The sequence below is a fragment of the Malania oleifera genome, chromosome 2 (genome assembly GCF_029873635.1).
Source record: "Malania oleifera isolate guangnan ecotype guangnan chromosome 2, ASM2987363v1, whole genome shotgun sequence".
Lineage (NCBI taxonomy): Eukaryota > Viridiplantae > Streptophyta > Magnoliopsida > Santalales > Ximeniaceae > Malania > Malania oleifera.
In genome coordinates, this window is record NC_080418.1 from 99,269,867 (window position 1) to 99,341,955 (window position 72,089).

The following is a 72,089-nucleotide window of genomic DNA, read 5'->3' on the forward strand; positions in this document are numbered from 1 at the left end:
TTATGAGGAAGCTCCAGCACAGATCTTAGACAGAAAAGAACAGGAATTGCGTAGTAAGAAAATACCACTAGTAAAAGTCCTGTGGAGGAATCACGCAGTGGAAGAAGCTTCTTGGGTTCTTGAAGAGGAACCAGATAGAAATACCCACACCTATTTAGTGGGATACAGTAGTGATTTGTAAAGTTCAAGTAATGATAGTTTTATTTTGTACAGGGTAATGAATGTATAATTGTATTTTATAGATTATAAGGTAGGTAGTGTTTTAATTTTGGAAAAATTTTCTTTTATGAGGATATTTGTAATCTTCCCGAACCCTGAATGTAACCACGGTATTCCTCCGCTATAAGTGAGGGTAAGTAATAAAATAAGTAGCCTATTTTTCTTGATGGATGGTGTTCAATACCAATAGTAAATTTCAAGAATAAAATTTTATAAGGATGGGAGAATGTAGTAACCCAGATAATTATGGGAAATAAATAATAAAGAAAAGAGAGGGAGAAAGAATTTTAAAAGGGACGCAGCAAGGCCTCGTTAACGAATAATATTCTTGGGCTCATCGACGTGGACATGTGTCTCATCCACGAAAATTTATTAAGGGGTTGTTTTCGGGGCCTGAAACTCGTCGACGAGGGTTAGGTGCTCGTCAACGAACTTCCTTCTTGAACTCGTCGATGAGGTGACATGGCTCGTCAACGAGGCCACGTGGCAAAAGGTCTATAAATAGCAAAAAAATGGGATTCAACGAGAGAAAACTCCTTTTCTTCATTTCTCTCTCTCTCCTGCTCGGTTCCTCTCACTTCTCTCTACATTTCCCACTCCATCTCTCCCTGTTTTGATGATCCGAAGTCGCCATGTTGATCCCAGTGAGATTCTCTACAAGTCTGCTAGAGTAAATTGTTGGTTTGGCCAACTTGAGTATCAGCCCAAAATTTAGGTAAGTTGAATATTTGGGTATTTTCAGTTGTATCAGGTATATTTGAGTTTAGATTTTAAATTATATGGGAACATACTAGAGTTTTGTGAAATAAAATTAAGATGTTATGATTTCAAGACTAGGGTGTTTTTAGGACCCAATGAATATTTTCAGGACCCAGGTAAATTATAATTCAAAAAATTTACGAGTATGTAGGTTCGAAAAAATATAGTTGATTTATTGGAAATATGCATAATTATTTTAGGAGTTTGGAAATAGTACACCATAAGCGTGAGGATTAAGTTGGAGGTGAACCTCCTAGCGCGAGTTAGGTAAGGAAAATATGCTTTAAACTATGATAAATGCAAGTTACATTGTATATTGATTTACGAGCGTTTACAGTTCCAAATATTATCAATATAAAATTTATGAAATTCAGTCGCCACATACTAGTAATAGCATATTTTCTCTTACTGAACTTTGTCTTATCTCAGTGATTTAACATTTTTCAAGTGATCCAACTAGGCGAGCAGATTAGGCTCGCAAATAGAGAGATATTTTGTACTACCCTATTTTAAAGGGTAAGTGTGTTCAGAGGAATGTATTTTTGGAGTGGATGAAACTGAGGTGATGTATAAACATGTATGTATGGTTTGGAAACACTGAATTCTGGTATTGTAAATATGAATGTATGACTTTATATTTTTTGCTGCATAAGTGTGTCGATTTATGTATAGGGATACCTCAGTGCCATGTGGGCCCTGAGATGTTATAGTAGGTATTACAGGGGTATCAGAGTAAATTATAAAAAAAAAATGGTGTGATTTTTGGGTCGTTACAGTTGTTTTGTTTTGTTTATTGGTATCAATTATTCTTTTTAAAAAATTGATTACTTGAAAAAAGTTGAAAAGGTAGGGGAGGTTCGAAAAGGCACCAAAAGGAGACTCGTGCGCAAGAACCATTCATCACCATCATCAATGCTATCTATGCTTTCAAGAGACGAGGCAGGGTTGAAAGTTTTGCAATGTATAAAATATAGAGAGCCATGTGTGGTTGTGATTTTGTTAGTGTACTATTGTGTTTATTGAAATGTCCTTAAGAAGTGAGCTTTTGTGGGTGCTTTCAAAGCATAGTTTTCAATTTTTTTACCATGTTTGGGAGTATGGATTTTTTGGATTTTGAATTTAAATTTGGGTGGATTTGTAAAAATACAATAATAAATTATATTGAGTTATGTACAAATTCATAAACATCAAAATCTAAAACTCAAAATTTATACGCTCAAGCACTACCTTTATGCAAACTTTTTAATAACATTTGGATTTCAAAAATGAAAATATTAATTTTCTCTAATAGTTTATGTTGAGAATTTCACTTATAAGTTTGTCCTATCTAGTTATATACATAGTTGAGCTCAAGACCCAATAGGTTTTAACTTTTAGGCCAAGTTGGTGCTCGCCTATGTATATGAAGCTCATCCATGGAATTCCCAATCCTTATAAGTGGTATTGGAGTCAATGATTCGCAACTTTGACGATTAAAATCGTAAAGTCAATGTGGGAAGCTAATTCTCTTGACGTGCTAACAGTTGGAGAACCAAGTGTGTGACCGAGACCAATAAGGATCATTTTGGCCTAATAGATTGATCCAAATAGAGTCAAGACATGGGAGATATTGATTTGGAGGCACATGGAATGCAATCCGAGGCACGTAAGGCGTGGGAGTTCGGCCCACTAGAGCAATTGTTGAAAAATTGGGTTTGAATTGATAACAAATTTGTGCTCTATACATATATGTGTTTATAAAATTACCTTAAACCATGAATATCCAAATTATCACAAACAAAAGTAGACTAGAATTTTATTTTTACTAGAAGTTTCATATATAAATGCTCCATCATAGGTGTCGCAGCGATGATGGAGAAGATGAATTGCCTCCTTATTGCATGTATGTACCAAAGATGGTGGGGTGTGCTATGGTGAATGGCAAGGATTGGTCTACGGCAACCTCCACTAGGTGGCTACAATTGTGGCAGCGACCTCCACCAAGTGGTTGATGAGCAAAATGACCATGTGAGTCAAATACTACCTATTGATTGCGACAGTAGATGGTTTTTGTTTTTCTCCCCAAATTTTAGCATGAAGTGGGTTATTTGAGTTGCTGTCTCCTGTTAATGATGATGTTATACATGATTTATTTTGTTCCAAATCTAGGAAACCTTCTCTCTCTCTCTCTCTCTCTCTCTCTCTCTCTCTCTCTCCATGTGGTATATCATCAACAAGTTCACTTTCTTCTAATTAAAATTTTTGAAGACACAAGAATGACGTGCCTGCATTTCTCTTTCACTCTCTCTCTTGCATAGGGAAAGTGATTTTATATTTGGAAATGAAAACCCATTTCCTTTTTCATTTGACAATGGGATGAAGATTTTCTCTCTCTTGCCAAGGGAAAGTGATTTTATAATTGGAAATGAAAACCCGTTTCCTTTTTCTTTTGACAATGGAATGAAGATTTTAAAGAAAGGGAAGAAGATAGAGAAAATGGGTGAAATTACACAAACCCATTAAATTAAAATTTTAGTTGTAAAGATCCCCTTTATCATTTTTTTTTTTTTCCATTTTACTAAACGAAAACAAGAAAAGATATTTTTTTTCCTTCGTTTCATCATTCCTTCCATTTCAATTTTTACCAAATTCAATATAAGATAGTAAAGTTAAAAATATAAAAAATCTAACGATAATACAATGCATAACAATCTTGAAGATGTTGTAATATGTGGCTCATATGTTAAGTAGAACACATGTACAAAAGAAAACATGGTTAAAAACAAAGAAGTTGGTCTACAAGACTAAATCGTAGACGATTTTCCTAAAACCGTCAATGGTTTTGGCAGGGTCAGAAGAAACAGCCGACTTTTTTGTTGTGTTACTTTGACTTTCTGGTCTCAGCATCAAACCATCGACAGTATATCTGAAACCGTCGATGGTTTTGCTTGGTTACTTAACACTGGTTTTCAAATTTTGAAGCGAGAAGTTGTATAGGTTGGGTTTCGGGGGAAAATATTTGGAAGGGTTATATATACGTGTTGTATGTTGTAATCCATATGTCTTTTTACAGAAGATAGTGAAAAATCACTGTCGTTTGCTCCCGTGGATGTAGGCATTGTCGAACCACGTAATTCTTTGTGTCATTGTTTTATTGCTTTCATATAATCAGCGTGATTGTGTTTTCTATATATTTCACTGTTGGTTGCTGCGTTGTAAGATTGTTTGCTTCCCTTGCGCATTCAAAGTTCAATGTTGTTAAGTTTGATGGAATAGGAAACTTCGGACTCTGGCAAAGAAGGGTTAAGGATCTGTTAGTGCAATAAGGTATGGTGAAGGCATTATACGAAGGTCAATTGGAAGGCATGGATGAAACAAGTTGATAGGAGTTAGAAGCGAAGGTTGTGGTGATTATCAGGCTTTGTGTAGTAACCCGACCCCGAAAAAAAAAATAAAAATAAAATAAATAAATAAAATTAAAAATAATAATATAAAATAAATAATAATAATAATAATAAATAATAAATAAACATAAAATAAATAAATGAATAAATAAAGAGATATTTTGGAGAAGATATTTTGAAAAGAGATATTTTGAGATATTTATTTATAAATATCTTGGAGGAGATATTTATTTAGATTACTTAAGGGTTAAGTTAGGATTTATTCTATAAATTCTCTTATTCTCTCTCTCTCTCTCTCTCTCTCTCTCTCTCTCTCTCTCTCTCTCTAAGATCCTTCGTCGTTTGTCGTCCGTTTCCAAAAACAGAGGGTACTGCGTGGATCAAAAAAGAAAACTCTACACTTTTAGTGGATCGGATCGCCGTTTCGGAGAGTTTCGGGTTTTCCCAAGAATCGAGGTAGGAATCTGATCCTAATTTTGATTGGATATTTGGATAGCAGTAGAAAACATTGTAAGGTTATATTCTGTGGTTTTAGGTTTTCAGGATCTCGGGTTGTCGTTTTGGACCGTTTTCGTATGAAGTTTCATTTCGAGTATAAGGTAAGAGGAATTTGATTACAACAACTATTTTGGAAAACTAAACCGCTAAAAAGCTAATTTATGTTATTATGTATGATTTAACTGCTTATTTGTGAAATTCTACCTAGTAGAAATGCTGGTTTGACGATTTTACAGTTTTTGGTAAAAACGAGGATTTTGACATATGATCTCCAAATTTTACAAACATCGTTATTTGTGTTTATACTATAGTAGGAGAGGCTCAATTCCTTTATTTATTTAGTTAAACTATGTATATTGAATTTTTATCATTTAGAGGGTTTTTGTATCAAACTTGTGAGATATATGTTGAAATGGAATGAATTTATTTTCTATACTATTGATATAGAATATAGGAATGAAATTCCAATTTGTTATATTGACAATGTGATAAACAGAGGATGGTGATACACCGAGCCGCATCAGTAAACAAAGAGGGGTAGACTGAGTGGAAAGACGCTGGTTTGAACCCAATGCTATTATGTGAATTTGTGAAAAATAATGGAATTGCGCAGGTTATCATATTTGTATAAATTGAATTTATGATACACGGAACCACAACTTGAGAGTCCCGGGAGGGTTGAAAAATACTTTCTTTGTAGAGTTGAAATAAACTACTATTATATGATACGGCGCGATATCGTAGCTAGATGTACACGTGCAACCACACGTACTAAACGATGTGGGTACCAAGATGGTCGGTTAGCAGGGTGAAACCATTGGCTGATATTGGACCAATGGAGGCAGTCGGATCATAAGTAGGTGCTCGACAGTGTCTGCACGAACAGGACATTGGACGAGTATCAGTGCACAACTCGGGCCATGAGTTAAAACTGGTTATAGGGATATTTTGCTGTTGGTCATCTGATAAATCATTAAATGGTCGAAAGACAAATGTGGGAATTTTGTAATATGAATAATGATATCCCTGATGCATTACTGTATTGAAAATATTTGATTTATATTTCAATGTTTGAATGAAATATGCCATGTTTGGCGTCACACACTATTGTAACTCCTTCTTCTTACTGAGAGGTGTCCTCATCACCCATTATAAACCTTTGTTTTCAGGTCCATCAGTGCAAGCAGTCTTTAGCTAAAAGGACTTGGGAGATGGTGTTTTAAACAGCTTCGTAAGGCATCTTAATCATGATAAAATCTTAGAGAAGTTCCTTTTTGTTGGCGGTTGTAAATTGAGAATTGTTATAAGGGTCCGCAATATGTAAATTATGGATGGATTAGTGACTCTGGTATAAGGCTAGATAGAAATCCCATGGTGTTTATGTTTTTTTTTTTTTCCGCTACATGTCATCATGATATTATGTTTTTAACACAAATCACCCGTATATCCCTGTTAAGGGCGGGTTGTTTCCATATCTTGAACAGGTATAGGTATTATGTATGAATGAGTGACACTTAGGTCCGTATAAAGAGTCGGGACGTTACAGTTGATATCAAAGCCCGTAGCCAGTCGGAAGTATGATTTGATTCATGCTGCCTGGTTAAGGATATGTGCTAAACTAATAAGTTGATAGTTGTTACAGTCTAGAATATACCAGATTATAGGACATGGATATGACCTTGAGTTTTGTTTTGTATACATGGAGACGAAAACAATTAGCAGACTTCTGTGTTTTTCTGGATCATTCGAAGGGTTCAGAAAATCATGGCAATCTAATTATGGTGTTGTCTCCAGTGGAAGGGCAGAACTTGAGTTAGAATGATCTGTTAAATTAATGAGTACATTGATATTCATGATGGTGGATTTAAAGGAACTGAGTCTATAGTATGATATTGTTAGTTGATGCTTAGGATTTACCTTTTATGGATTCTCCGTAAATGTTTTTAGGATGGAAGCTAAGGGATCTCACTACCAATATCAGTGGCAGTGTAGTGAGGGTGCCGGCCCCGATGCTGGTACGACTCTACTATGTGTTACGTGAATTCGCAACACAGCTTCTTGCTGAGGTAGTGCGTAAGAATAGAGGGCACAGGATCGTTCCTAATTACAAGTTGGGTTGCCCTTGAGCAGTTTCACACACCAGATTTGAAACCCTCTGCTTTTGTGGGCAGTACAGATGCAAGTTCATGCTGAGATTTGATCCAGGAGATCGAGAAGATCCTAGGTGTGTTAAAACTGCACTGAAAAGCAGAAAGTCACCTTCGCCACGTTCAAGTTGGCAATTGGGGGGGGGGCGGAGAGATGGTGGAGGTCTATAAAGCGATGAGTAGCAACCGACCGATACCGATAGCGTTGACAGGGCCCCCGATTCAAGAGCTCTCTGGAACGTTATTTTCCGGCCACAATTAGAAACGTGAAATGGATGCAATTTATGAATTTGACGCGGGTTCACTGACCGTGCAACGTACGCTGCAAGTTCTAGAAGCTATCTCAATTTGCTCATTGGTTTTCCTAATGAAGCAAAGAATGGCTTGGCAGTTTCAGATGGGTCTTAGGAGCGGAGATCTGTAAGCAGATGGCGATTCTGCAGTTGCAGGATTTTGCTATGTTGGTTATAAAGCCACAGTAGCAGAGGAGTGTTACTAAGGATGCATACATTTCAGGTTACGAAGAATAGGGCCAGCACCTCCTAATTATTCATCTGGGTAGGACAGAGTAAGTGGAAGAAAAAAGTGGGGGCCAACTTCCGCAAAATTCCGCAAGTGTTCCACGTTGCTCTTTAATGTGGTAAGAAACACCAGGGCAAATGTGTGGTTGTCACGGGAGCCTGTATGTGGTGTGGTAAACAAGGCATCAGATGAGAGACTTTCTGAGGCAGTGAATGATGGAGTCACGCAGCAGCAGCAAACAGAGGGAAGCTCCGACACAGCGTGGCGGTGCAGGCAGGGGTACTGGCTCAGGCTAAGGTTACATATTCCATGACCTTGGTGACGCTGAGAACGCTTGGTGACATGGTCACACGGTAAACTATTTATTGTTTTTTTTTCATGAAGTTGTAGTACTTTTGCTTTCTGGAGCTTACTCATGTCTTTTATTTCTCGTGATTTTTTTTAAGACTATGTGGTTGGAGTGCAACTATTGGATTATTAACTGGTAGTGACTACGGCCGTCCTAGGTCTGCAATCGGGTGTAGTAGTTAGTCCTTAACTTCCTGTGGAAATTTCCCCAGGGAAATACTACAAGTTAACCTATGGTCTATGACAATTCATGGTTTTGATATCATCTTTGGGATGGACTAGTGGCAGCCAGTTATGCCCACTAGTATTGACTGCCGCAAGCGGGAGGTGTTTGTTTTAAACCAACCAGTGGAGTAGGAATTCAGATTCTCAGAGTCATGTGGTGCGTTCCTGCACCACGGATCCTTTTAACTTTGCAAGCTAGGAGGCTACCCTAGATGGCTGCCAAGGGTAATCTGGTGTTTTGGAAAATCCCAGTTAAAGAAAATAAGTGGAAACAATTGCTGTAAGTGTGCGGTTCCCTGACAGTGTTTCTGAGGCTTGCCAGGGTTACCGATAGGACAAGCTCCGTCCGTCCGTTTCCTCGCGATAGTATAGTTCCAGGTACGGAGCCGATATCGAAAGCTTTGTAACCCGTCCAATGGCTTCCAGCTAAATTGAAAGAACTGAAGGACAACTTCAGAGCTTAGACAAAGGGTTGGCATTCCGTCCTATTGTTTTTCCTTGGGGAGCTCCCGTTTTGTTGTTACGAAAAGGATGAGTCGATGAGGATATGCTGACTACAGAGAACTGAACAAGGTGATGGTAAAGAAAAATCTCCGCTACCCGGCTCGCATCATGATCTTTTTGACCAACTTCAGGGCACACAAAATCGACTCTAAGATTGATCTACGATCTGGTAGCACCAGCTGAAGGTGAAAGCGGAATACTTCCTAGACAAAAAAAAAGCGTTTCGAACTTTGGTATAGCCCTACTGAATTTGCTAGCTATCCTTTTGGTTGGACGTAAGCACCTGCAGCGTTTATGGATATGAATGAAACAGGTCTTTCACGAATATTTAGATTTGGTTTCGTCGTGGTAATTTATCGACGACAATCCTAGTATCTTCCTAGGAGTGCTACAGAGCATGAGGGCAATTGAGGCTTGTCTTTGGCAAATGGCTTAAGAATAAGAAATTGTATGCTACATTGAAGAGTGTTGCAGTTCTGGCTAGAGCAGATTGCGTTTCTTGGTCACGTCGTGCCAAGGAAGGTGTATCCGTGGACCCGAGTAAGATTGAAGTATTGTTGGAACGGGCGAGACCGAAGAATGTTCAGGAAGTCAGAAGCTTTTTGGGCTTGCATGTTACTACCGTCGTTATTGGAGGGTTCTCCAGTTTAGTCAGGTCCCTTTACGCGACTCACGAGGAAGAACGTAAGTTTACTTTGGACTGAGGAGTTGAGTTTATTTTGCCGGAGCCTAAAAACGGCCGACTGGTTCTACTCCCGTTCCTAACTATTCCTTCAGGGGTCGTGATTCATTATTTAATATGACCCTCTAGAAGGGTCTTGGCTGTGTTCTCAATGCAGCAAAGTCAGAGTAATGGCTTACGCTTCTTCGCAAATTAAAGAGTACAAAAGAACTAACCACCCAACACATGATATGGAATTAGCAGCGGTAGTGTTTGCATTAAAAATTTGGTAGGCCGTACTTGTATGGTTGAAAATATTGCGAGATTTTTACTGACCATAAAAGTCTTAAGTTCTTTTTCACCCAGAAGGAGCTGAACATGAGACAACGCAGGTGGCTAGAGTTGATTAAAGACTACGACTGTGTTATTAGCTATCACTCAGGAAAGGCTAATGTGGTAACTGATGCTCTGAGTCGGAAGTCTGTTGATGCGTCTGTTTCAGCGATGATAGTTCAACACCAAATTTGTATGAACCTAGAAAGGTTAGGCTTGGACGTGGTAGAAGAAAATCATCAGACTGTCCTTGCCAGCTTGGTGGTGCAACCAACCCTACAGGAGAGGATTCGTGTAGCGTAAAAAGAGGATCCAGAGTTAGTTGAGGTTATGGAAGGAGTTCGGAATGATTTAAAGTCGGACTTCAGTATTTCTAGTGATGGGATACTGAGATTCTGCAGTAGGGTTTGTGTTCTGAATGATGCCGTGATTAAACGGGTTATTCTGGAGGAGGCACATTGTTTGCTCTACACTGTACATCTTAGTAGTACGAAAATGTACCGGGATTTGAGGGAATCTTTCTAGTGGTCTAATATGAAAAGAGAGATCGCCCAATTTGTAGAACAGTGCCTGACATGTCAGCAGAACAAAGAAGAACATCAGAAGCCGACAGGACCACTTCAACCACTCGACGTCCCTGAGTGGAAGTGGGAACATGTCTCGATGGATTTTGTGACAGGTTTACCTGCAGCGATGCATGGGCAGAATGTCATATGAGTTATAGTAGATCGGTTGACGAACACTGCACACTTCATTCCAATCAAAGTCAGCTACTCTCTGAATAGGCTGGTAGAACTTTATGTGCAGGAGGTGGTACGACTCCATGGTGTTCCTATATCTATTGTTTCAGATCGAGATCCACGTTTTACATCTCGTTTCTGGAAAAGTTTACAGGATGCCTTGGGATCGTGAATGATGTTTAGTACGTCTTTTCACCCACAGACGGATGGACAGTTGGAGAGAACTATTCATACGTTAGAAGATATGTTGCGGGCTTGTATACTAGATTTTGGTAATAGTTGGATACGATATCTACCGCTTGTTGAATTTGCATATAACAACAATTACCAGGAGAGCACAGAGATGGCACCTTATGAGGCTTTGTTCATAATGCAGGGAGTTCTAGTTTGGGAGACCAACAGGATCACAATGGAGCCAAATGCACTATCAAAGCACCACTCAGGTATGAATTTGATGATCTGTTGTCTTATCCATTCATTACTACCAGCAAAGTTCCTACTATTTTTCAAGAGGTTGTGCACAGCCAATGAAAAAGTATATGGATGAGTGCTATGATAGAGAAGATGGGCATAAGAATCAGATGTGGGAGTTGGGGGAGCTTCCATAAGGGAAGAGGGTGATAGGATATAAGTGGGTGATTTTTTTGTTGTCTTTATGTGAATGACGTGATAATTGCTAGGAAGACTTTGACTGAAGTTAATCAGTTGGAAACTCTATTGAATAAAGAGTTTGACATGAAAGATTTGGGTGTAGCCAAAAAGATTCTTGGGATGTAGATTTGTAGGGAGGGAGTTGTAGGAAGATTGTGGTTATCTCAAGGCAACTATGCGGAGAAGGTGTTAGAGAGGTTTACCATGGTTAATACAAAACTGGTAAGTACACCGTTAGCGAATCATTTTAAATTGTTTAATGCTCAATGCCCAAGGACGGATGATGATATTCAAGACATGCCAAAGGTCCCCTATGCTAGTGTAGTGAGGTGTTTAATGCATGCTATGGTATGTACAAGGCCAGATCCGGCACAAGCTCTCAGTGTGGTAACTAAGTTTTTTCAAATCCGGGTAGACCGCATTGGGATGTCGTCAAGTGGATTTTAGATACTTATGGGGCACTTCTCACTATGGCATCATGTTCGGAAAGCAATAGAGTGATCTATCAGTCATGAGATATATGGATGCAGATTATGCAAGGGATCTGGATGATAGGAGGTCTACAACAGGGTATGTGTTCACCCTTGTGGGGGGTTCTATTTGTTGGAGGTCCATGGTACAATCTCTAGTTGCATTATCAACAACTAAGTCGCTGAAGCTACTAACGAAGCATGTGGCTTACAGGTTTAGCCAAGGAGTTGGGTATACAGCAAGGTTGAGTTCAGCTGCGTTGTGAAAGTTAGAGTGTCATCTATTTGGTGAAGAACCAAGTGTATCATGCGAGAACCAAACATATAGATGTGAGGTTTCATAGAATCTGAAAGTTGGTTTCTTCAGGTGAACTTATTCTTAAGAAAGTTCACACTTATGAAAATGCAATAGATGTATTGACGAAGCCTGTTACCACGAATAAGTTCAAGCATTGCTTGGACTTGCTTAATGTCTCCAGTTGCTAGATAGGAGGCGGTCTTAACCTATTATCCCAGGTGGAACAGCGGGTTATGTTTTCGGTTTTCTCCTAAGGGGTGCATCTTCACCAAGGTGGAGATTTTTATAATATGTGGCTCATATGTTGAGTGGAACACATGTACGAAAGAAAATATGGTTGAACACAAAGAAGCTGGTTTGCAGGACTAAATCGTCGACGGTTTGTCTAAAACCGTCGAAGGTTTTGGCAGGTTTAAATTAAATAGTTGAATGTTTTGTTGTGTTACATCGACTGTTTGGTCTCATCATCAAATTGTCAATAGTTGTAGACAAACCGTCGACGATTTAGAAGCAACATTTGACTATTTTGGTGTGTTTCATCGATTGTTTAGTCTCAGCATCAAACCGTTGATGGTATGTATGAAATCGTCAACGATTTTGCTCGATTACTCAGCGTTGATTTTTAAATTTTGAATTAGGAAGTTGTATGGGTTGGGTTTTGGGGGAAAATCTCTAGAAGGGTTATATATACATTTTGTATGTTGCAATCCATATATCTTTTGACAGAAAATAGTAAAAAATCACTATCTTATGCTTCGTTGATGTAGGCATTGTCGAACCACGTAATTTTTCGTGTTATTTTTTATTACTTTCATATAATCTGCATGCTTGTGTTTTCTATATATTTCACTGTCTATTGCTGCATTATAAGATCGTTTGTTTTCGCTGCGCATTCATTTGCACAACAAAAGATAACAGCGATATAAATGGATACACAAGTATGCATGAATGACAATTAGAAAATAGCATTGTTGACATATATTGCACCCACCATAAAATTACAATTAGAATAATCAATCCTTCCATTTATCTTTAAAAAAATCAAATTTTTGGTTTCTATTCACATATCTTAATTTATATAAACAACTATATTCTAGAAAATCATGTGTGTGCTTATTAAGATTACACTACAATCATATATTCATTTGATTACACCACTTCTCTTTAAAATTATCAATGTTTAATATGTCAAAACTAGTATCACTTTAAACAAAATTTAGAGAGGGAGCATAAGCATCCCAAAAAACAAAAGTCAAGTAAAATATTAAATATCTTTTGACTATTACCTTTTAATATATAATAGTATATACATATTTTTTTTTAACAGTTGTGTTTTTTGTAAATATTTTAGAACCAAATAAATATTATCTAGTTTATCCTTCACTCACAAAAATTAATTTTTTTATTTTTAATTTTACATGACGACTTTTCATTTGTAAAATCAAAAGTTTAAAATTTATTTATATCATTATGTAAATAAAAGAACACTCAAAAGTTGCAAAGCCCGCCCACACATCGCACATGCATGCGGCAAGTGATAAGAGGACCAATTAGCTATTTTTTATTGCAAGTCAAAATCATAATAGAGATACTAGAATGTATTGCAATACTATGCCTAAGTTTCCTTGTTTTGTATTGTAAAATCATTTCATTATAAACTTTAACCTTCTAGTGAATTGTGACATTACTCTCTTCGCTTGTTGCTTTGATGATTTACTCTCTCTAGCTCTCTGTCTCACTCGCACACACTAATTCAATATATGGATTCTTAACATCTTTACTTTTTAAAATTACAGTTTTTATGATTCTAAATTTAAATGTACAAGAACTTATGATGTCCAAAAAAGATTAAAACAAATTTCAAAATAAATGCATTCTAAATTCATATCTTCTAAATTATTATGTAAATAATGAGTTTGTAAATACATGTATTTTAAATTCAAGAATTTAAAATCCATCTACATAGAAATATATATCAAATGCAAATTTGCATTCCCATGCATAATCTTAATGTGTGGTCCACCAAGATTCAATCTTATTTGCTCCATGTGAAAAAGTTTGCTTGCAAGTGTTTAACCTAATTTTTTTTTTTTTTTTTGTTATCTCGTTACAAGATGCCATTGGATCATGTATGGCGAGAGAGACCGCCTAACTCGTTCTAATCTCCTAGTATTCTCGTGTTATTACACAATTACATTTCCTAATACCCAACTACTGACAACCCCATCCAGTAGCAGTCAAGCAGGCGTCTAAAGAAACCTTGGGCCCTAAAAATTGTCTATCAGGTTGCAATAATTCTTCACAAGGTGCACGAAAAATGAACTAAAAAAATTGTGTCGTCACGACCGTACAATCCGCTTCTTCATAAGCATATCATACACTCTATCCACTTTGCTAGGGTGAACCTTGAAAAAGCAATGCGCATCAGACTTCTGAGAAATATTTCCATTCATCATCTCTATCGACATAATATACAGCATATTCAAATAATGTGAAGGCAGTATTTTGATCTCACCACAAAGCCGTTTTTCCTGCATCCAGTCATTGCCAGAGTTAGGATCCTGAATTAGGCTATGAAAACACTGGGAATTGAACACAGTTATGCCTGCTCTCCTATCCATCACCATGAAACCAAAGCTTTAGATTCCATAACCACCCAAGTCCAACCCCACCCCCACACCCGAAGGTATGAATCTATGACTTCCCAGATGAAGGAGCCATAGTCAAACCATCGGGATATCCTCACAGGTCCAACCGTTTTAAGTGGAAGCAGCATAATGGAAACCAATAAACAAAATTCTAGCAGTATAATGAGAACAACATTCTTACATTTTCAGAGAGTAAATCAGCCCCCAAAAGTCCAGTAATGTCCCAATCACCTAGGCGTCTTGAGATAGTTGATCCTACAGAGGATGCAGATGAATCATTGCCACCAGTTTCTAGACCTTTGCATCCCCCTACAGCTCCTCGAGGACTACTGCCCACAAATTCTCCTTTAGGATGATTTGCCTTCTGCAAGAGTTTCCCACTGGGACCAGCTTGAGAACTTTCCCTCAGCCTGCGAGCACTTTCTTCAGCTTCCTTCTTCCTCTTCTGCTGAATATATACATCCGCCTCAGCAGATGAACAGCAGCCAGCCTTCCGTGCCTCCTGCATATTTTCTCATGTGAACTCAATGAAGCCAATGTGGGATTTCGGGAGACATTAGACACTACTAAAACAAATGGGCTGTCCTATCTGTGCATGAGCAGTTGAGTGTATTAAGAATGACAGGTTGGGAATAAAGACACAAATAAGGAAATTGCTTTTCCTAAAATAAAAAATAATTTATTAAAAAAATAAAATAAACCATAGCTGCATTTCAGTTGTGTTTGAAGTTCTTTCCATCCAAAAATCAAGGGCTCTCATACGCATCAAACACAAGTAATGAATACAAACAGGATGATGAAGGGATAACATGCAAAATAGAAGCCAATACAAATAAGTGGCGCTGCCATCTGGTGACATCAAAGAAACTTGATTAAAAATTGCTGACAGCTACCAGAAGTAGGTTTGGGAATATATTGAAGCCAAAATACATTATTTCAAAAACACATGCAATTTTTGTCACCAAAACAAATCACGCTTTAGACAAAGAATGAGATTCAGCTTGCTAAATAAGAAAATTTTATCCAAATTTGTGAATCAAAAATAGGTAGAGAAGGGACCACACTCAATATTTCCTAGAATAAAAGGAAGCTTAGGGAAGTCAGGATGATAGACCGAAGAGCTTCAACATTAAGTCACACACTCCCAAATGCTTATCAAGGGGACTAAACGAATAGGAGCAAAAATATTGATTGTTGAGGTATGGTTTTAAATAATGGTAATGGTCTGCATAACAGTAAAGGTCGTGTTGTAATAGTTGTGCCCATCGTGGATGTTACATAACAGGTAATAGACACCATGTCCGTGAATTCATTTTTTGCATCAGCAAACTTCTTCAAAAACATATAGACTCACATGTTTACGAATGCTTTAAATGACTTTTAGTAGACTTTAATCAATTCAAATATAACATATGCTACAAGTATTGGATGTCATCTTGGTTGTTTTTGAAGAAATGTTCAAAGCCTTTATGGAAGAATCCAGAGTTCTTTGGCAGTCTCCCCTTCAAAAGGAATGAAGATATCAACCCAACTAAAACCAGTCACAAAGGGATGAATCCGGAGCACAATTCTCTGGCCCAAAATGAGTTGACCCAACTCCAAGAAGACGGGCTCATTGGACCAACAAAGTCACAATGGCCTTGTGAAGCCTCCTGTGTCAACAAAAGGGCTGAACAATCTCGAGGAAAGCTTAGGCTCGTCATCAACTACCATCCCCTCAACCATTTCCTTGTTGATGATAAGTTCCCATTGCCAAATAGGACCAACCTATTTTCACAAATATCGGAGGCTCAAACATTTTCGAAATTTGACTTGAAAGCAGGCTTTTGGCAATTAGGCATCCATCCAGATGACAAGCCCAAGACGGCCTTCTGCATATGCAATTTCCACTACCAATGGTTTGTATGAAGTAGATTATGTACCAGAAGATAGCCTTGGCCCCAAACCAAGAGTCCTCAGATTACAAACCCAAATTACGTCTATAACAAAACCAAATATCCTCTAAACATCCTGAAGAAATTCACTGGCAAGACACCTGTACCAAGAGGTGTCAAAGAAGTCATTGAGACTTCTCCTTTCGACTCTCACCAGCTTTTGGCAACAAAGCAGAACAACTAGTCACTCTAGAATTCTCTCCAGAGCTTCCCAGAAAGTGCCTCAACCAGGGATTCGCCCATATTCATATTGGTGTTGTTAAGCTCTACCTTACTTTTCATGAGAGAAAAAGTCTTCCGATTTGCTCCAGAATTGCTCTCCTTGATTCAAAGTTCTGTAAGTACGAACATGCCTGCATTGCCACTATGCAACCACTATGCAAACAACGCTTAATGCAGGGATAGTCAGCTTCATTGTCTTCCCCAATTTCAGTTTGCATCTTTCCGACCCCACTATGAGAACTGCTCTTAAAGTCCAGATCCAAATTGTTGGAGCACCCGAAATCTCAAATTCCATAGTAGCAACCCTCCATCATCAAATGGTTTATAGACTTTAGAACCATTCTTTTGATCTAGTTGCCCCTTGGGAAAATCAAGATGCTCTCTTTGTCAATTATGATAATTCTCTTGTCCCGAGCCATGTCCACATCCCAAGGCAACTACCTAGAGAAGAACTCCTAAAACTTCTCCCAAAATCTTGGGTAGCCAAGTATGAGTAGCTTCACCAGATCCCTAAGCTAATCATCCTCCATAATCCGGTCTACAAAACTATGAAAGATGGCGATGTTCATATCTCCTTCCCAAAGGATCACGAATCATCAACAGAGGCATCTCCTCAGCATGTCTTTTCAACCATGATGATCCAACCGCATCCAAATTCATCACCTATTCCGAAAGACCAGAAGATCATGAACAGACTGTCAACCACCTCTGTCAACCTGACCGATCCAGCTTCTCTGGGATCTTAGGTCCCTATTCCATACTTCAAAGAAGACGGTTTTCTAGTTACGAACCTATGACTAAATTCGATCATAAGTGGTTTGACGTTGAATGTGGCCTTGTGATGAATGTCTTAATGATCCAATGTACGAATGGTCTTACAAAGAAGAAGTTAAAGGTAAGAAGAAGAAGAATAAGTCCTAGTAGAAATTCAAAAAGAGATATGAAGATGGAGATCCAGAAGTCGACTTGTTAGGAGAACCATCTGGGAAGTTTGACTAGTACGTCAAGTACAAGGGGAAAAGGACAAAAGATGTTAAATTTCCCCATATTAACATGCTTAGACCTTCGAACTATGATGGTGATTTCCCACCATTAGAATACGAAGATGTGCGATCCCATACAAAGCACTCCTGGAAGATCAAAGATCCAATTGTTGTCAACCCAAATGGATCTACCAAGTAGGTTTCGCCAACTGAAGCAACTCTCAATTGGCAATCAAAAAATTCCATAGCTCAGAACAGAAAGCTCCAACAAATTATGGATAACCAGAGAGAGTTGGCCAACAATGTCAAAAACAAGTTCGATATCACATCAATCCTCATCAACAAATGTCAAAACCATATCCAAATGTTGCATGAGAAGCTGATGCAAATGATTGAGCACATGTCGGCATTCTCTCCAGCTTTCAAAAAGAAGGAAGCAGAAAAGCAGCACCTCAAAGCCCAACTAAATTCCCTCAAGCAAAACCAATAGCAACAACATAGACAGACGAGGATTGACCCTCTTTTCCCTCCATCTACTTTGGCTTTCAGCTCTCCTCAACCAACATCTCAGTCATTATCAATGCAAGCATCTTTCAGAGGCAGTGACTCTTTTCTCCATCTCAAAAAGAGGCAATATACTCAAAAGCCGATCCAAACCCATAGGATTGAATCAACGGTTGTCTCCACTGCTCAAAAGAAAAAGGACAAGCAAAAATTTGGAGAATCAAGTGATCCTAGGGTTCTATAAAAGGATAATCACATCTCTAAACTCCTTACTAAGATGGCTCATCCATTACATTTAGAAGAAGCACCAAAATCATCACTTGTCATCATGATGGATGATGATTCATCTAAAGAAGAGAATCAACCTCCAAAGCCTATAATGATTACCCAACCATCCACCCACAGGACATAATACGACAGTCCTAACGACGATGAAGGAGTTGATGACAACATCAACCTCTCAGAGAATACTGCATCAGCCATCCCCACGCATAGTTCAAGCAACAACGGAAATGGGCCAACCATTTCTTTGGAAGAAATGCCTCCAAGCCAATGGAGAAAATAAGATCCTTGAACTCCATGCATGGTACACAGCAAAATTAATGAAGGAGGGTATTACTCTCAAAGAAGTCATCGGAAGGGCTGTTTCAAAGTTCATTGGAAGATTAAGAATCTGGTGGATAAATCTCAGAGATTACAAGCAGTTGTAGAAACCACAGGTACCAAACCTTGATGTCTTCATCTCAATAATCATTGAAGAATTTTGTGGTGCTTGGGAAGACCACGTCACTCAAGCCAAAGAAGAATAAATGAAGATTAAATTCTACTCACTTAAAATAAAAGACCTGCAGAAGCATTATAATCTTATCTCTGAAAGATATTACACTCTCTGCGGACCATATGACATCAACCTCAAGCAAACCTATCTTAATAGCTTGCCTAATCCACTAGGAGAAGAAGTCCTCCAAGAACTTTAAATGAGTGTAAAAAGACTTGGAAGCACCTCCCTTGGTAAACTATATCAGAGTGCTCTTATAAATATGGATTGCAGAAAGTATGACATACACAGAAGAGTCCAGAAAGCAAGAATGAAAATCACCGAGGAATGCAAAAGGAAGGACCTCTTTATCAAGTGCAAAGGAAACAAGCAATGCTCCCACCCAACAGGAGAACGTGAAGACGTTTATCCCCACCAAAAATCCAGAAGGTCAAAACACAAGGAGAAGTATTGGAAATATTTGAGAAAGAGGAAGCATGAGAAAGAATTAAAAGATTACCGATGTTACATTTGCAATCAAAAGGGGCATTATGCAAAAAGGTGCCCCAGAAACAGAATAGAATTAAACTAACCCAAATGCAGCACAAAGTCGCGGATTGGGATTCTGATGACGACATCGAATCTATATTCTCCATTGATGATCAATAAAATGAAGATTTTATCCTTACTTTCCAGCAATGTGGACAATCAAATCTCCTAGACTCTTCAGATGAAGATGAAGAATTCGAGAGTTACCAGGCCGATCCACTTGAATGTTCTCGTATCCAACCCATTAACAATGAATGCTACCCCATAGCATCAATAGAGGAAGAAGTCCACAACCTTTGTTCCATCCAATAATCATTATCAACACAATTTAAGAAAGAAATTATGTTTCATCTTCAACTCCAGTTTGGGTATTAGTTGATAATACTCAAAAGCCAGTTAAAGTCATTGCATTCTTCGACATAGGAGCAGCATGCAGCTTTCTTAAACCAGGTATTCTCCCAAAAAACAAATGGAGGCCTTGTAACCAAGGATTCAAGGCAGCAAATGGAGAACACTTCCAGGTCAAGTAAAAAAGTGTACCAGTTTATAGTAGGCTTCATTCAGAATGCTTAATCAAGGCAACATTTTTTGCGTCAAACCTTCCAAACAAAGATTTTCTCATTGGATTCGATATCATTCAACACTTAAAAGAGGTCCAGTGGAAAACACAAGCTTTAAAATTCATATCATATTTGTTACAATGGACCAATACCCCTAATCTTTTCCACATCGCTCGGTCCTTGGAGGAGGTTAAGGCATGATTAATTCAGAAAAATTGTTCCGACAGTCATAGTGAGTTTTTGAAGAAATGCTCAAAGCCTTTATGGAAGAATCCAGAGTTCTTTGTCAATCTCCCCTTCAAAAACAATGAAGATATCAACTCAACTAAAGCTAGCCACAAGGTGATGAATTCGGAGCACTATTCTCTGACCCAAAATGAGTTGACCCAACTCCAAGAAGAAGGGTTGATTGAAATCTCGAGGAAAGCTTAGGCTCGTCATCAACTACCAGCCCCTCAATTATTTCCTTACTGATGATAAGTTTTCATTTCCAAATAGGACCAGCCTATTTTCACAATTATCGGAGATCCAAATATTTTCAAAATTTGACTTGAAAATGGGCTTTTGGCAATTGGGCATCCATCTAGATGAAAGGCCCAAGACGGCCTTCTGCATACACAATTTTCACTACCAATGGACTATTATGTCATTTGGGCTCAAAGTGGCCTCGTCCATATTTCAAAAGGCAATGATCAAGATCTTCCAGCCCATACTTCATCATGTCCTGATCTATAATGACGATATCCTTCTGTTCTCAAAAGATACAACATCACATGTTAAGCTTCTGAATTAGTTCATAGATATTGTGGAGCACTACAAAATTATGCTGTCATAAAAGAAAATGATTATTGGTATCGAGATAGTTGATTTTCTTGAGATGAAGACTAGTCAAGCGAAATGTGAGCTGCAACCACATATTGCTACACAACTCGGCACCTTTACAAATAGCCGGATGACAACAAACAAATTGCAGCATTTCCTTGATATTGTCAATTATATGACAAGCTGTGTCCCAAAACTGGCAACTTAGACATCACTACTCCACCAACTTTTGAAAAAGAAAGATGTGCCCCCTTGAAAAGCTAAACACAGAGAAACTGTAAAATCACACAAAGATATGGCCACAAAATTGTCACCACTCCAGATTCCTGACAAAGGAAAGAAAATCTTGCAAGCTGATGCTAGCGATTTCTATTGTAAGCAGCTTTAATCGAGGAAAAAGAAGACAGGACTAAACATATCTGTGGATACAAGAGTGGAGCATTCAAAGAATCAGAGTCGCACTATCACTCCACCTTCAAAGAAATATTGGCGGTAAAAAGAGGGATTGAAAAGTTCGAATTCCATCTGATTAGGCATACTTCTCTAATCGAAATGGATATGTCCTCCTTTCCAAAAATGATCAAATTCATGCAGAAGATCCTCCCGCAGGAACAACTCCTTAGATGGGCGAACTGGTTTTCACAGTATAAATTTGAAGTAAAGCACTTCAAAAGGAAGCACAACATCCTTAGTGACTTCCTCTCAAGACCAACAAATCCCCAAACTCAACCCCAGGTTCTCTTCCTCATGGCATCCTCATCTTCCTCGTCTCTTTCACAACTAGTCCAGACTCTTCCGAGCGAAATCCTGGATAACATCCTTAGCCACACCATTGATAACGGAAATCACAAAATAATCCAAGGTCTCCAGCCCCTTCTCTCAAAATACGGTTTAGTCGATGCACCCGAAAAAATACTTGGAGTGGCACCCTCTTTTTCCATACATCAATGGCCTTCGGGTCCCCACACTTTCCCATTTGACCTTCCCTAAAGAAGCATTCCTCCTTTTTTGGTACCTTGCAAGGACCTACCAACTCGATATGATCCTTCACAAACCCTCGACCAATGTCTTTTTAACAAATCGGAGATAAAGACCACACCAATACAGTTACTTTAAAGATTGGCTACTGTTCTTCAAAACAGAAGCACAATGGGTTGAGCAATTAGATTTCATTACTAGGTAACCATATTTATTGGTTATTTTCCACCTCAAAGGTGAAATCCAAATTCAAGATGAGAATAGATATGTTAATATCTCTCCCATCTATGAAAGGATACGGAGCTTCAAAGAGAATCCCTTTTTGAATCTGCACCTATCAGCACATAAATGGATTGATATAAAAAAAAGTCTATGCCACATAAATCATGTTGACCCAAATAGATTACTACAAGATTTATTCAACCCAGTGCATTTTTAGGATGATAGGAGAGCCAAAAGTTCTCATTACCCAGTGTTGTTTCCCCATTTTTACAGTACCAACCTAATGAACAGGCTAGCACTTTATTATGTGGAACAAACAGAGAATAATGGGACAATTGAAGATCTCGAGATAATGGCGGTCTACCTAGCTGAAGAAGAGGAGGATTATAGGGCGAGAATGGACCATTGAAGGACCACTGAAGCAATTATGTCCAACTTTATCTTTAGCTTTATCTTTATGTTTATTGTCATCGTCGATCAGCTTTAGTTTTATATGTATTATCATTTTCAACTTTATCTTTGGGTGTATTGTCATTGTCAGTCAGTTTTTGCTTTATCAAAATTTGTGTAAAGGAGATAAAGAAAAAGATTATGTCTGAAGCATATTCCAAGATGTCATGGCATATTCCCTCGCTCCTCATCTATTTAAAGGAGGTTCTGGCCTCTAGCTAGGCAGAGCAAGTGAGAGCAAAGAATTCTCTTGTAAGAATTGTCTTGTAAGAGTTCTATGTATTTCTCTTGTTCTTGTAATCTTTTCATTTAAGTTTAATGAAATTCCCCTCAACGTGTTCTTATTACATTTTGTTCCCTTCTTCCGCATTGATCCTACACTGAGTGCCCAATAGTTTTTTCCCCTCATTTGAAGTTCACAGAGGACTTCTTCTCCTAGTGGATCAGGCAAGCTATTAGGATAGGCTTGCTTGAGGTTGATGTCATCTGGTCCGCAGAGAGTGTAATATCTTTCAGAGATAAGATTATAATGCTTCTCCAAGCCTTTTCTTTTAAGTGAGCCACATTTAATCTTTCATGTATTCTTCTCTGGCTATCTTCATGTATTCTTCTCTGGCTTGAGTGACATGGTCTTCTCAAGAACCACAGAATTCTTCAATGATTGTGGAGATGAAGACATCAAGATTTGGTACCTGCGAAATCTACAACCACCGGATTCTTAATCTTCCAATGAATTTTGAAACAGCCCTTCCGATGACTTCTTTGAGAGTAATACCCTCCTTCATTAATTCTTCTGTGCACCATGCATGGATTCCAAGGATCTTATTCCTCCACTAGCTTGGAGGTATTCCTTCTAAAGAAATGGCTGGCCCATTTCCATTGTTGCTTGAACTATGCGTAGGGATGGCTAATGCAGTATTTTCTAAGAGGTTGATGTTGTCATCAACTCCTTCATCATCAGTAGGACTATCGTATTATGTCCTGTGGGTGGATAGTTGGGTCATCATTGTAAGCTTTGGAAATTGATTCTCTTCTTCAAATGAATCATCATTCGTCATGATGACAAGTGATAATTTTGGTGCTTCTTCTAAATGTAATGGATCAGCCATCTCAACAAGGAGTTTGGAGATGGGATTATCTTTTTCTAGAACCCCAATTTGTGGTTCGATTTGGGGGGCAAGGCTATCTTCTAGTACATAATCTACTTCAATATAATCATGACGATCTAGGCTTAAGGCAAATGAAGATCTGGGAGGAGAGCTAAGGGAAGGGGATGGAGTCAACATGGTTCTAGAAGACATGACTTCTTAATTGACACAATCAGAACCTCCTCTCACAACCTAAAAGTGAATAGATCTCTTGCCCAACTTGTGGAATAAAACATAGAATCAATCAAAGTTTCCTTGTTCTCTATTCATCATTAGAGAAGCCAGCTCTGCCCGACCAAAACATAGCCTTCCTCGGCCTTCAAACAGGTCAATGGCACCTTAGGTCTTATTCTTTAATGACTTCAAGAGAGAAGTGAAACTTAAAATGAAACCTACAGTCTGGTTTTGTTCATCATTGTTCTGATGTGGAGGATCCACACTGAATGTGACAACAACAGAGCATATTGAGTTTAAGACAATCACCTATGTTGTGGGCAAAAAAACCCATCACTAGAGGCTCCGAAGGAGTCTTTAAACTGCCATGGCTCTGATACCAACTGGGCACTCAGTGTAGGATCAATTCGGAAGAAGGGAACAAAATGCAATAAGAACACACTGAGAGGAATTTCATTAAACTCAAACAAAAGGATTACAAGAACAAGAGAAATACATGGAACTCTTACAAGACAATTCTTTGCTCTCACATGCTCTGCCTAGCTAAAGGCTGGAACCTCCTTTAAATAGATTAGGAGCGGGGAAATTTTCCATGGCATCTTGGAATATGCTTCCGACATAATCTTTTTCCTCATCTCCTTTACACAAATTTTGATAAAGCAAAAGTTGACGAACAATGACAATACACCTAAAGATAAAATTGAAAATGATAATAAAAATAAAGCAAAAGCTTACTGACGATGACAATGCACATAAAGATAAAGCTGGACATAATTGCTTCAGTGGTCTATTCTCGTGCTGTAATCCTCCTCTTCGTCAGTTGGGTAGACCGCCATTATCTCTAAATCTTCAATTGTCTCATTACCCTTTGTTTGTTCCACATAATAAAGTGTCAGCCTGTTCATTAGATAGGTACTGTCAAAATGATGAAACAACACTGGGTAATGAGAACTTTTGGCTCCCCCGTCATCCTGAAAATGCACTGGGTTGAATAAATCTTGTGGTAATCTATCTGGGTCAACCTAATTTATGTGGCATAAACTTTTCCTTATATCAATCCATTTATGTGCTGATAGGTGCGAATTCACAAAGGGATTCTCTTTGAAGCTTCGTATCCTTTCATAGATGGGAGAGATATTAACATATCTATTCTCGTCTTAGATTTAGATCTCACCTTTGAGGTGGAAAATAACCAATAAATATGGTTACCCAGTAATGAAATCTAATTGCTCAATCCATTGCGCTTCTGTTTTGAAGAACAGTAGCTAATTTTAAAGTAACTGTATTGGCATGGTCTTTATCTCCGATTTGTTAAGAAGGCATTGGTCGAGGGTTTGTCAAAGATCATATCAAGTCGGTAGGTCCTTGCAAGGTACCAAAAAAGGAGGAATGCTTCTTTAGGGAAGTTCAGATGGGAAAGTGTGGGGACCCGAAGGCCATTGATGTATGGAAAAAGAGGGTGCCAGTCCAAGTATTTTATCGGTGCATCGACTAAACCGTATTTTGAGAGGAGAATGGACTAAAGACCTTGGATCATTTTGTGATTTCCCTTATCAATGGTGTGGCTAAGGATGTTATCTTGAATATCGCTCGGAAGAGTCTAGACCAGTTGTGAAAGAGACGAGAAAGATGAGGATGCTACGAGGAAGAGAACCTAGGGTTGAGTTTGAGGATTTGTTGGTCTTGAGAGGAAGTCACTAAGGATGTTGTGCTTCTTTTTGAAGTGCTTTACTTCAAATTTATACTGTGAAAACCAGTTCGCCTATCTAAGGAGTTGTCCCTACGGGAGGATCTTCTACTTGAATTGGATCGTTTTTGGAAAGGAGGACAAATCCATTTCAATTAGAGAAGTATGCCTAATCAGATGGAATTCGAACTTTTCAATCCCTCTCTTTACCACCAATATTTCTTTGAACGTGGAGTGATAGTGCGATTCTGATTCTTTGAATGCTCCACACTCTTGTATCCACAGATATGTTTAGTTCTGTCTTCTTTTTCCTCGATTAAAGCTGCTCCGCAATAAAAATCGCTAGCATCAACTTGCAAGATTTTCTTTCCTTTTTCAGGAATCTAGAGTGGTGACAATTTTGTGGCCATTTCTTTGTGTGATTTTACCGCTTCTGTGTGTTTAGCTTTCCAAAGGGGCACATCTTTCTTTTTTAAAAGCTGGTGGAGTGGTGATGTGTAAGTTTACAGCTTTGGGTCAAAGTCTGCCATATAATTGACAATATCAAGGAACTGCTACAATTGCTTTGTCATCATCCGGCTATCTGGAAAAGTGCTGAGCTGTGTAGCAATATGTTGTTGCAGCTCATATTTCGCTTGGCTAATCCTCATCCCAAGAAAATCAACTGTCTTGACACCAATAATCATTTTCTTTTATAGCAGCATAATTTCGTAGTGCTCCACAATATCTGTGAACTAATTCAGAAGCTTATCATGTGATATTGTATCTTTTGAAAACAAAAGGATATCATCATTATAGATCAAGGCATGACACAGTATGGGTTGAAAAATCTTGATCATTGCCTTTTGAGATATGGACGGGGTTACTTTGAGCCCAAATGGCATAATAGCCCATTGGTAGTGGAAATTGGGTATGCAGAAGACCGTCTTGGGCCTATCACCTGGATGGATGCCCAATTGCCAAAAGCCCGCCTTAAAGTCAAATTTCGAAAAGATTTGGACCTTTGATAATTGTGAAAATAGGATGGTCCTATTTGAAAACGGTAACTTATTATTAACAAGGAAATGGTTGAGGGGCTGGTAGTTGATGACGAACCTAAGCTTTCCTCGAGATTGTTAAACGCTTTTGTTCACACAGAAGGCTTCACAAGCCCACTACGACTTTGTTGGTTCAATGAGCCCTTCTTCTTGGAGTTGGGTCAACTCCTTTTGAGATAGAGAATAGTGCTCTAGATTCATCCCATTGTGGCTAGCTTTAGTTGAGTTGACATCTTCATTATTTTTGGAAGGGAGACTGACAAAGAACTCTGGATTCTTCCATAAAGGCTTTGAGCATTTCTTCAAAAACTCACTATAATTGTCAGCACAAAACAATTTTTTTGAATTAATCGTGCCTTAATCTCCTCCAAGGACTGAGTGATCTGGAAAAGATAAGGGTCTTGGTCCATTGTAACAAATATGATCTGAATTTTAAACCTTGCATCGTCCAGTGGACCTTATTTTAGTGCTGAATGATATCAACACCAATGAGAAGATCTTTGTGTTTGACCCAAAAAAATGTTGCCTTGATTAAGCATTATGGATGAAGCTTAATATAGACTAGTACGCCTTTTAACCTAACCTAGAAGTGTTCTCCATTTGCTGCCTTGAAAACTTGGTTACAACGCTTCCATTTGTCTTTTGGGAGAATACCTAGTTTAAGAAAGCTGCATACAGCTCCTGTGTTGAAGAATGCAATGACTTTAATCGGCTTTGAGTATTTATCAGCTAATACCCAAACGGGAACAAAAGGTGAAACATAATTTTCTTTCTTAAATTGTGCTGATAATGATTCTTGGATGGAACAGAGGTTGAGGACTTCTTCCTCTATTGATGTTGTAGGGTAGCATTCATTGTTAATGGGTTTGATATGAGAACATTCAAGTGCATCGGCCTGGTAACTCTCAAATTCTTCATCTTCATCTGAAGAGTCTGAGAGATCTAAATGTCCACATTGCTGGAAAGCAAGGATAGAATCTTCATTTTGTTCATCATCAATGGGGAATATAGATTCGATGTCGTCATCAGAATCACAATCCGCGACTTTGTGCAGCACCTGGATTAGTTTAATTATCTTCTGTTTCTGGGGACACATTTTTGCATAATGCCCCTTTTGATTGCAAATGTAACATCGATAATCTTTTAATTTTTTCTCATGCTTCCTCTTTCTCAAATATTTCCAACGTGTCTCCTTGTGTTTTGACCTTCTGGATTTTCGGCGGGGATAAACGTCTTCACATTCTCTTGTTGGGCAGGAGCATTGCTTGTTTCCTTTGCACTTGATAAGGAGGTCCTTCTTTTTGCATTCCTTGGTGATTTTCCTTCCTTCTTTCTGGACTCTTCTGTACATGTCATACTTTCTGCAAAACACATCTAGATTCATAAGAGCACTAATATAGTTTACCAAGGGAGGTGCTTTCGAGTCTTTTACCACTCATTTGAAGTTCTCGGAGGACTTCTTCTCCTAGTGGATCAGGCAAGCTATTAAGATAGGCTTGCTTGAGGTTGATGTCATCTGGTCCACAGAGAGTGTAATATATTTCGGAGATAAGATTATAATGCTTCTGCAGGTCTTTTCTTTTAAGTGAGCAGCATTTAATCTTCATGTATTCTTCTCTAGCTTGAGTGACATGGTCTTCCCAGGCACCATTGAATTCTTTAAAGATTGTTGAGATGAGGACATCAAGGTTTGGTACCTACAATATTTGCAACTGCCTGTAATCTCCGAGATTTATCCATCGGATTCTTAATCTTCCAATGAACTTTGAAACAGCCCTTCTGGTGACTTCTTTGAGAGTAATACCCTTCTTCATTTATTCTGCTGTGCCCCATGCATGGAGTTCAAGGATCTGCTTTAGTTGCTATTGAAGAGAAGAAGCATGCATTGCTACTTTTCTCTACTTTACTAATTACAAGTGAAATTCAAACCAGAAATAATAAACGTAAAGAAATATAAGACATAGAATACCATCTTTCATACTGTTTGAGTATTTAATAGAATTTTTCTCAAACAAAAAATAAAATATAAAAAGGGTTCATATGTTAAACAAGAACACAACTGCATACAATCGAATATAATTTGGTCTCCAAGGTGTAAGAAAAACACAAAAATAAATTGATTAATTAATAAAATTGAAAAAACTTAAGAGTACAAACATATGTGATTTAAAGAGAGAAAAAGTTGGGTTTATCTAAATGGAAGTTATTTAAAAAATGCACACTAGATGTTAAGGAAAAAAACCAAAAAATGAATTTTTTAAATAAAAGTATAAAACAAAGCAGTCAGAGAGCCTCTCCTACAAAGATGCGGAGGAATTTTTGAAAATAATCAAACAAAGTGAATACAGTGTAGTGGAACATCACAGTAAACTTCCGGCTCACATATCGGTACTGTCTCTACTCCTGAACTCAAAGACACATCGGGAAGCTCTTCTGAAAACTCTCAATCAAGCTTATATCCCACAAAATATTAGTGTGGACAACTTCAATCATATAATTGGGAGCCTCACAAATACCAATTATACAACATTCACTGATGAAGAGATTCCACCAAAAGGCCGTGAGCACATCAAGGTGCTCCACATTTCCACAAAATGTCAAGACCATATGGTAGCCAAGGCCCTAATTGACAACGGATCCTCCCTAAACGTCCTGTCCATGACCACACTTCAAAAGTTGCCTATTGACATCTCCTACGTGCAACAAAATAATATGATCGTGAGAGCCTCTGACAGAACTCGCAGAGTCTGTGGGAACTATTGAAATACCGATGCAAATTGGCTAGTTAACTTTTGATATCACGTTTCAGGTGATGGTAATATCACCCTCGTATAGTTGCCTCCTGGGAAGACCATGGATCCACCCTGCAAGGGCAGTACCCTTCGACAAAATGATTTGCATGTATGGAGAAATAGATCTGATGGTTACTAAACCCTCCTCTGCCCCGTATGTGGAAATTGCAGAAGAGATACCCGATGATTCTTTTCAGGCATTAGAAATAGCGAATGCCACTCACGTAGCTGAAGGATTCCCAATTCCTCGACCCCATATCTTTGCTACCGCACAAATGATAGCAACAGAAATGATCATATCAGCATTCTGCCCAGGAAAGAGTCTAGGCAAGGACCTACAGGGAGTTCAAACCCCGATATAGTAACCAAGGATACGGGATCGTTTCGGGCTCGGGTATGTTCCCACCCTCACGGATCATAAGAAAAAATTCAAGGAAAAGAAAGCACAAAGGATGTCAAGGTTTGCTGAACAGATGGGCAACACACAAAAAATGGAAGTCCCCGCCTTGAGAGATGTATTCCGAAGTGGGGGGACAATTGGCACCAATGTTGAAGAGCAGACAAGTCTGAAGATAGAGCAAATGAGCATATCAGTGGTGGATCCAGTAGATGCTGAAGACAACCTGAATGATTGGATTTCTATGGCCACAAGGGCAGAGCTCCATAATGGCATGAACTCGAGTATCCCACAACAGCTAACTCGATGTAATGTGGCGGCAATTATGAGTTTTCCTCTAGTTTTCTTTTGCTTTTCTTTATGGAATAAACAAACAATTTTGTCAGAATCCCTTTTTGAATAACTAATGAAATAAAATTTGCATTTTCACATCTCAATACATTCTTTTAGTACCTTTCCCTCTTCTTTCCCTATCATCTTTATCTCTGCATTCTTTCTTACATTGCATATTTCGATCTAGCCAAGTTTACAAGTTTCTGTATAAACTGTCGAAAGGTCCGACAATTCTACACTGACCAACTATCTTCTTTTTGACAATCACATAACGTCCCTTTAGGGCAAATGGCGTCTTTTCCGAGCATTTTCACTAGACATAGCTCTTTGTAAACTCAATTTAGCGAGAATCGATCTTGCTCCAGCTTCCTGCTTTTCTCCACCCACTCTTCTATAGCATTTATGGTGCCTTCCCCATGATTAGGTAAATGACTGCCTTGGATGTTGGGTTCCTTGGCATCAAATACTAGCTAGCCTGCATCCCTTGGTGCTTGGACTTTGTGCTTGAATGACCAACAATGGTCGATGGTATGCCCCTGAGCATTTGCGTGGTATTCGCATCGAGTATCAGGGTCGTACCATTTCGGGAAGGGAGGATGTATGGGCACTCCTGGAATAGGTGCGATAAGCTACCTTTCAATCAATTGTGGAAATAGCTCTATATAAGCCATAGGAATTTGCTCAATCTTCCTCTTTTCCTTAGAGAATTCTCTTTCGAGAGTCTAAGGCTTCTGATGTCTTTGAGTGGGCGGAGGCCCGGGGGAAATTACTTGCGATCATGCACCTGGTTGTGTTACTTGATTGACCACGAGTTCAAAGGTAAAGTTTTTATTTATCCATCAGGCTCGACCCTCCTGGTATGGGTGCCCGTAGATCATCTGTGTTTCCCCTTTTTTCTTCTTGCTGACCCATTTTTTAATTGGCTCGTGTTCAGAATTTGCATTTTTCACCCTTCCCGCCTTAAAGACACTTTCTATTCTTTCTCCGTTGGTTACCAAATCTACTAAACTTTGTGGAGTACTGGGGGTGAGCATAATTCGGGGAAAACCAAATTAACCGATTTAACCAGCCAAAATTGGTCAATTCGGTTTGGGTAAAAAACCTGGTTCGATCGGTTCGGTTAGGATCTACAAAAAATTCGGTGAATCGGTTTCAGTTCGGTTAACATCAAAAAATAATTCGGTTAACCAATTAACCGATTTATTAATTAATTAAATTTTAAATATAAATTATGATATTTTATAAACTTATAATTGTGGGATATTTATCCAGATATGGGGCTCGGGTTGGGGGGAAAAAGGGCGGAGGGGACTCAGTCACTCAGACAGTCAGACACTCAGACTTAGTGGACTGTGGAGGGCTTAAGGCTAGGGTTCGTTTGTTCTTGTTCACACTTCGACTTCACTGTTCCTCTGCGTCGCAGCTCTCCTGCCTCTCCATCGGACCATCTCCTTCTCCATTCTCCATTTCTCACTTCTCACTTCTCACTCTCAGTCTCAGACCTCAGTTCTCACCCTCATTTCTTCGTGAACGGCGAATTCCCTCATCGGCTCTCCTGGTTTCGCGAGTCCCTCCTCGGCTCTTCCCTCGTGTGGGCGTGGCGACGGCTCTTCACTCAGTGACTCGGCCACTCAGGTACCTTCGACGACCTTCCCTTCTTCCCCTCTTCTCTGTCCACGACTCCACAAACCACAGTTGCTTATTTTTGGTGAACCACAAATTTCCCAAAACATATATGGAAATTGGGAAAAGATGGGGGTAGACTGGGGAGCCGAGGGAGGGGAGAGTAGACAATCGAAAGATCAAAGAAGGTCCATTCTAAACTTTTTTTTTTTGCTCATGTTTTCTTTGGGTGTATATATTATCTCTGTATTTTATATGGTTTTTAGCTTGACAATCCAAATTTATTAATGTGAATGTATAATCATATAATATATATATGGCGAAATCATATTAAGTTTAGTACATACACATGATTTATCTAATATTTTATGTTTTGTGATAACTCACATCCTTCTTGCTTATGACGTCTCTCTAAGATAAGAGTAATCTTCCAAAAAAAAAAAAAGCAGTAAAGCAAAATAATTGTTCCTATTCCTAACCATAACATTTAATTTGTGAGAATATAATCTCATTATGCGCTAGGATCAAATTTTTTCTTCTAATTTTGATCTTAGCATAAAAGTATAAAATGCCTTGAGAATCAATCTATACTAAAAATCTCAGAAAGCCGATCTATTACACACTAAAGCTTACACATTTATACAAAAAATATACCTTTTGCACTTTTTAAGCTAAGACTCGTGTAAATCTAAAGTTTGAACTAGTTAGAAAACTTTAATATTTTTATATGAAAAAATTATGTAAAACTCTTAAACTTCAACCTTTTCAAAATAATTAACCACTACATTTTAGATCTTGAAAATAATTTTAAATTTGTAATATTGTTATCATTTTAGATCTTTTATTTTAGATGGTACTTTTATTTTGGCCCATTATGACCCATAATGGTGCTCTTCTATGATGGACTTTACCCTTCTTTTTTTTCAAATATTAAAGGGAAAATGAGCAATGACTTGCCTATAGAGGTGGAGGTGCCAAACTTGGAGGATGCAATAATGACGCAAGCTAATTCCCAACATCAGCCTTCAAATCCCAACATAACAAGTGAGAGTGCTACTAATCCTCCTACTCAATCTAATCAAAAAATGAGAAAGAGAATGAGACCAAAATTTGAAGTGCGCGATCACTTCACTAAATTTGTGACGGAGTCAGGAGAAATTAAGGGTAAGTGTCACTATTGTCATATTGATTACTGTGCTAATCCTAAAAAGAATGGTACAGGCACACTTAGATATCATATGGTTAGATGTGCACAAAATCCACATGTTGAAGAAACAAAACAGACAAAACTAAATTATCAACCAACCTCAAAAAATGTAAAGGGCTCAGAGGCAACTCTTACAAATTGGAAATTTGACCAAGAGGCAATTCGAAAGGCATTATCTTACATGCTTACTGTTGATGAATTGCCTTTTAAATTTGTAGAGAATATGGGATTCAAACATCTTATGAAAGTTGCATGCCCTCGTTTTCGAATTCCATCAAGATGGGCTAACGGTACTGTGCTCCTTTCGATTCCTAAAGGGTGAAGCCCAAGTAGAAGGCTCGTGAAAATGTGTGCGAGTTCATATACTTAGCATATTCTCACAAGCCTCACATATCATTCATCTTTACACATGCTTATTCAAACATACATACAATCAAATATTCACAATTATATAACCAATATTCACAAAATAAGATGGGGTAATTAAAAGACTTATAAAATTAACATTTGGGATAATTCCTAATTAATTAATGGCTCAGCTCTCTAATGTCCCCTGTGGAGCCAAGTTGTCACGATGTCCCATGAGCAAGGTGCCCAGGGGAGACTAGGGAAAAATATATATGATTTTTGAAAATTTTGAATTTGGAGTAGCTAGTAGCTTCTTTTTTTTTTGGTGCAGTTAGAACACCTAATTACTACTCATTTAATTGGTCACTAGACTAAACCTAAACCAAGGAACCAGTAGTCATGGTGTGGATATAGCAGGATTAGGATCGGGAGTTTGGTTACGCAAAAGGAAAGTATTCGCACCCCCTATACACCCGTTCTATAAACGGTACCTAATTAATTAAGAATTATCCCCAAATTGAATTTAATAACCTTTTAATTAATTCCTTTTAAAATAAAGAAACAAATAAATGAATAAATGTATGAAATTAAAAGGAGATTAAAAAAAATCTGAGTGTGACTTACGAATGTATAATAAGACCACCAAAAGAGGGAATCTTGTGAAAAAAAACCTCCCTCAGAACCGATACAGGTGAGGTCTAAAAATACCCCATTGCCCTTTTTAAAATCACAGGGACGCCCCCACACAAAAATCAAGAAAATCATTAAAAATATCTTTTAAAAATATTCCCATACTTTTTTCAAAATTTTGTAGAAATTTTTCTAAGCACTTCTAATATTTTTTTCAAAAATTTCTGATATTTTTCAAAGATTTTTGCTCATTTTTTCTAAGTCAAAATAACTCAAAATATTTTTTTGTGACTTCCAAAATATTTTTCCAAAATTTCTCAATTTTTCCTTATTTTTTGTGATTTCTCTGCTATTTTCTATAATTTTTAAAAGTTAAAACTAGTTAAATAAATAAATAAATAATAGTGAACCGAGTCAACGAGTTCATTCAGAATGAGTCGGGTCAACTAGTTCATTTAAAATGAACCGGGTCAAACCAATGGATGCCACGTGTCCACCCACGGTGGTGACAAGTGGTCTCTCTTTTTTTTAGATTTTTTTAAATGGGGTGACGTATAACATCACCCTAGACACGTGTCGCCGTCTGGTTGCGCCAAACTTTTAAACGTGGCAAAGGTCTATCCGTCTAGAGAAAACACAGATCGAACAGCCTAGATTGGGCCATGTCACCCACAGAGATGCTTGGCCCAAGGCGCACCACGTATCACCATGCAGTGGTGACACATGGCCACCTACACCCTGATATAAAACCCCAATTTTTTTCATTTTTACCATTTTTTCAATCTCTCCTCTCTCTTCTCTCTCCAGCCCTCTCTCTTCTCTCTCGAATCTTCTCCCTCTTTCTCTGTGCTCTCTTCTCTCTCTTTCTTCTTCTGAATCCCCCTCCTCTCTGCTTTTCCATCCATATCGATTCTACTTTCCTGACCTCTAATCTATCATGCTCTTGGATCTACAATGGCTCTTTCTCTCTCAGCTATATCTGCGAGGATCTCTCTGCTCGTTTCTCACCTATTGCTCTCCTTCCTCTGATCTATTCTCTCATTTTTTTTTTCTTGATTCTCTGATTTGCATTTTTTGTCATCTATTGTTTTCTATGCTTCTTGCAGGTTGGATCTACACAAAGGGAAGGGACTCACAAACTACCTTCAGATCTGCTCCTGGACACCCAAGATAAGTATCTTTTCCTTCTGCTTTTCTTTACGCTTGGATCAAGTAGTCATTCGAATTATGTGTTCGATACTGGATCTGGGTTCTAAGTTCAAGTTGGGTCTGGTTCCAAGTGAGTCAACTCACCTTGAACTAGTGAGCAGGGTTCAGATGACTCGAGTGAGTCAACCCGCTTGGGTGAGTGCAGGGTTGACCCAAGGTGAGTTTACTCACCTGGTCTTGAGGGGCCTGGGTTAGATCTGTGAATGAGTGGATTCAGACCCACTATTGGGCCTGAGTTGGATGAGCTTTGGGAATGGGGCTTGGTGGGCTCAAGGTCTATTTGGGCCCTTTTTTATTTTAAAAAAGTGGGCCTTCTAGGTTCTTTTTAAGACTGGGCCTGTGGGCTATTTTAAAAAACGGGCTTTGGGTTATTTTAAAAACGGACTTTGGGCTATTTCAAAAACATGGGCTTGGGACTTTTAAAACATGGACTGGAGGGCTTTTCTTTCAAATTAGGCTTTGGGCTTTATAACCGTGAGCCTAGGGGACTTTTGCTCTTAAAAACTTATGGGCTGGACTTTGTTTTTGGGCTGGGCTGCAAGGGTTTTAAAAAACTGGGCTCATGGTTATTTTAGAATTGGGCTTACTAGCTATTTTAGAAACACAGCTTATGGGCTATTTTAAAATTGGGCTTCAACGGGGGAGGGGGGCTGATTTTAAAACATGGGCAGCAAGGCTTTCTTTAAAATTGGGCTTTTGGGCTTGGGTTAGCCGAGTAGGGCTATTGGGCTTCTGGGTTCTCAAAGTGGGGCTGTTGGGCTTGGGTTAGCAGAGTGGGTTTTCTACATGTATACCTGCATGGGAGATATCCTTCTGCGGACTGAGCACCTGTGATACATGATAACTATGGAAGGGTAAAGCCAAAAATAACCATACCAGATGTCTTCTACTCCTTCGAGTCTTCTTATCCCTGCGTTCTCCTCTGTCTGAGCTCTTGCATTTCCTCTCGGGTGGTCCTTTGGGTGTCTGTTTCCTCAGGTAGACAGGGATTCCTCCTGGTTGCAGGGGCACTGGGCTGTGCTGCCTTCTTCTATGAGAAGGGTAAGAAATTACCCTTCAGTTTTCTCTAGGGTTTTTACCCTCGAGACTTCACTAGTCTATCCCTCAACTCACAATGATGTCTCTCCGCTCTTTTTTCTTTCAGAGCTCTCTCTTTCTGCTCAATGTATTGGCGTCCTTCTCCGTCTGCGAACCCCCCTATTTATAGGGTTGGAGCCTTAGTTAAGATAGGTAGCTGTTTGGACTATCCTTTCCCAGTGCCTTCCTTTCATCCAATTCCTTGCACGTGCTTTCCTTCCTACAGCAAGCAATCCCCTTCTTCGTGCGATTTGGGCAAATTCTCTTTTTCTTATTGAGTCTTTGGCTGAAGATATGAGGAGATACATCCCATATTTTGAAATTTTCTCTAATTAATTTGCAGAATCACTCAAATTTTATTTCCTTTACTACTTGATATCCTTTATGTTTTTGGATGCAGGTACTAATGAAGATGCTTTGGCAATATCCTTGTGCACAGAATTTTTGTTACACCCCTCAGTATTTTTTGTATTTTTGGTGTTTCCCGGGATGCATTTCCCTGTACCCCTATATTTTTCTACCCCTAATGTATTTCCCTGCACCCCTGTATTTTGTTATTTGTACAAAAAGTGGGATGAACAAAAATGTTATTTAATAAAAAGGGCCCAGTTGCATATATGTAAAATAGGAGAATGAAATGTTATCAAAAAAAGGAACCCGGTTAAATTCAAGAACAATAAAAAAGTTATTAAAAAGGAACCCGAGTTAAAATTCAAGAATTATCAAAAGGGACCTAGTTGAAATTTAGGGAAAAAAATGAAATGAAAATGTTATCGAAAGGGACCCAGTTGAATGAAATAAAAATGAAAAAAAGTTATCACAAAGGAGCCCAGTTGTATTCCAGGTATTTGCACAAGAAGATGAAAAAATAAATTTTATTAAAAGGAGCCCGGTTAAAATTGGGTGTCTACACATATGTTAAACAAGAACACAACTGCATACAATAGAACATAATTTAGTCTCCAAGGTGTAAGAAAAACACAAAAATTAATTAATTAATTAATTAATTAAATTGAAAAAACTTAGGAGTACAAACATATGTGATTTAAAGAGAGAAAAAGTTGGGTTTATCTAAATGGAAGTTATTTAAAAAATGCTTACTAGATGTTCAGGAAAATAAACCAAAAAATGAATTTTTTAAATAAAAGTATAATTAACTAAATAAACCAACTTTAATTGAGTTTCTAAACCAAAATAAAAGGAAAATAGAGGGGAAAATGCAAAAAACAAGGACTCAAAAACCTGTTTTAGTCATTCACAGCCAGTCTGCCACTAATAACAGCCTGCAACGGCCTGTAATGGTCCATAACAGCCATTATGGTTGTGAATCGGAACACCTTTAAGATATCCCCCCGTAATGGTCTCAGAAGCCCCTAATATTATTACGTAATGTTCGTAACAGCCATTAAACACCAACTTTTAGAACTATGGATAGCTCTCTCCTTTAGGAGAGGCAGAAGAAAGCATTTGATTTGTGTGTAGTAGTGTGATATCCTCATTATTGCTTTGAGTTCCACCAATTGCTTATTAATGGCACAGTGGCATTATGGCATCCTCCCCGTCACAAGGATATATTATTCAACAATCAAAACAGAAGTTGCAAAATAAGATATGATGAAGGAAATGAAGTATATAAAGGCCAAGTGTCGTGGAGGCATCAAACCTGAAGATCTTCTATTATTTCGCCAATCTCATATTCCTCAATGATACTCTTAAGCACTGCCTCATGCTCTTCTTTTGATTGGAATTGCATGAAGACTTTGAATTGCTGATATATTTCCCTCCCATCAAGTGAGAGGTTCTTCTCAAAAGGGTCTGGATAAAGTAAATTTCTTTCTAGTATGAAATCCTTCCTGCGTTTCCTCTCATCCAGCCTGCCAGCATGTCCCAAAGGCATTAGAATCATTGATAAAATTAAATAAAATGAACATTAAAATGCAGATGCATAAAAATCAGAAAGTGCACAACGTTCCCACCAAAATGAGATTTGGGGAGGTTAGGATTGATGCAGTCATACTCATAAACCCAGCAGGTAGACAGGCTATTTACAACCCTGACATGATATCACAAAGAAGCAATCTTACAGATGCATCAAGGCCTGCCCTCGACCTCGCAATAAAACATTTCATGCTTTTCTTGGAAGTCAATCATAATAACAGTATTCACTCAATAGCATGGTATAAAATTTCTATTTTTTTTTACGACACAGATTGAAAAGCAAACTCAAAGTTGCCAAATCTGTTGGAAATCCTTTAGGAATTAATGCAAATTCCAAGCATGTTATCATTGCAACTTCTAGATGGCATCTTGACCACAAATAATCAATGGTGATTGCTCTCTAATAACTAAGCCATAGACTGAAAGCAAAGTTGTCAAACTCTCATTGATTCGCTAAGTAAGGCTTCCTACAGGTTTATGGGAAATGATCAATACATATCTATTAAAGTATATGGATGAGTAAGAAAGCAAAACAAGTGATTATAGTGCAGACTCTATTGTAGTAGATAAGCAGCATAATAGATAACAGATTATCATCCTTGTTTATGCATAAAATGTTGACCGATAAACAAGTTCACATTACAATTTATAAACAAGTATTCATGAAAGTATATGGGTGAAGAAAAAAGATAAAGTCATAGTATACAGTCTGATGTAGATATCAATTTACGAATTCATGATCATAATATATGATAATAATTTTACATAAATTTCAAGAATTTTTTTCCACTGGAACTGTTACTATGAATATTTCTTGTATCATTAGCTTGTGCTCTAGGCCCAGACAAAGCGATCTAGGCCCCCAAAAAAAACAGATTCAAGAATTATCATATTTTCTTTTTCTAAAACCTATCTGCCAGGATGGTGTACTGGTTAGAGGCCTTGGTTTGTTTCTATAGGTTTTGACCCGTCATGAATTCTTGGAGAAGAATTGCTTATAAATTTCAGAGAGTATTACAGGATATGTTTTTTCAAATTTTGAACCCTAGAGAGCACATATTTCATATCACTGAGCTATTCTGGTTACTTATTTTTGTGATATTTTATGATACTTTAGGTGAATAAAAGTATTTCAGTCGTTTCAACTTTTGAGAGTTCACTTGCAGTGCCTTGGAAGTTAATGACAGAATGGCTCTCAGGCATTTTAATTTCCTCAAAGTTTTCTTTGAGTTACAAATCTAAAAATGTACATTTTAGTTTTTAAGCATAGAATTTTGACCAATTATCAATCTTGAGTCGTTCATTATGTCAAAATTTCATGCATACTATTACACAGGTACTCATTTAAGTACATAGTGGGGAAAAAATGTGATAGTATACCTTTTCAAGTAGATACGCAACACTCGCAGTTTCAGTTCACGCTCAGCATCAGTGTCCGTGTCTTTGAATTCCATGTCTGCCAGTAGCTGCTCAGCCTCATTGTCATATTCAATCTCAAACTCTTGTCTCTTGGGATTATAGCCACTAAACTCTGTCAAAGAAGGCCCCTCATCTCCTGAAGTCCTAGGCTTCTTCTCTCCTATGCTCCTGTCTGCTTGTGAGTCCGCTGACAATGCAGCGCAAACATTATTCAGCATTTTAGTTACTAAAATAGAATATTTACGGTTTCTTTCTCAACTCAAAACATAGCAAATTGCTTGATTTTTTTTAAGGTAAATACCAAGTATCAGAACAACCCTTAGGGAAGAAAACTCTTTAAAAATCAGCATCATGCTTCACATGGTTGCTTTGTGCACTTAAGAGGTCCCTTTTGACAAGTCATAGCAAGGATTCACTTTTGACATTGGCATACTATTTCAATCATAACTAGGGGTGTAAGTGAATCAAGCTTACTTGCAAGCTACTCAAACTCGACTCGTCCCCTAACTCAACTAGACTCGACTTGATTCTACTCGAATTTGAGTCGACTTCGAGCTACTCAAGTATTTGAACAAGTCGAGTTCAAGCTCAATAATAGTACTCGAGTTGAGTTTCAAGCCTAATTGAGACTTTAATATTAATTTATAATCAAGTCGAGCTTAATTGAGTCGACCTCAAGTTGTATAAACTTCTAGTTGAGTCAAGTTTGAGTTTAACAATTATGAAATCGATCAAGTTCGATTCAAGTTTCGAGCTCAACATTTTTTAGTCGAGTTGAGTTCAAGTATTTTACTGTGCTGAGGTGGAAATTCCATCATGGAATCTAAAATACTGGAAAGAGAGCAGAACCAGACGACAGCTGGTTTCCACATAGTATTCCAAAATAAAAGCCAAGCACATCATATTCAAACCATTGCCATACAAATAACTGCCACTCAAAAAAAATATCATGATAATTTAGTCACGTCCAATCCAACTGGTAACATAAATAGAGAGAGAGAGAGAGAGAGAGAGAGAGATAATTAGGTGGGCTGAGTGAGCTTGCTACCCAACACCTGGTACACTCAAGAACAGGATGCATTAGGTTTCAATCAGCTAAAGCAAATAGTTTACTTCCCATTTGATTCGGTAACCACAATTAAGTGCAGTAAATATCCAGAAGATGCACAAAAAAAATACAAGACCCCTACCTTCCACTTTAACACCATCATAATCATCTCTAATTTGGTTCACATTAGATGCTTTCTTAACTGCACTAGCAGATGTGTTACCACTGCTGGAACCCATGCCAAAACTTACAACTGATATAAAAGGAGAAAATTTTTATCCACCCATTAATTCTATCATAAAAATATTCCTACAGAGTTCACTGAAAAAGAATACCAAACAATATATATGAGACAAGATAATTAATTGCCATACCAGCAGTTGTGCTAGATGAGGATCGACCTGCTGGACCTTCAACCCTGATCAATCACATCCAACGAATTAGGAGGATCAAAATGCGGAACAAAATATAGGAAAAATGACAATGGCCATGCCATGAAGATTGCTGTACTTTTCCTTTGCAGATAATGGAGACTCTTCTTTCAAAGTAAGTTCCCCATGCATAGGAAATCCTGAAGCAACAAAAATCATGCAAGAACCATCAACCTCTTTGCATGGCATGAATGCACACTGCTGAAAACAAAGAGATCACATCAATGAATTCAAAAGTATGCATGCATACATGCAAAACAGGAGTGAGCAGTAATCATTAGAATTTTCAAAGCAAAACTAAGCTACTAAAATCTAAGAATGATAGAAAGAAACATAGCACTGGTTGTTCCTCCATCTGCCATCCCTAAAAAAAATTAAGATATCAGTCATAAGAATGTGCAACAACAATCCACAGATATTTTAGTTGGTTTAGCTCCATCCGTTATTGCCTAAAGAAAAGGAAGAAGATATCCTTCATACAAATGTGCAACAACTGCGATTCACAAATTTTTTTAGCTGGATCAGATCTAAACTGCGATGCATGGTTGCATACAATCCCTCATATGGTGAACCGTACGCCAACCAGTCAATTTTCACTCAGTTAGTGATATAAGACAAAATATTTGAAAAGAAGTATAAGAAAAATACTATGGATAGAGAATGGAGAAAAAGGGAATAAGGGGAGAGGAATAGAACCTTTGGTGAACACAGCAGAAGAATAGAGGAGAAGATGCAAAGAAGGGAGAAGAACTGGGAATCAAGATCTGCACTTTTATTAATCAATCCAACCTACCCCGGAATAACGTTAGAGGTGTGATTATATGGGCAAACACAATCAAAATAGCCATTAAACCAGAACATAAATCAAATCACATCCCTTATTCTCTAATTTCCTGAGGTGAATTAGTAACAATCAATCATAGGTAATGAATGTTAAAATAATAATATACTATATATATTACATGGTCATATACTAATATATTATTCTACTATTATATATAATCTATCAGTACGTTGGAGATATGGTAATCTTATCATTTAACATGAAAATAATAAATAATCATATATAGAATTATATTATATTCAAAAAAGTGAAAAACACAATAAAATATTTCGATATTACAATATTGGAATAAAATAATATTAAATAGCATTGAAGTAAATTACATTATCATACTTTTATCAAAACATTACTATAATATGATATAACTATATAAAGATACTATTAGATCACAATATTATTTTCTGTTTTCAATAACTATATAAGGGCGGGCCCTGAATCAACGGTAAGGTTTCTCCTCTGTGACCTATTGAATCACGGGTTCAAGTCCAAGAAAACAGCCTCTCTGCACAGAAAACAGGGGTAAGGCTGCATACATTGTGACGACCCTCCCCCTATCCTCATAAAGCAAGAAGCATTGTGGCTCGAAATAATATAATAATATACTATTATAATATTATGATAGCCTATGTATTATTCTGTTATATAGTAAAACATGTTATTACATTTTTACAAATAAAATGGTGTAAACTATATTATAATAGTATTAAATATTACAATAAAACATTATATTTTTTATAATAGATTATAATATGAGATTGTCATATTATTATATTAAAAATCTCAAGTAGAAGTTAAACCTCCTAGGTATGATAGGCCATAAGCATCTCCCAACTAAAAAATTTGTTAGTAAGAGGTTTTGACAAATACTTAATGAGTTAAAAGAACCTTTTTTGTAATTGATCAAACAACCACTTATATAAATATTTGTTATATGTGATATATAATTGATTTTTACAAGTGTTACAAGTGAAGGGTTGCTTCATCAAATAGAAACTCCAAAAACAAAGGTATGACAACATAAGAAACCATTAACAAACTAACCTTTCTTTGCTTCACAATGCTCTTTAGTCATAGCAAGGAGCTCCTCTCTATTCTTTCCCATGACATGAGACATGTCCTAGGAGAACATATTATTAGGAATATTATAACCATTATTAGTTGCAACTGAGGCTTTTGAGAAAAGAACTGCAAATAACTTTTAAAAAAGAAAAAAAAAATCATACAGGAAGAGGAAAGCATGGGGAGTTCATATATATAGCATTATAGTGGCCAAGACATTCTGATCTACTCTTCGTTCCAACATGCTCTGCAACTTCAGTCCAATTCCCTAGCCCATACATTTCAATTCCCTACAAACAGAAACTTGTCTATATTTAGAAGATAAAGGCAAATACATATTCTTTAAATGTCACATGCAATGTTTTACTTTTTGATAGAAAAAGAACAAATTTTATTGAAGATGAGAGAATATTCATATAAGAAATCCTCCTTATAAGTGATGATAATTGCAAGGGAAAAAATCAGTAAGCACATCACTCTAAAGATTTGAAAAAGACAAAGCTTTAAAACAACCAGCTGCAGAAGCCAACAATAATGACCACATACCATGCCCTATCCCAAAGCATGGAGCAAGTCATCCTCTTCATTGTCTAAATACAAGCAACCCCCCCCCCCCCCCCCAAAAAAAAAAAAAACCAAATACCCCACAAGACAGCAAAAAACCCACATCTCCACAAAGCTGAACCAACTCAACTCTTCCAAAACCTTTAAATGCAATAGTTAACAATCCTCCACCAACTCCATACAAACCTAACTCTCCAAATAATTGAAACAGCTTGTTCCAGACCCTCCAAGAAAATGAACAATGAGGGGACAGGTGAGAAGCAGATTCTTAATTGATGAAACATAATGGACAAGCACCCAGATATAAAGCCTTAAAAGGCCTCTTACTCAGAAACAGATTGTTTGTGTTCACTCAAATAAGAACAACTAACCAAGTAAAAGCCCGAATCTTAGAGGAGACTTTGGCCTTCCAAATGGTAGAATGAAGATTGATATTCATGGCTCAAAGTATTAAAAAATAAAAAAATAAATAAACGAGTACCCCCTCAACAGTCCCTACAGGGGGAAGGACTACTTCCTTCCACCAAGCATAACAAAGAAGACAGCTCACTTCATAGGTCTATAAATATGAGTAAAGGAAGTGCAAAGCACAGGATCAACCATCCAAGTGTCTTCCTAAAACCAAATGCCATTCCTATTACCTATAATAAATTTGGTGTATGGGATAAAGGGAGGATAGATCAGCAAATTACACTTCCAAGAGCTCTCAAGAGAACATCTTAGCCACATATTAGCAGCCCACTCATTACACTGCATGCTAAATTTACTTTTAATAACTTTGTGCCAAAGGAGGTTTCTCTAGGGAAAAATGCCAAAGCCATTACCTATTAAAGCAATGTTTTAGAAGCCCATTCCAAGACCTGAATCCCCGTCCTTAAATCAACAATATCCAAACTAACCAAACAACACTCATTCTCCCCCAACCCAAACCAAAAAAATCCCCCTTGACTTCCCAATATTTCCACCTAACCCCACGCAAATTTTAAAAATAGAAATGAAATAAAGAGGGATATAGGATACTAGAAAGTCAAGCCTGAATAAAGGTAATCCTCCAACCTTGGTAGCATAAAGTTCCCTTCCAACCATCTAATCACTTGGACACCTTCTCTGCTACAAAAACCCAAAAGCAAACCAACCAAGAATACCACCCAAAGGTACTTCTAGATGAGTCAAATGGCCAATGATACTTGATACCACACCCATCTATAGAAGAAAACTCCACAGATCTAGAATCATTGAAGTTAATACAAGCTAAACCACTCTTCCCAAATTATTTTAAACTAGGAAGCCTCTAAAACAATTGTTAAATAGTAAGCACATTAAGAAAAGACTCCTTATGAACCTCTAATACAAAAATTGCGGCATCCACAAATGGAAGGTGAGACACCACAACACCCTATACTCCTACTCCCCACCGCAATCCCTCCTCTCACAAGCCCTCTATCTACAACCCTATGAACCAATCTACTCAAGATATCCATCACAAAAGCAAACAAAAAAGGAGAAAATAGATGCCCTTGTGATGCAGGGGCAGCATCAAAGTTCTGCAGCCATGGGAGAATTTATAAGAAATAGAAGAGAGGAAGGAAAGGGAAGGGAGGAGAGAGGAGATACCAGGGGGGGAACTCATGTTCAGTTAACAATTCAAATTCATCAACAACTCCTACAGCATGGCTTTCACACACTATTTTTAAGAAGCCTCTCTACATGAAATTACACATAAACCCCTAAAACTACATTACATTACAAACACAACCCTACTTTACACAAATATTACAAACAACCCCCAGATACACATAATCCTAGACTCATTAATACTAAACAGACATAACAAACTACTAACTAAACCCAACAATTTCTTAACCCTACTCTTCTTAATTATTCTCCAGCAAGGATCTACCCAAGGTCTTGCTTCTTGTCCTACATCAACTCTCTCCCAGTTAGAAAATAGTTGGCTTCGAATTTTGAAATATTGGAGGATCAAAATGAAGAAGCAAACTTGCAATTTTTGAAAGCCAATGCTTGAATGAGGCAAGAAACCACATTCCATTAGCAGCACCATAGACTTGACTTGAGAATTAGCTTCAATGAACTCATCAGAAATAACAAACTCAACAATAGGAATGTCTGAATGACTTTGGATGTATTCAGACACTTGCATTTCCTTGCTCATAGTGTTTTCAAGTTGAGTAACTATGGCTGATTCTTTGTGTCGATTGATTGGTAAAGCAGGCTTCAAGATGACTTTCTTCCCATTACAATGACAGACATACGTGTTCTCATGTCCTTGAGTCACAACCAAATCATCCAACCAAGGAGTACATGGCCAATCTTGATAGGTCGGATATCACACCAAACATTAGCCAATATTCACCCATTTGGATAGGAACAAAACATATTTCACAAACATGTATAGTAGAGTTATTAACACAAGATATCACATAAGGCTCTGGGTGCGGTTAAGGTTGGAGCTGCATTTGAGTGACTCCATTTACGGAAACCACATTCATTGGACATCTTCCATCAATAATGATTTTGCAAACCTTTTCTCCACATTTGAGAAAGGTGTTGAAAAGCTTGAAATCGTTCCCAAAGTTTGGCAAATGGCATTCCTTTTTTCCTATAATTTGTCACCATGTTGCTGAATTTATGCATATAAATGCTGCAGCAAAATATTGCAACCTTTTAACACAATTTCCCACAAGCCTTACTCCCAATTTCTCAAAAACAATTTTAATTCACTTTGGTATTGATTGTCCTACCGAAATGAAACAAATTAACGAAGAAAAATCACAAATTACAGCAACAAAACCTGAATTTTGATGTTGGCAGCGGCAATTTCAGGGTATCGTGCCAAAATTATTGTGCTTGGTTGCAATATATTGTGTCCACAATCAAATATCTCCTTGCAGATCAAAATATCGTGCAGAAAGCCCAAAATCTCGCGATTGAAGCAATTTCTCGCAAAATTGGAAACAGGAGAAGACTCGGGCAGAGTCCCACCTGTGTATCGCCAGCGCATAGGGCGTGTGCATTGCCGGTGGCAAGACTCCAGCGCTGAAACTTCAGTTGAGTGTAGATCTGGTGATGGGGATTACAATTGTTGTGGTGGTGTGATGAAAAAAGTACAGGAGGTTGGGACTTTCAAAGGGCCAATGGCTGGAGAAGTTTTGGCCAGTGCGTGGTGCCACACAACTAGAACCCACCTAAGTAAACTAACATGCCCATTTTTTCTCCCCATGAAATTGCTTCCCCCTAGAAGCCACCAAAGATAACCCATATGCATCATATAACTAATGCCACAAAAGGATCTCCGAGCAAGGCTTGCAAGAGCACAAAGTCATTTAACTTCCAACAAAACCAATGAGGAAAAGAAACCCACAAGACTTTTGATTTTGAAAATGGAGCATCTCATATAATAAGAATTACCCCCGGCCACCCTTGAGAGGAAAGAGCCTCCCACCCCTTACACCTATCCTCTCATAAACTTCGGACCAACCCCACCCCCTGGAAGAAGAAAACGAACAAAAAACAAATATACACTTTCCAGTTTAGTTTCTTGAAGTAAAAAATATCTTAGCGCTTCTATTCAAGATTTTCTAATAAGGCCCCTTTTCTCACATTCCCTAAAACCCTCACATTCCAACTAATGATCCTCATAACTCAACCAATTTAACCCCCATTGCCTCACTCCGTTCCCCCTCCATAATTTACAAAAGTAGCTAATTTATTTGACTCATTTTGCACCCTCTTTTTTTTCCCTCTCATAAGTCTTGGAGAGTATCAAACACCTTCAAATCTTCCCCTAAAGGACTCAGTAGCTTAATTCCCATCCCTTCAAGGAGGTTTCATGGATCTTTGTTGTTTCTCTATCCCCACCCCCGACAGAAAAAAAAGAAAAACAAAAACAAAAACAAAAACAAAAACAAAACAAAACATTGAATCAATAGCATAGTTTTGAAAACCGGACTGGACTAGCCGGTCTAGCTGGTCAACTCACCAGTCCGAGTGAAGGGCAAAAACCAAAATTTTGGGAAACCAGTGTCAGCTTGGTCAGGCTCAAATGACATGGTCCAACCTGGGCAAACTCCGCAAGTCGACTAGGTTGACCTAGTTTTCACATGCATCTAAAATGTTCCAAATATGTAATAGATATAGAATTTATCAAATTTCAAAAATCTCTACCCTAAATCATGTATTAAACTTGAAAATATTAAAAAAAAAAATAACTACAAATATGAAGAAAAAAAAATCCAAATGCTTTCATACTTGGTTATAAAAAGTGAAAAAGCAAAAACAAAATTTGTAATAAATAAATTTAAAAAATTAAATTAACATTTAATTTTTCTTAACTTTGAAACATACTAGAACAAATTTTATTTTTAGGGTATTTAATATAGAAAGAAAAATATAATAGAAGATAAATTTCCTACTTATTTTCTTTCATGTTCTTTTTTAAATAAAATTCTTGATCCAAACAAAATGTAAATAAATCATAACTAAACAAAACTTTACATAATTATTATTTAATATTTATTAATTAAACAAAAAATTTTACCCATTTAAGTAAATTTAATATATTAATATGCTCTCATTACTATTTAATATTTATTTAAATTTAAATGATATAATAATTATCAACATCAAAATCACCATTAAGCCATATTTGACACACGCATATATACATAAATACATACATACATATATATATATATATATATATATGTATATATATATATAATACATAATATCACTGGTTCGACCACCGATTCGACTTGCCAATTTGACCAGCCGAACTGACCTGATGGCTTCACCAGGTTGTCACTGGCCCGAGTTTTAAAACCATGATTAATACCAATAACCCTTCCCTCAGTAGAATTTTCCTTCTGGAACAAAAAAAATTAAAATTATCAATACTATTTAACAATATGGGAGTGGGTAGTATACCTTTTTATTAGCATTGGAGTCCCCTCAATCCTCCAAGAAAAGCTCACTTCCAGCATCAACCATTTCTTTATGGAGCAGACTCATTGAGGATTTTAACAGGACAACACTCACTTGAAGGAGCATAATGCCTAAGACCCCCTAAAAAAATTAGAGGTTGTATGGTGTCATTTTTACTCTGTCTTCAGTTTCTGTTGCTCTTCAGGGATAAAACAAGTTACGACAATGCATGCACATTTGTTTCGTTTGCTAAATTTATGTTTTTGTAGTAAACTTTCACAAGAACTCAAAACCAACATTTACGGTATTTTATTGTTGTGGCAACTTGTTGCTATTGTACTTCTCAAAAAAAAATGACTTGTGAATTAAATCATTCATTCAAATACATAATTTTAATTAAAATAAAAAATAAAACGACCATGAGTTCAATTACATTTTTAATTTTTTTTTAATTTTGGAAATATTAATCAAACAAGTTGCTAGTTTCAACTTCTAGTTTTTGTTTCTGGTTTTCTTTTTCATAATGAGATTGATACCAAAAGACCCTTTAAATTTCCTACTTGGTTTTCTATGTTCTTAAAATGGCTAACACTAACCTGTTATCCATAGCACCTCCCCGGTCCCACACATCAAGCTGCCCTAATAATGGACGTTCACTAAGTCTTTTGGGAAATAGAAGGAACTTCACACCATGACTGAGATGATGACTGCATATAAATTCTTCATCTATTCATTGTCCTGCCAACAACTCGTCCAAGAATAATCCTTTTTAAGAAACACAATGCTCCATATTGTCAACAGACTCGCATAAGCTCTCCAAGTCAAATGCAATGATATGTTGGCTAAAATGATTCTTATTAACAGAGAATTTAAATGGAGTCCAATTAGATTAAGAACAATCAGCTTGGATTAACCTGTAGGAATACCTCTAGAAGTAATATTTCTTCATCTGCATTCCAATCAGGACATATAAGTGGGAGTGACAGGTTGTCCTGCAGGAAAAAAAGGGGGTGGGTAGGGGGGGGAGAATAATTAAGTACATATATAAAATATGCAAGCAGTTTCAGAGTATATTATATTTTTGGATTAATCTCCAAATAGAATTAAAAGTTATATCAATAAGATCCACAAATGAGAATGGAAAAATATAAAAATGCGGTTATTTTATAATGCATCATTAGGTACATATTAACCCCCATCTTAACAATCTTCCAAGTAAAAATTTGCTATTTGCCTAATTCAATTCAATTCAACAGCTAGCTCCTGTTTGGATGCATGAATGCATTTCACAATTCAAGTAAATTCAGGGCCTTATTTACTATTAGTATAGGCCACCATGAATTCACTTTCAGCCCCAAGCTGTATTCTTTTGGTCCTCCCTTGTCCCTGCAACACACCATCATCGAAACCACAATACTCCATTTTACAGAATTTTTTATTTTTTATAACACATAGATCAGCCATTTCAACCAGATCTAACACCAACAGGCAAGATCAAAAGAGTCATCAGGTGTGCCATAGCCCCCACAATGCATGCAGTGTGTGTGTTTAGGAATTGCACCCAGTCAAATTGCTTACATGGGTTCAAAGTCCAATTAATAAATTATAAGACTTCTTTCAGAATTCAAAAATATAAATGAATTAGATGTGTGAATTTCTCCAACAGATAGCATAGCACTTGATACTCAAACCTGAGAGTTACATAATTGTTATGCATGCAGCATGCTAACATTGAAATTTTTTTAGTTAAAAGGAATTGGCAGCCTTGCATATAAGTTTGTTGAGACAAGAAAAGATATTGCTTATTGATTAATTAATTACTTACACAATTAGCACTGATTTTAAGATTTACTACCCTACCATGTGTAGGATACTTTCTTTAATGAAACTTGTGAAAAATTGGTTGTGCGGTTCTATAGGAAACAGGATATGGGTGGCTAAATGATTGTTTGGTCACTTTTATTGAGAGAGATATGTTCAGGAGCACTGCAAATGAATTGATTGTGGAGCAGCTCTAAAACATGGAAACTGTGAAGGCCTGAAGGGTGATTTTAAGATGTATCTTTCTTGGAATTAATGCAGTGATAGGTCCACTTTTTTTTTTAGTTAATGCTCAAATGATAAATGATATTTCTAGGTTGATAATATTATAGCATGGTTTTAAAACCAGAGCCAATTCATTAAAACTACTTAGTTGGTCGGACCAGCCAAACTTGTGGGTGAATCTGGTGGTATACATGTGTGTGCGTGTGTGCACAAGTTTTAGTGCAGCATTTTCTTCAGGAAATATTAGAAAATTTAAGTAATAGGCTCTTGGTGGAAACCCACCAAATTTGTTCCCATCATGTTTAATTCTCTCACTTTTGAAAAACTTTTTTAGAGAAAAAAACAATTAACACATAACTCAACTAGTAGAAATAATTTTTTTGAACCAAGTATTTGTTTAATTGTGATAAAATTATTTCACAGCCTTTATAGACAATGGTAAAATAAGTTAAATAGCATTCATATATCATATAGGACTCTAGTCGAGTCAAACTGATACATGCCAAGCCAACTGCATTGACCCTGGCGTAAAAAGTAAATTTCTTCTTGATCCCGACCTACAAAGTGACTGGTCGAACTCAGTCTGACAAGCCAGTCTAGTCCAGGCTTATGATAGTCTGATAAATTATTAACAAATGCTTAAAATGTGCAGAGATCCCCAATAAGCAGACATCCTAGACCTGCCAATACTAGAGCTGGAGTGGGCCTTGTCCTCCTTTATGCATTACTATCCTTATGATTTATTACTTAGTAAAATCCATTCCAACAAGAAACTCATAAATAAAAAAGATCTAATGGTGAAGTATGAAAATGTGTAGCATCCAACAACAATGGAAACTGGAAAGTATACAGTAGATTAAATAAGACTATTCAAGCCATGAATAAACCAAGTTCAGAAACATCATAACCATGATAACTGAACCCAAAGACCCTATTTCAAGCATCCTAAAATTATACAGATCAAAAATCAAGCAAATTTAGAGAACAAAATATATAGTAGTTAATGGGATCATTTGAAACCACTTATAGAAAAGTACTTTTCAAGAAATTTAAAAAAAAAAAATAAAGTACTTATCTAAAAGTAGTCTGCAACTACTTATTATAAGTACTTTTTCATATAAGTACTTTTCCAAAAAAATACTTATTTTCCTAAAAAAAAAAAGTAGTTTCGAAAAGTACTTTTTGAAATGAGTATTTATTTAAGTGTAAACTAGACACTACTTATTGACACTATACTGGCCCCCGTATGGGAGCACTTAAAAAAATATACTTATAGCACTTATCACTTGATATAAGCGCTTTTTTCAAAAAGGAAAAAAAGGTGCCGTTTAACTTGCACTACAACAAACACTTGTTACAATAAGTTTTTTTCCAGAACCACTTTTTTTTAGAATTATTTAAGTGAATTTTAAGAAGCAATCTAAGATAACTTTTTGGTCACTTATAGGTGGCACTGTTCATAGGCAAGATCAATTTTGTAAATACAAGAAAATTTAGTGGCTATTTTATAATTTAAAAAATATATTAGAAAATAATCATATATTATTTTATTATGTATTAAAATATATTAAATATTAATGAAACATAATTCAATTCTAGAATGAAGAAGAAGAACCATATATTAACTTAAATTAATATTAAAAAATTATAAATACTAATTTAATTAATAATATTATGATAACATAAACTAATATCATAATCATATGTTATAAATATAAATTAAGAACAAGATTATCGTTAATCAAAAAGTAATATTATATTTTTTTTATTAATAAATATTTAAACGTTAATTAAAAATAACAGTTAACATAATTATTTGTTAAATTATTAATTAAAATTAATCATATATTATTTTATTATGCATTATAACCTATTAATTATTAATAAAATATAATTAAATTATGGAATGAATAAAAGAATCATCTATAAATTTAAATTAACATTAAAATAAACTAAAACTTTTAATTTAGTTATTAATACTATTTTTAACAAAGAGTAATGTGATAATCATATGTTATAAATATACACTAATAACAAGATTACAGCCAATTAATAAATAATATTATATTATTTTAGTTAATAGAAAATATTTAAATTTAAATTATAAAATTAATATAATTATCATTTTAAATTTTAAATATATAAATATTTATATTTTTTTATTAAAATATACTTAAAAATATATATTAGTTATTATAATTCAATTCTGGATTGAACAAGAACTATTTATTAATTTAAATTACCATTTAATAAATTAAGTTTTTAAATTTAATTAATGATATCATTTTTATCATAATTTAATATGATAGTAATATTTTATAAATATACATTAATAACAAGATTATTATTAATTAAGAATAATAATCTAATATTATTTTTTAATAGAAAATATTTAAATTTTAAAGAAATTGTTAATTAAAAAATATTAGCCCTATAATAAAAATTAGTATCCAAATACTACTTATTTTAAATATAACTAAACACCACTTATAACTTTCAGCATTTTTCCAGTTCAACACTTATTAAATTCAGCACTTTTTCTAAGAAACACTTCTACATAAGTGGTTCCAAACGATCCCTTAAAATAAGTACTTTTTTTCCAAAAAGGTACTTATTTTTTAAAAACATTCCAAATGAAGGCTTAAACAATTTCTTTTAGCACTCCAAATTAAGTGTGTGCAAGTATGGATAACTGAGAAGGGAAAATACAAGCAAATAAATGAGTTTACTAACCATAACCCTGTATGGATGATTGCTTTTATGAGGTGTCAACTCAGCCCCAACAGAGAAGCACTCGATGCAAAGGTCAAAATCAGGACACATGACGCACTTAATTCGGATCTTCCCTGAGACGTCTTTGTTGCAATAATTACAGTGGTATAAACCCCATTTCCCATCATTAAGTCCTTGACCAATCACGTAGAGAAATGGAGTTACTAAACAAAGTCGTGAAGAAATCGAAAATATAGCTTTCAGCTTGCAAGTTAAAACTTTGTAGGTCAGACTTCAAAGCTTAAATTATGATGCTCCTCATTTGAGCACTACAGCTAATATTTTTTTTTTATACACAGAAATTTCATTAGAGAGGGCAGAATGTACAAAAAGAATAAAAATAAAAAGAAAACAGGGAGAATGAAAACCTCCCTTTACATTGAAAGTAAATAATTACAGATTTCTCATTCTACGCACAAAAATCAAAATCAATACAAAAGAGCCAACCAGTCCCGCTGCATGTCTTCCAAAGAGAAGTAGCAAAAAAACACCAATTACTAACACCCACAAAGATGCAAGGTAAGTCACTCTACTCCAAAGCAAATTAATAGACATAGCCACTCTTTTGAAAATTCTAGCACCTTTCTATTCAAACACACCAAATTATAGCCATAATGAAGCATTGCCATAAAGCTTTCCTATTCTTTCCTTTATCAAAGCCTCTTAAGTGCTACCATCAATATTATGCTGTGGTTTACTGGATCCATGTGCTACAAATACATTCCTTAAGAGCTTTCCTGGAAACTATATTAGCATCCCTTTTCTTCTCCTAACACACCAAAACAAAAGCCCACAAAAAAAGGGGAAAAAAAAAAAAGAATTAAAAATTTTAAAAATTACCTGCTGAAGAACTATAAGGAGCACTAGCCTAACAGACCAGTTCAAAGTTTAAAAACATCAAATAGATGAACAATTTATTTTCAGAAGACTTAACAATGGTTTTCAAGTAAATTTGTTCATGTCAATAAATGCATTTATCTGGACACAACCAAATTTGTTCTCCCTTTTATCCCCACTCCCCACTCTCTAATTATTATTTTTCGAGGCAGGGGGTGAGGAGTGTCGTAGCAGGTATTCCCCCATAGAATTATATATTGCAGGAGACATACCGGTACATGCAGTCTCTAGATTCTCTACACTTGAAGTAGTTCTTTTCCTCTTGGACCTACTGAAAGAACAAAAATAAGAGAGTGAAGGGGGAATTTTAATATCAAATCAAAAACACAAATAAAATTATTTGCATATTTTTTAATTGTCAAACACATAGCAAGTGTCAGGAAACTTGTAGAAAAGGATATAGAATTAACTTTGGAATCAAATGCCACTACTAACTTTACGAAAAGTTATCTCAAAGGACACATGCTCAAGTGGACTTCTAAAGAGTGATACAAACATGTATAAAAAATAGGCTTTATTAGAAAATTTTTATATCCTAAGATAATAAAAGAGAGTAAAAATTACAGATGTATTAAAAAATTAAAAATCAAAAAAGTCTAAGAGTAAAAAATAAATTTGACAAAAAATAAAGACTTAAGACTTAATTATTATAGCCTTCAACAGGAATAGGAAACATCATAAGATTCCATAACAAGGCGAAATGAGACACATTAATATAGTCATAAAACAAATGCAAAAGAGTGAAAAATGCATAGCTTTTGGACTTTTTCTTACAAGTCCTCAAATCTTGAATAATTGCAACAAGCCAGAATATTCATGATATACTCAATAATGTCTAGTTCACACATGTTCATTAAGATAAATCATAATTGAGCCATGCTCACCCTTAGATTTGAAACATCCAACTAAATGACTAAAACTTGAGCTATGGTACACAGCTCACCAAGCTTGCAAGTTGGCTCATTTAACTAGTTTAGAGGCGGACTCATTTATTAGCTCCACAATAGCTTTATTTAGTATGTTTTGTGTTGTGATTAATGATGACTTGTGAGAAAGTACTTTGGTTAAATATGTAAAATGGCACCAATTTAAAATGAGTTATTACTGAAGCTAATCAAAAGTCTCTTGACGAGCCCACAAATGAGTCAAATTATGACCCAAATAAGTTCAAAACCTTGCCAAACACATGTTTGTAATTATGTTTTAAAAAATATTCATAAAACAATACTGTAAACACAAATCAAAATGCTAAAACTAAGACCATAAATGGACTAGGTGGCTCATTTATTTAAATTAACAAAAGATTCCAATTTTAATTTTAAAGTTCAATAGTAAACTATGTAAGTTTGCAATCTTATATTAGCCATGGCTTGTTTTAACTTTTTTAAGCAGAATATGAACAGCACTCAGTTCAGCTCGTTTAGGCTCAAATACACAAACAAAATTTGAGCTCAATTTTGAACTTTCTAGCTCATTTTATTAAACAAGACAAGCCTGAACATATTAAAGCTTAGCTCTACAACCTCTACCTATATGCTTTTCATCAAAGTAAGAAAGATTCCATACCAATTCTGGACAAGCTTGAAACAAAAATTCATATTGTGAGAGGACTACACTGCAAAATTATTTTTAGGCTAGCTTTCAACAATTTGGTCAGTTAATCACATTCTTAAACCAGGAAATAGAGTTTAAACTTGAACTTTCTTCTAGAGGAAAGTGGGTGGATGACACTTCCTCCAAAATTGAATTTAGATCGAAGTTCACCTTTAACTAAATGTTGGATTTTTATATGTATATGTGTGTGGTCTTCATGATCACATGGTGGGTGTCTCTGCGTGTGTGCGCACGCATATGTATGTCTATAATTAATTAAGAATTAATACATATCTTAATTCACGAACTGATAATAGGTACATTGACCAAAGTCAACTACCATACTTACTGATATATACGATATAATGACCAAATTTATGTTCCTTGATGATTAATAAAAAATCTCCCATGATACATTGGAATAATGGAGATATACTAGCAATATCCATGGGATCTCAGTAATCTATATATTAAGGAATGTACCACAGTAAATCATGGTACATTCACCTTTGAAGGTATGTAGAGGCTATCTGTATACATTTATGATACTTTGATGGATGGACTCATTTATAGAACTATATTAAAGGGATCTAGATACCTCTCACCACTCACTCAACCGAGTTTAATAAAATTTCTATCAGTAAGCCAAATATAAGAGTGAGTAAGGGGAGAGAAGAACAAGTAATTTCTGTATTATTCAAATTTGATTAACAGGGATAGAAGAAAAGACGAAATACTTACATCAAAGGTCAGTAGTGTGGGTAGAAATGGCAGAAGACGTCATGAATTATTTTCTATGTCCTTACATGGTCATGGTTCATAAAATATGCTAAAGATTATGAAAATTTTCTAACAGAAATTTCACTAAATTGAATTGTTGCAAACCAGCTTAAAAGTATTTTTACATTGTAGAATCGCTTCTACTTCTGAGCTGTACCAAATGACCCCTCAGAGCGTTTCACCATATGAAGAACTCACTCTGACTAAAAATTCCATAAAGATGTTTTCAAAATATATCGAACTCACGTTACGGATACAGAACAATGAAACAAACAGGATTTCATGCCAATACGCTTCAACTAATCAATCAATTAATTAAAAGGGAAAGCAAATAAACCGTTCAGAGCCGAATTAACATCCAATGGAGGATAAACTGCGAGGACCGACCTTTGACCAGGATCGTCGTCAAGAGGATGAGGGAAAGCGCGCGAGCGACCCATCTATCCTAGTAACCTGATTACAGTGAAAAAGATTTAAAAGTTCCCCGATTGCAACTGCGTCGCGCGAACAAATCTATTAACCAACAAAAGGGATTTTCAAAAAATAAATAATATTTTTAAAAAAAAAAAAAAGGGAAACCCTAGCAGGGTGTACCAAATTCGACGCCAACGCGGCACCGTGGTCCGGAGCTCTTGCGTTCCTCGATTATTTCTGGCTTCTGTGGGCTAAACCTTATCAAAACTTGACCGGGGCTCCAGCCCACGCGCCCAATAGCGGGCATTGTAATTTACATTTGGGTCGGAATACGGGATCGCAGATTTTTACATTGGCTGTGGTTAGCGGGTTCTAGTTAGACTTGGCGCGGATCGGGTCGATTTATCCGTGGCGGATAAGGCGGATTGTCAGGTGAAAAAATGATAATTCATATTCGACTCGTTTAAGTGGCGGATTTGGCGATTTCGGGTCGGATAATTTATGGCGGATGGACGGATAATCCGTCATTCTTAAATTTAATTTTATTAATAATTTATTTTTTATCATAATAATTTAAATTGTGTGCGATAATTTGCAATTAGTTTGTGTATTAACTTTTTTAATAACTATATCAATCATTTAATCATTTATACTAGCTCTTTTTACTTGTGGAGTTGTTTCATTTGTGGGTTCTATGTTTGATGAACCTGACAACTGAACTTTTTCTTCACTCATTTCATCATTTTGATTAATTAAATTCGGTATTGACTGAAACTTTTTTTTCCCTGAATTCTTGTAACACACTGCAAAAAATTAAAAAATAGGATTAAATATTTTCATTTTAATCTTCACATTATCAAAGTTTTTCTTTCAGATTTTCAACTTTAAGAATCTTGAAATATATTTTTAGAGAAAGAAAAAAATTTACAATCATCTAGTTCATCATAAAAATAAAAATAAACCACAGCTTCTCTTAAAATTTGTCAACATAGGGTCCCCAGGAGAAAGTAATAATGATATTTAAGAAGAATCAACCAATTTTGGTATAAAAAATGTTCCTTGCCACAAGATGTTATTTCAATTTTGTCAAACCGTAGCAGTACAAAATAATGGCCATATTTTTAAAAACCTATATTTTTTAGCATTAAAATTGGATTTTTCACAAAATGCTTTTATTTCCGAACCCTAATAGGCTAACAGTATTAACTTAAATAATCATGAAAAATGAGCATTAAAAATCGTTTTTTTTTCCAACAACTATTGCAACTCAGAAATCATTCTCCCAAGATCATCACAACCTCTCCCTCTCCCCACACACATTGACATCAAACACAAAAAAAGATACAAAAGAGAAAAAAAAATCCACAAAATAAAAGAGAAAATTATTGATAAAACACAAACCCTAGCTGATTAACAAAACAAATCACGACATAGAGAGAATGGGAAACAAGTCAAAAGGTCGTACCAGATTAGTTTCGACTTCACGGAGCAAATCGCTTTGATAGCAAATTGGAGAGGCCAAAAAGCATACCTGTAGAAGAATTGAAGAATAAGAAGAAGAAGAAGAAGAAGAATACTTACGAGGGGTATTTTATAGCAAAAGCTCCTACTAGTTCAAAGCCCAAAGGGTTGATGACGAACTCACGAAGGCCAGAACTAAAGGCTGAAGGGTCTCCGTCTCTCATTCTCTCCTCTCATACTGGCTCTCTGAACAGAGATGCTCATCAGTCGTCACGCTTGAATGAAGAATCGAATAGGGTAGCAAGCAGCTAGGGCTCGAATTGAATAGGAGCTGTGAGTGGGAGGGGCTGAGGCACTGAGCAGGGCGTGCCGTGTGTGGGCCATGTGGGCACTTGGACAATGGGCTCACTGGGCTGGCTAGGTTAAAGGGTTTGGTTGTAGCCTGTTAGGCTTTCCTGGGTTAATAATGTAAGCGGGTTGGCGGATATCCGCCGGATAAACCCGACCCGACCCGCTAAGGGGGCGGATATGAAAATGAAAAATTATATTCGACTTATTTAGCAAATGAATGATTATAAGTTGGTTAAAACGGATTAGATGCGATTCAGATTAACAAATTTTTATTCATTTTGTCAGGTCTAGTTCTAGTTTGCTCAAGAATTCAATTTTTATTTTTATTTTTTTGTTGGGACGAAATGCATTGTCCACATTTGATAAAAAGACAAAGATCTCTCGTGAACTTTTTGAAATATCACAGACCTCCACTCAAGTTTTAAAAATGTCACAAACTTATACTAAAATTTGTCAAAAAGATTCAAACATTCACTCAAAAAACCCTTTTTTTTTTTTTTTTTGCAAACTATGAAAAGAGATTTATGTTTTTTTGACAAATTTCAAGAGAAGTATCTAGAATTTTTGAAATCACGTTCCTTAAATTATTGAAACATCATCTTTTTGTCAATCTTTAATCTAGAAATGAAAAGAGTAAAATAATAATAATATTTATTAACATAATTTTGAAAAAAGTAAATTATATCTGATATACCCTAAATATATCAGCTTATAAAAGGAAGTCAAAACCCAGCAATCATTACTCAAGTCAAATGTTGTGGCAGAAGCAATTAACTCTAACCTAATAATGAAGAAAGAGATCCACGCTAGCGCCTTAAACCTCCGGAGCGATCCATGTCCCCACGTCATAATGATGAATCACCTTAAGGGTCAAACCTCGCCACTATAAGGAAAGGTAATGCAAACAAGCATAGAGAACTCACTCTTAACTCAATCTTACTATAGCATTCAACATCTTCGAAGCGTTCCCTTACTTAAGCATTAGAATGATCCTCCGGAGTACACCCTAGGTCCTCCAAGCTTGTTTTGTTTTCATCCTTTCCAGGTCATCGGAAGTCAGAGAGCAACGTCGCAAATCATCACCATTTTTATCCCACAACAGTTGGCGTCGTCTGTGGGAACCAGTTCTAAGAGGTGCTCATATTGCTTCCGACCTCCGATTCTCGAATAATGACAACAACCCACGGCTCAAGCTCCGGCCCTGCCACCGGTAAAGAATCACCGCAGTTCGCTTGCTCCATGCCCAGAGATCGTTCAGGGGTCACTAGGGAGGAATTTCTCACCTTCTAAAGGAGAATGAAAACCTCCCAGAAGAAGATGGAGGATATGTTCAACCTACTCTTGCAGCAAAAGGGTCAGGAAGAACATGTCCCCCGCCAACAACAGGTTAGCCCTGACTCACTTAAGAAAGTAGAGAAGCCGAAGGAAAGTGAGGGAAAAACTAACCTCACTAAGAAGGTGGAAGACACGAACAACGTAGGAGTAATCGAGCAAAAATCAAATGAGTTAGAGGAGAGGATAAAAAAGATAGATCAAATAGAGAATATGATGAAAGAGGGTCGAACCAACCCCTTTTATAGGGAAACCTCTTCAAAATCCTCAGAATCGCCGTTCACCAAAGAAGTGATGGAAGTTATGCTGTCTAGTAAGTTCAAAATGCCGACTTTTGAAAGGTACGAAGGTTTGACTGACCCGGTCGATCATCTGGACACCTTTAAGATATTGATGCAATTACAGGGTGCACCTGATGCCATCATGTGTCAAGAATTTGTAGCTACCCTTAAAGGTAGTGCCAAGGATTGGTACCGAACCCTATGGCGTGGCTCAATCGACTCCTTTTCTGAGATGGAACAGAAGTTTACCAGTCATTTCATTAGAAGCCAAAGAATCGTCAAAACTTCAACTCATCTGATGAACTTGGTCCAAGGAGAATGGGAGGCGTTGAAAAAATTCATACACTGCTTCATCACTAAGACCCTGGAGATCCGTAATATAGACATTGAAGTGGCATTGGCAGCCCTGACCACGACCCTTCAGCTGGGGAGTTTCCTGTACTCCTTGGGGAAGAAACCACCAACTAATATGGGAGAACTGATGGCCAGAGCACAGAAAAGAAGTCAACCTGGAGGAGATAATGGATACAATAGGAAATTGGATCGAGTTGAAAAGAAAGGGTAACAAAGAGCTCGACGAATCTCCTAGAGCTGGGAAGAGATAGGAGAATAGCAAGCTACACACCAGCTATAGGATGATGGGGCACACCAGTAAGTTTCAAACTTATACTCCCTTAAAAGCACCGCGAACTGACGTGTTGATGCACATAAGAAAGAAGAAGTATGTTTCGTGGCCTAAACCTATACGAATACCCTCATATAAACGGAATGTAAGAACCCAAATCATGATAACTGGGTTTAAGTAAATAAGAGATGGGCAAATTGGGAATTTGGCAGATTTCGTTGACGAAGTCAGATTTCGTCGACGAAGCCTTTGTTCTTCCCGTCGACGAAATTTAGAGACTTGTCGACGAGGAGAAGCCGAGGAATTTCAGATATTGAAATTATCATGACTCGTTGATGAGGCCATCAATTCGTCTATAAAGTCAGTGAAGAATTCGTCGATGAGAACACCATTTCGTCGATGAAATTGCCCGGGTCAAAGGGTTATAAATAGAAATTTCCTTTACTTCTTCATTAAGAAAACTCAATTCTATCTCTCTCTCTCTCAACCTCTCCCTACTCTCTCTCTCACTATATTTCTTCACCGATCTTTGATGGAATCAGGAATCTGAAGTTAGCACGAGGATTGTGGAAGGATTCTCTACAATTTCTACGAATTAGAATTTTGTTTCGGAGATTTTTGGGTTTCGGCGTAAAATCGAGGTAAGGCTTGGTTTTCGATTCTGATCTGGTAGCTTTGTAGGTAACTGTCTTGTGAGCATATTCTGTACTATGATTTGTAGGTTTTGGAACTCGGTTCGCTATTTAGGGACCTTGAAATTTAGGATTTGCTATTCGGGGAAAAGGTAAGGGGAACTGTGTTTATATTAGTTATTTTTGAAATCGTACTCGATGGAACTGTGGTTCACGGTCCTATATGTGTTTTGGCTACTCATTTGGGGGATCTAATGGGGAAAACTATGGGTTTTTCATTATTACAGTTTTTGGAAAAGGGGGCGACGGGCTGCATCCCTAGTTTTGTTGAAAACCGTGGGTATATGTTTATTTATATTGTTATATAGGGATGGTCGTGCCTTAACTTGTTTAAACTGTATTTGTTTGGAAAACCATGATTTAGATTACCAAATGGGTGTGGTTTTTTAGTTATATGAGCATGCATATGTTGTATCTTGGTGAAATAGGAACGGGGTTCCGAATTGTTCCAGGTTTGAGAATCTGGCTTTTGCCGAAGAGTGCGCAATACCACTAGATTGGCCAGCTTTCGAGCCAAAGGGTGTGTGAACACCAGATCTGCACCGGTTCAACGCTGATGCTATGCTAGGTTATCGAGGGTACCGGCGTTTGCCGAAGGGTGTGAAATATCACCAGACTGTCGGTGTTGGGCGAAGGGTGTGAAATACCACCAGATCACCGATTTTTACCGAAGGGTGTGAAATACCACCAGACAAATCGGCTTCGAGCCGAAAGGTGTGATGACACCAGATTGTATTTCTTGATTTGTGAAAATACTGGAACTGTTTTGATTGTTTTGACTATTGATTCATGTATGTTAGTGTATCATGATAACACTCAAATGCCACACACCGATATAACCTGTGTTCTTCCTTACTAAGAGGTGTCTCACCCCTACTGTACGTACATTTTTACAAATCCTTCGAGTAACCAGAACTAGTGTCCTGGTGTAGGGAGCGTAGTGGCTGGTGTACTACGATTAGTGCTGGGTAAGTGCTAGGACTATATTTTTTGGTGGGTTGCCATCTTGAGATGTAATTGGGCACCTGTTTGTACGTTTTGATAGAGCTGTGTTCTGCTCTTGTATAGACTCTGGTATGGTACTGTATATGTTTATATAGAATGACCTTTTTTCTGCTGCGTATATGATTGTATTTTGATGTGTTTAGGGTGTTTGGGAACCCCACGGGGTTGGACCCTCATCCATTGTACTGTATCTTAGGATGTGTTATCAGATACAGGGACATGTTAGATTACAATTTCACCCTTGGGTCCCATTTCAGGGTTCAGGGCATTACACGGAATATGTCAAAGTTCTGTCAGTTGCATAGAGATCACGGGCACGATACCGAGGAGTGTGTTCAACTAAAAGATGAAATTGAGGCCTTAATAAAAAAAGGTCATCTGTCGAGGTTCGTAAAGAAACGAGATCGTCGAGGGGAGGAATACAACAACCTCATGATGACGCCCTAGTAATATCCCTTCTGGTGGCCAACTACAAAGTAAGGCACGTACTGATAGACAACGGGAGCTCGACTAACATAATATTCTAGTCGTTGCTCGAAGGAATGAAGATCGGTAAGGAATGCCTTAAATCAATATCCACCCCATTGGTCAGATTTGGAGGAGACATAGTACATCCCGTGGGCACGATTACACTCCCTGTGACAATGGGGACAACCCCACATTAAATCACCTCGTTAACGGATTTCTTAGTGGTTGATCGGCCATCAGTATACAACATCATACTAGGCCACCCATCGCTTAATGCGGACCAAGCCATAACATCCACTTATCAACTCAAGATGAAATTCCCTACCCCACACGGGATAGGGATGATCAAGGGAGATCAAGCAGCAACTTGAAATTGCAATGTGATGGTGTTAAAAGGTAAGAGTGAAGCAATGGAAACCTTGACCATTGAAGACCTAGAGGTAAGGGGAGAATACCCCCAAATTAGCACGCTGGATGATGACCTTACACTCATACCCATAAATGGTAATCAGGAGAAGTGTGTACAGATTGGGAGTCGCTTGTCTGACCCTTTGAAAATAGAACTAAGTAAACTACTAAACGAGTTCACGGATGTGTTTACCTGGTCGGCCGAAGATATGCCGAGGATTGACCCTGCAATCATGGAACACAGGTTGCGGGTGGACCTCAACCATAAGCCCGTAAGGAGGAAGAAGAGGAGCTTCGCATTGGAGAGGATCAAGGTGAAAGATAAAGAAGTGAAGAAATTGGTGCAGGCCAAATTCGTCAAGGAGGTCAACTATCTAGAATATCTAAGCAATGTAGTTCTGATAAAGAAACTAAATGAAAAGTGGTGGACGTGTATTGATTTCATGGACTTGAACAAGATGTGTCTAAAAGATAGCTTCTCCCTTCCCCGAATCGATCAACTAGTAGACTTGACGTCTGAACATAAGCTCCTGAGTTTTATGGATGCGTATTCGGGATATAACCAAATCCCAATGCACCGAGGGGATAGGGAGAAAACATTATTCATCATACAAAGTGAACTTTATTGCTATCGAGTGATGCCCTTCGTGCTGAAGAATGTAGGGGCAACATATCAAAGGCTGGTGAACAAGATATTCAAATACCAGTTCGGAGAGATGATGGAGGCGTACGTAGATGGCATGTTGGTGAAAAGACTGAAAGTAGGGGAGCATTGCAAGGATCTGAAGGAAACATTCGAATTGCTGCGCCGGTATCAAATGAAATTAAACCCTTCCAAATGCGTGTTTGGCATCTCTGAAGGGAAGTTCCTAGGCTTTATGGTGACGTATAAGAGGATAGAAGCTAACCCTGACAAAATAAGGGCGTTGTTGGAGAAGAAAGCCTCTCGAACAAAGAAGGAGATCTAGGTCTTGACTGGAAGGATTGCCTTCCTCAACAGGTTTGTCTCCTATTTGGGAGATAAAGGTCTACCTTTCTTCAAGGTGCTACAAAAGAAAGGAGGATTTGAATGGGGGGAGGAGCAAAGTAAGGCTTTTGATCAGCTCAAGCAGTACCTTGGGTCCCCTCCCCCTACTACTAAAAAAGGCGAAAGTAGGAGAAGACCTCTACTTATACGTGGCATCAACTCCACATGCGGTCAGCTCAGTTTTGGTTAGAGAAGCCCACAAGAATCCCCAAAAAAGTTAGCATCTCAAGAAGGCGGGAACGCATCAATTCGTGTGTCTGTGTGTCGAGGAAAAAAGATCAAATCCCTGTGCAGATGCTGACGTGGTGCCAATTCCAATGAATCTCGATTCTCCAAAGGTATGACACAATTAACAAAAGACTCTTAAATTTTGCAAGGGTGGCGAACGTAATGAATAGACACCAACGTCACATCAGAGCGGCCCAACTGGCGAGTATAGCTTGTAAGGCCAAAATATTGCCCAATAAACAAGCACGACTCATTAGGCAAAGAAGAATAGGCCCAACTGACAATCACCCCTCGTGAGGCCACGCAATTGCCCAACAAATGAGCATAGCTCATTAGGCAAAGAAGAATAGGCTCAACTAACAAGCATTGCTCATTAGGCCAGAAAACTGCCCAACAAATGAGCACAGCTCATTAGGCAAAGAAGGCCCAACTGAAGAGCACAGCTCGTGAGGCCACACAACTGCCCAACAAATGAGCATAGCTCATTAGTCAAAGAAGGCCTAATAGACGAGCATAGCTCGTGAGGCTACGCAACCGCCCAATAAATGAGCACCGCTTATTAGGAAAATAAGACCCAACCGATGAGCAGCTCGGCTAAAACAGCTTGACAAGAAATGCCACGATGAGCAGCTCGAAAGAAAAAGCTTGGCAAGAAATGCTACGACGAGTAGCTCGGCAAGAAGTGACATGATGAGCTGCTCATAGGAATAGCACGGCAAGAAATGCTACGACAAGAAGCTCGGCAGGAATAGCTTGACAAGAAATGCCACAAAGAATAACTCGACAGAAACAGTTCGGCAAGAAATGTTGCGACGAGCAGCTCGGCAGAAACAGCTCGCCAAAAAATGCCACGATGAGCAGCGCAGTAGGAACAACTCGGTAAGAAATACCGCGAAGAGCAGCTTGGCAAGAAATGCCACAATGAGCAGTTCGACAGGAATAGCTCGGTAAGAAATGCCACGAAGAGTAGCTCGAAAGAAACAAATCAACAAGAAATGCCACGATGAGCATCTCGGCAGAAACAACTCGCAAAGAAATGCCACGAAGAGCAGCTCGGCAAAAACAACTCAGCAAGAAATGCCATGAAGAGCAGCCCAACAAAAACAGCTCGACAAGAAATGCCACAAAGAGCACCTTGACAGAAACAACTTGGCAAGAAATGCCACGAAGAGCAGCTTGACCAAAACAGCTCGGTAAGAAATTCCACGAAGAGCAACTTGGTAGAAACAGTTCGGCAAGAAATGCCATGAAGAGCAGCTCGACAAAAACAGCTCAGCAAAATAATACCCCGAAGAACAGCTCTACAAGAGCAGCACAGCAAAGACAGCTCGACAGCTCAGCAAAATGTTAACATCGGCTCGTGTTGACCTAGTTGGTCATATCCCAATTTTGAAAATGACTAATACACTTTGTACTGATGTTTGTCATAAGCTTGCATGCAGGTTCACTTTACGTGTGAAATTGAACAAATTGCTATATCATGATGGCATATGGTGATTACACAGAAGATTGAAGAATATTGTATTGTATTTGTAATTGTTTAATTATATTCTTCATTTAGGATTATAATTTAATTATGGATTGTACTACAATATGGTCTGTAATAATCTGTATCATGCATGGTAGGATGATATGCTCAAAATGACCATAGTTGGACCTTAGGTTCCCACACTTAAGTGCACAAAAGCCCTAACATAGTTCTCATATTATCAGGGAAAAATTAGAGCAAAGAAAAGGACCTTAGGTAAAAATCAAAAAGCATTCGGACGACCGAACCTGGCAATTCAAATTACCTTGGTCGACCGAACCATGGATGGATCAAAATGTTGACCTGAGTTTGGCAAACCAAACCAAAATGAATGTATCTTCCACGGGCGACTGAACATGTGTCAGAAACTTTCTCACCAACTTAACAGCCTGAACCTCACGTTCATTTTACCCTCAGGCGACCGGACCACAATTCTGACTTTTCCCACCAACTCAACAACCCGAACTTATACGTTCAAAAAGGCCTCAGGTGACCGAACATTCAAGTGGCCTATCGAACTTTAGACCGGGCGACCGAATTGCAAACTTCTAGAGAATCGCCTCGGTTCAACAAACTGAGCCCATATTCAGGCACCCGAATTTCAAAAATAACTTTTTTGAGTGTATCTATTCGGGCGACCGAACTGTGGATCGAGCACCTGAAACTCTCAAGTTGTTTTATTTTTAGCTTAGTAATTTGGGGTTAAACAGGGCTAAAATCCTTAAAACTTTTTTAATAATTCCCTATGAGTTCCTAACGGTCATAATTTGGGCCAAGTTTATATATAGGGCTTCATTTGCAAAGATTAAGAGAGATTAGCAAATTCAATTAGCCAAAAATCCTCTCAAATCTCAAGTGTTTATTTTTCTTATACTAAGCCCATACACTCTTTATTTTGCTATTCCCTTGATAGATCAAGTTCCCAAAAGTGTTATTGAGTGATTTATATTACTAAAACTCTCCTTGTTTTCATTGATTGTTATTTTCATTGAGAGTTCTTAGCTAGGGCTTTCCCCCCGATTTAAATAATAAATCTTTGAGTGGGAATACACTTATAGCTAGTGAGTCTTTGCATATTGATTGCAAGACTCATCAAGCTTGTGATTTTGAGTTGCAAAATATTTTCTACACAAGCTTATACATTTTCAAATAATTCTTGAACCATTATTTTGAGAAAATCGTGTTTGAGATATTTTGAATATACTTGTTGAAACACTTTGAAACTTGTGGTGATTGATTTACATTGTTTATTTGTTTCAAAGTTTGCTTTCAAATACACTCTAGATCTTATCTGTTGATTTACATTAGATTGAGTTTTTAACACAATATTAAGCACTGAGCATATTTACTATCATCCGTGCTTGCATATTATATGGACTGTATTGTAGTACATATTCACTTGTTAAGAAGCATATTTCCGTGTACGCAAATTTTCATATATTTTGTATTCTAGGTGTGGGCCTGAAGAGGGAGACTAGCCCTATTGAATAGTGTCAAATTGACTTAGACCTGGTTAGGAAAGTTAAGTGTACCATCCTGGTATGGTGCAGTTGTAAGTTGAGGTCAGCCCCATAAATTAAACTAGTTGTAACCGGTGTTGCTCCACCCATTAAGTGAGCCGTAGTGGAATCCTTGTGCTGATAAGCCAAGGCAAGGATATAGGCAGTATTTGCCGAACCCCGATAACATATCGTGTGTGCATCGTATTTTTTTGCAATTTATTTACTACACATGTATGTTATTCTTCAATTGTCGATGAATGATGCGCATGATTTAAATTTTTGCATATTATATTTATCTGCGTATTTGAAATTGCTTAGACTGCCACTAGGTTGCATAATACTGATTGTTGGATTAGATAAACCTAGGAGAAAAGTTTAAATCTCCAATTCACCCCCCTCTTGGGATTGCACCAAGGCTAACAAGTGGTATCAGAGCCTCGTTACTTAGACTTAACAGTTAATTAGTAAAAAGATCATGATGACTCGTATTGGTGCATCCCCTTCATGTGAGGGAAGGTTAGTCACGAACCCTCCAGTATTCAGCAGTGAAAATTTTACTATATGGAAATTTAGGATGACCGTATTTGTTAAAGCTTTAAATTAGAGGTTCTGGGAGGTTATTGCACAAGGAGATAGTATTCTAGTAAAAATCATTGATTGTGTTGATGTTCCTAAATCTAAATTTGAGTTGAATGACTTGAACACCTTACTACATGCTTTAGATTCTAATACACTTTGTGAGGTTATGGCATGCAACAGTGCTAAGGAAATATGGGAGGAACTTGAAAGGAGATATGGAACAGTTATGCAGGAAAAGGCGATCACTCCTTATGATTCAAGCTCTATGGATCTTGAAGGAGGTAAACTGTTTTTCATAACTCTAACCGACAATGAGGTAAACCCGTCTCCTCCTATGTTATTAGATAAATCTGGTAATGATTCATGTGATGAATTGAATGATGCATCTGATACTGAATCATATGATAGTTCTTGTAATAACCTGGAAATTAAATAATTAGAAAATATAATGAATAAAATGGATTAAAGGAAAATAAGGGAAGAAAGGAAGAATTTTTAAGAAAGTAACAGGCCTCGTCGATAAATGTTTTGTATTCGTCGATGAGTGTCCTACTAAGCTCATCAACAAACTCGGTTTCTCATCGACAAAGGAATCCCGAGAGAGTATATTTAGAACTCTGAATTTCATCGACGAAGGTATCTTCTCGTCGATAGAGTCTCTATAGCGTCTCGTCGACGAATCGATGTGTCTTGTCAACGAAGCCCTACATGTAAATAGAGAGTTCTTCATTTCTAGCGTGTGTTTTCGCAAACTCTCTCTCTCTCTCTAAAACGAATCTCCATCCTTCTCTCTTCGATTTCGGGCCGAATTTGACCCGGTTGGACGATCCGGAACCGCCACGAGGTTTGTGGGATCATTCTCTTCAAGGCTGTAGGAGCTGATCGTTGAGTTGTGAGGTTTGGGAAACATCCCAAAAATAGGGTAAGTTAGTTATTTTGGGATTGTCTTAAAGAATATTGTTATTTGGAGCCTAATAAATAGTAAATAAGTATTTTCTTTAAGATTTAAGTTCATTGGAATTTATTTTAATTATGTTAGGATTTTTGAAGTCATGGTCCAAATGAACGTTGCGGGTATCGGTTCGGGGATCTTGCCAGTGTAGTTTGAAAGTCAAGTAAGGGGGAAATTCATATATTAAATTAGATTTTTCATGAATTAAAATGGATAATGTGTTATTTATGTATATATGTTTATATGTGGGTTTAAAATGTCAGCCATGAAATTTATGTTTTTTGACTTTAGGAATGTTTATATAGTTATGTATATGTGAAAGTAAATGAATGAAAGTGAAAAGGAATTTTCTAAGGAAGTAAGTAAGTAAGGAAAATGTATTTTCAGTATATAAATGTTAAGTGTTGGTTGGCCTATTTTTTTAAAGGAATGTATATGAATTTTACTCTTAAATTGTGTGGCATGAGATTCTGTGTGAATATATGTTAACTATATGAGATGCAGGTTAAGTAAGTAAAGATATGAATAAAAATGATATGGACAATGTTGCTTGTGTATGTTAAATGCAACCATGTAAATGTAAGACACCTCAAAGACTAACCTTGTTAGCAGTTTCTAGCGCAATTTTATGTGGAAACTAACAAATGATGGCTAAAGACCAACTGTAATACGAAGAAATGAAATGAAAATGTTATGCAATGAAATAACAATGGAATGACAATGCAATGAAATAAAATGTGAAACGTGAACAATACAAATGGGAAAGAGTCACTTAAAGTGAAACGAAATGCAAAGTTAAGCTATGAACATGAATGAATGTTTATGAATGAATAATGATAGAAAGAATGATGTATTATGATATTAGAAGTATGTATGTACGTAGAACATGTTATAATTGGGCGAGGAAAACTCTTCGCCTGAGGGCTTGCTGAGTAAGGCGAGTGCACTAGTAGCTTCAGATGTGGCTGTAGTTGCATAACGTATTAGGGCAGAGGGAACCTACTTGTATGGGCAGGTAGATTTCCCTATCCTTAGGGCCTTTGCTGGTAAACCATTGTTGAATGTGTGAGTATGAGATTAATCTAGCACTTGAGGGCTTACTGAGTAAGGTGAGTGCCCTGGTATGCTTTAGTTGTGACCTTAGGGTTACCTAAGTATCAAAGCAGAGGGGTGCTACTTGTATGGGCAGGTAATCACCCCTATCCTTGGGTAATCTCGTGAGTTAAATATTTGCATGTGATTGTGTAGGTTCAGAAAATGATTTCAATGTTACGTGATGATTTGCAAATGAAATTAAAATGATGTTTATTTACCTCATGTTGATCACACGCTATTTTAATATGTATGTTTCTTCCCTTACTGAGAGGTGTCTCACCCGAATATGAATGTTTCTTTTTCAGGACATCCTCGAGGTCGGGCTTAGGAGCTCGAGGGTATTTTTAATATTTTTGGAGGACTATATAAAGAAACAGGGTATATGTTGATAATATTTTGGGGATGTATATGTTATGTTATAAGTCTTTATGTTTTAAGTCTGTGGAGAAAAGAATGTTTGTGGACATACTGGAATGTTATGGAATTATGTATTTATGGAAATGCAGGCGATGGTTGGATTTTATGGATTTCTAGTTAGGATATAGTAAACTCTGGTATTATGGAATGTTGGTATTATAAAACTATGTTTATGGAGATTATGTTTATGTTTTCAGCTGCGTATGTTATGGATTATGATTTATCAGGATATTATCAGGTAAAACGCACCGGAACCGGGTTTATGGGTTCGGGGTGTTACAATTCTGATAGTGAGAGCATGCCTACTTATGAAGAATTGCAAATTGAATGTGTTAGAATTCATAAGTTGCTTGTTAAAGCTAATAAGAGATATACTGCTTTGAAGAACAAGTATAAGGCATGTAAGAAAGAATGTGAATCAAAAGTTCTTGTTGAAAGGGAAAATAATTTAAAAATCAAGTAATTAGTAAACAAGAATGAAAAATTAGAAAAAGAATTGAATGCAGCAAGATCTCAATCTTCAAGTAATAATAATAAAGATCTCATTGCAGAACTTGAATGTAAAGCAAACAATATGACTAAAGAGTTTATTAAATTATAAGATGTTTGCAAAGGTCTTAAGAACTTACAAATGCAAGAGCTAGAAAAGAAAGTAGAAGACCAATCTAAGATCATCTACACGTTCACTAGAGGTAAGGACAACTTTAATAAGTTGTTAGGTTCACAAAAGATGACCTTAGATATAGAAGGTATAGGTTTTAATGGAATTGAAAATAGGAAAAGGAAGAACCTATACATGTGGTACTTTGTAAAAGAATCGAAACATTATGCTAGTATCTCCTCCAGTCCATACACTCACACCACATGTGTCTTGTATAAAAAAAAAGGGCACATAAAATTTGATTGCCCGTTTAAAAGAAAAGGTGTGAAACCCAAACGAGTATGGAAAGTCAAAGAATCACCGATTCCTAACCCATCAAGAATCAAAGATAGAAAAATGATATGGGTTGTTAAGAAAGCAAACCCCTTGAAATTTAAGGAAGAATTTACTCAAATAGGAATTACATGATTACATAATTCTTCCTTAGCATTTAGGATTAGCTATAGGGGGTAGTGTTGACTAAAGGCTTAGGAAGTGGTTCGGGCTGAAAATGTAAAAACTTAGTATATGTCCACTATTCAAAATTTTACATACTAAGGATCTTGAAAAATTAAGCCAATACAGAAATTCAAGCAAAATAACAAATTTGAACTTAATGCATATATTCATTGGTTGAAATATGAAATTATTGGCCGCTTGAATAAAAATTCACTTCCAAATGGACATGACATGTTTGTCT

General features: G+C 37.0%; 1 protein-coding gene across 9 annotated transcripts; it reads right to left on the bottom strand.

Moving 5' to 3' along the window:
• Positions 1 to 13,773: 13,773 nt before the first annotated feature.
• Positions 13,774 to 57,110, bottom strand: LOC131149261 (transcriptional adapter ADA2-like). Of its 9 annotated transcripts, none has more exons than XM_058099558.1 (14): positions 56,979 to 57,110; positions 56,772 to 56,897; positions 54,224 to 54,279; positions 53,076 to 53,248; positions 49,223 to 49,288; positions 42,953 to 43,078; positions 42,771 to 42,846; positions 40,965 to 41,025; positions 40,829 to 40,872; positions 40,597 to 40,707; positions 39,368 to 39,593; positions 37,713 to 37,923; positions 14,588 to 14,908; positions 13,774 to 14,289 (listed from the first exon to the last, which is right to left on the bottom strand). In XM_058099558.1, exons 2-14 carry the CDS (start codon positions 56,822 to 56,824, stop codon positions 14,098 to 14,100), a joined length of 1,716 nt encoding a protein of 571 aa, XP_057955541.1. In that variant the 5' UTR covers positions 56,825 to 56,897; positions 56,979 to 57,110; the 3' UTR covers positions 13,774 to 14,097. The 9 variants fall into 9 exon arrangements, with proteins under 9 accessions (XP_057955541.1, XP_057955543.1, XP_057955539.1 ...); XM_058099560.1 differs by having other exon boundaries at positions 39,368 to 39,578; positions 54,224 to 54,282; XM_058099556.1 differs by having other exon boundaries at positions 54,224 to 54,282.
• Positions 57,111 to 72,089: the final 14,979 nt, after the last annotated feature.

Bases quoted from the DNA above. Each gene is read 5' to 3' on its own strand.
- LOC131149261 (XM_058099556.1), bottom strand. From the start codon at position 56,824: ATGGGTCGCTCGCGCGCTTTCCCTCATCCTCTTGACGACGATCCTGGT. The intron at 43,079-49,222 runs GTATTCCTACAG...TTCTGTTTGTAG, and splicing joins AAGAAATATTACTTCTAGAG to GGAATTGAAATGTATGGGCT. The intron at 40,873-40,964 runs GTACAGCAATCT...GTGATTGATCAG, and splicing joins CCATTATCTGCAAAGGAAAA to GGTTGAAGGTCCAGCAGGTC.